This window comes from Prosopis cineraria, unplaced genomic scaffold (assembly GCF_029017545.1).
Source record: "Prosopis cineraria cultivar Desert tree isolate PC_DT_omini unplaced genomic scaffold, ASM2901754v1 PC6, whole genome shotgun sequence".
In the NCBI taxonomy this organism is placed as follows: domain Eukaryota; kingdom Viridiplantae; phylum Streptophyta; class Magnoliopsida; order Fabales; family Fabaceae; genus Prosopis; species Prosopis cineraria.
The window spans coordinates 14801010-14873098 of record NW_026555337.1 but is presented as its reverse complement, the minus strand read 5'-3'; the positions used below and the strand labels follow the sequence as shown (position 1 = coordinate 14873098).

General features: G+C 32.0%; 4 protein-coding genes and 2 long non-coding RNA genes across 13 annotated transcripts; 3 read left to right on the top strand and 3 right to left on the bottom strand.

Annotated features, from left to right (window-relative positions):
- Window positions 1-5013: 5013 nt before the first annotated feature.
- On the bottom strand, window positions 5014-8577 carry LOC129314432 (uncharacterized). Of its 5 annotated transcripts, none has more exons than XR_008594107.1 (4): window positions 8470-8577; window positions 7945-8108; window positions 6763-7426; window positions 5014-6439 (listed from the first exon to the last, which is right to left on the bottom strand). It is a non-coding gene; the product is annotated as an uncharacterized LOC129314432 (long non-coding RNA). The 5 variants fall into 5 exon arrangements; XR_008594109.1 differs by having other exon boundaries at window positions 6888-7426; XR_008594111.1 differs by having other exon boundaries at window positions 5014-6430; window positions 6888-7426.
- Window positions 8578-9624: 1047 nt separating this feature from the next.
- On the bottom strand, window positions 9625-13212 carry LOC129314463 (uncharacterized). Its single transcript, XM_054957904.1, is given in 6 exon segments — window positions 9625-10055; window positions 10265-10471; window positions 10640-10859; window positions 10861-11494; window positions 11497-12623; window positions 12749-13212. Coding segments are annotated over 6 exon segments (2787 nt in total). The 5' UTR covers window positions 13033-13212; the 3' UTR covers window positions 9625-9740.
- A 12390-nt stretch (window positions 13213-25602) lies between these two features.
- LOC129312518 (uncharacterized) lies at window positions 25603-28783 on the bottom strand. Its single transcript, XR_008593605.1, has 4 exons — window positions 28405-28783; window positions 27431-27506; window positions 27059-27121; window positions 25603-26667 (listed from the first exon to the last, which is right to left on the bottom strand). It is a non-coding gene; the product is annotated as an uncharacterized LOC129312518 (long non-coding RNA).
- A 6945-nt stretch (window positions 28784-35728) lies between these two features.
- LOC129313818 (uncharacterized) lies at window positions 35729-43029 on the top strand. 3 transcript variants are annotated; one of them, XM_054957227.1, is made up of 10 exons: window positions 35729-35967; window positions 36410-36584; window positions 36679-36837; window positions 38001-38094; window positions 38978-39048; window positions 40631-40682; window positions 40989-41037; window positions 41442-41576; window positions 42363-42482; window positions 42621-43029. In XM_054957227.1, the coding sequence occupies exons 1-10, from the start codon at window positions 35771-35773 to the stop codon at window positions 42754-42756; spliced, it is 1188 nt and encodes a 395-aa protein (XP_054813202.1). In that variant the 5' UTR covers window positions 35729-35770; the 3' UTR covers window positions 42757-43029. The 3 variants fall into 3 exon arrangements, with proteins under 3 accessions (XP_054813202.1, XP_054813201.1, XP_054813203.1); XM_054957226.1 differs by having other exon boundaries at window positions 36383-36584; XM_054957228.1 differs by having other exon boundaries at window positions 35832-35967; window positions 36396-36584.
- A 1877-nt stretch (window positions 43030-44906) lies between these two features.
- On the top strand, window positions 44907-54088 carry LOC129313715 (uncharacterized). Of its 2 annotated transcripts, none has more exons than XM_054957039.1 (11): window positions 44907-45173; window positions 45250-45288; window positions 46757-46848; window positions 47237-47486; window positions 47642-47761; window positions 47845-47920; window positions 48091-48299; window positions 48396-48504; window positions 49445-49537; window positions 52054-52214; window positions 53274-54088. In XM_054957039.1, the coding sequence occupies exons 1-11, from the start codon at window positions 44985-44987 to the stop codon at window positions 53817-53819; spliced, it is 1884 nt and encodes a 627-aa protein (XP_054813014.1). In that variant the 5' UTR covers window positions 44907-44984; the 3' UTR covers window positions 53820-54088. The 2 variants fall into 2 exon arrangements, with proteins under 2 accessions (XP_054813014.1, XP_054813015.1); XM_054957040.1 differs by having other exon boundaries at window positions 44981-45093.
- A 7873-nt stretch (window positions 54089-61961) lies between these two features.
- Window positions 61962-68787, top strand: LOC129314575 (uncharacterized). The gene is made up of 9 exons (XM_054958057.1): window positions 61962-62213; window positions 63126-63249; window positions 63432-63538; window positions 65191-65316; window positions 65407-65527; window positions 65665-65749; window positions 67382-67495; window positions 67616-67655; window positions 68193-68787. Exons 1-9 carry the CDS (start codon window positions 62046-62048, stop codon window positions 68343-68345), a joined length of 1038 nt encoding a protein of 345 aa, XP_054814032.1. The 5' UTR covers window positions 61962-62045; the 3' UTR covers window positions 68346-68787.
- Window positions 68788-72089: the final 3302 nt, after the last annotated feature.

Below are 72089 nucleotides of genomic sequence, written 5' to 3'. Positions count from 1 at the left end.
GAACTAAAAAAAAAAGAAAACGAAAGAAGTTCGATGATGTAAATTTAAAATTTTGAATGTATAAAATTCTGGTACTAATTTTTTATTTTATGAACAAGAATCCCACCTCCTTTGTTGGCACTTATTTTGTGTTAAAAAATCAAAATCAAAATAAGCAAGAGTAGTTTTAATCGGAGCAATCTTTTAAATTATGTTCAATAAGAAAACTTTATTAGAGAATTTTTATCGTGATTGATTTCTCAATCAATCTATCTATTATATTATTATTTATGAGTTTGGCTAGGAGTGGCTTGGATATCATGCCGTTCATTTTTAAAAAGTATTTTAGGTATTTTTGTTGTGACTTATTATAACTACTTATGATAATGATGATGATGATGATGATGATAAATCTATAAATCTAATTGCAATATAATATATCATGTAATTAGATAAGATTTTATTAGAGATTTCTACTTGATTAATTTGATCCTGTGCCATAAGAGTTAATAATTTATCATTTTTAAAATTTGATTTTATTATAAATTTTCTAATAATAGAATATAATTATTCCTTTTAGTTACGATCTCAATTCAATTATATCGATTTGATTTTGTTTACTTTATTGATAAGATTTGATTTTGTGTTTTCAAATTTAATAATTACATTTTAAACAGATATTTTCAGTCCTTTCACTTTATATAATATTTTAATTTAGTTTCTTCATTTTATGAAGTATTTTGTTAGATCTTTAATCCTAATATCATTAATCTTAAATGATTATTTTTATACCAATTATTATTATTTTAAAAATTAAAGTTAATATGTTATCATTTGAACACATTTTGTGAATATTTAAAGATTAATGTCGGCTAGGGTTAACTTTAAGGATTAAAAGATATTTTATAAAATTAAGATATCAAAATGATACCTTATCCCAAGGGTTGAGAGAGAAGATTATTTTATTGAAAACTTTATACTTATGGCAGCATCATAAAACCTATACAGAGAGGAGCTAGTGGCTCAAATGGAACATGAACAAGGACATTATTGGTCAAGAGTTTACAAAACGGGTACCCTGGGACGTGCTGTTTGATTTTGTATGTTGGGAAATTTGGTGCTCTATATGTAGAAAAGCATTTTCTAATGAAGAGGATGAGAGCACACAGAACATAGACAGATCTTAACCTCTTGAACACAATGGGAACCTATCAAAGCAAATGGTTTCACCGAGAAACAGGTGAAGTTTGATTGAATGTCGATGGATCATATAAGAATGGTGTTGGTAATGGTATTGGTAAGTGCGGTGGTGTCATTGTTCACAAACAATGCTCATTGGCTTATTGGGTTTAATATCAATATCTATAATCAAGATTGTTGAACTCATAAGTTTAAATAAACTCGTAATAGGAATGTAAATTTGATCATAAACTTTTTTACCTCTCTTAATAAATAGCCTTTAAAAATCTATGATTAAATAATTAAAATATAAAATATGATCATAATTTAATTTAAATATATTTTAAATATAAATCATTGAAATTAAATCTATCTATATTCATAGATTATTATACTCAACATAATAGAGCAACTTATTTTTAATTTTTTTGTTTTCTTTTTTATTAATATTATTTTTTTGTTTTTTCAAGTTTTATTTTTTATTGAAACAGATTCTACCACTTTCATGAATCAAGTATGATAAACTTAGAAAGTTAACTCGTGAGTTAATACAATTTTTACATTAAAAATATAAAAATAATAAACTCGTAGAGTCAACTCAAGAGTTTGACAATAATATCAGCAACTTCCCACCTCTATTTTAAAGGTAGCTACAGTCTTGCATGGTCTTAATCTATGTTGGAACAAAGGCTTTAGACCAATCAGAGTCTTTATGGATTGTGCAAAAGCAATTAACCTCCTTATGAGAAGTGGGACTAATTTTCATCCTTGTAGTGATCTTCATCAAGTTAGATCCCTTTGACATAGGGATTGGTGTGTCTTTAGAATTAATGCATAGGGAAGCCAATTTTGTGCACATTACATGACTAAATTGCATCTGATAGGATTGGTGATTTCCAAACAAATATGGTCATGTTATAAAGAATTAGTCTCTTCCACTAGAATCAATTTAATTTTAAACAAACGGCCTTAAATTGATCTCTCAAGAGGTTTTTTTAATATTAAAATTCATTTTTTGGAAACTATCATTTTTTTTTACTTATGTGAACAAAATTAGAAAATTAATTAAATGTAATAAATATAACATGAATAAAACAAATAAAATAAACATGATTCCACTGGAACCATTAATATTGTTTGCTTTTGGAGATTAATATCCGTGCAAATCTTCGTTTGAAATTGGTTTTAATTTCAATGTGAATTTCAACTTATTTATGATTCAAACTCAAAATTTCTCTCCAACATTGTATATACAGGTGCCATTTATAATAGGTATGTGTTGATACGAGTCCATTTATCATTTTTGACTTCTTGTATCATACTGCAAATAATGACAAGACTTCTCAAGGCTCCATGCTTTACTGTCCACTCTAATTAAAAGTAAAAATCAAAAGGACTTGCTAAATCATATTATTATTCTGCTCAATCTGATTTGGAGGAAAAGGAGCCACCATTACATAGAGGGGTCATTGCTAAACCATCCTGGCTCATCCAAGAATTTTGAAATTCTGTTCATTATTTGACTAAGATGTGTTCTTCATCGCATTTGTCTTCCTCCTCTAAGCAGTATGGCATTCAACCTCTTCGGAATTCTGTTGTGAGCTTGGGTGGTCAATTTGGGAATATAAGATCAAAACCAAAAGCTTTCCTCAAATATGTAAGCTTTCCATCATATGGAGGTTTCATAAGAATTTTCATGGAAAAAAGGGGGGGGGGAATGGAAGTAATCTCTTACTTCTGTAACTCTTGGCTTTGATGGACTATGATTTGAATTCGAATTTTCATCTTGGATTTTGGCCTTCATCTAAAGCCACTCACAATCATCAACAATCAACAATTGTTTTTCAATCTTTCACAATCAAAACCGATGCATAGTGTGGTTAACGAAGGTTTGAGTTGTTATCTTCCCCCCACCCCTTTTTTTCATGGAACAGCTATACTACTTGTTTGTCTTTGCCCACTTCCTAAGCACTTAAACTTCCAGTTAGGGGTTAACGTTATTTTGCTGTATTCCTTCATTTTCCTTATTAAAAGTAGATTTCCTAATAGAGGGACTATAGCAACAAAATGATCTAACTAACAGTTATAGGTTCATTTAACTTCCACCATATGTGCTTAAACAAAGTAGGGAGAATCACACTGCAGGCCCAAAAAAAATTAAAAGTTACACTTTAAACCTAATAAATTTTGATAATGCACTGCAGGCTCAAAAATCCTTGTTGCAATTTTTTTGAGAGTGAAAGTACAATTTTGCCCTTAATCAAAATGAAAGAAATGAACTAAAAGTAATGAAATGATCAACTTGACACACATGGGCATTCAATTAAAAATACATAAACATAGTGTTGTGTATCTATGAATATTATATTGTACGTTATCTACATAACTTATAAATTTTATTAAACCTACTGATCAACTAAACACACATGGACATTGTGTTGAGAATTTATAAAAATTGTGTTGAAAATACATGCATAGCGTGTTATGTACCTATAAACATTGTGTTGTACATGTTCTGTGTGACTTATATATATTAATTAACTTATAAATCAACTAAACATGCATATACATTGTGTTGAGAATTCATAAATAGCAGTACTTTATGAATGAGGGTTTTGCATTAAGTTCTAAGTTTTCGAATCACACAAGGGCACAATTATACTTTCACTCTAAAAAAAATTGCAAGAACACTTAGGCCTGCAATGCATTATTAAAATTTATTAAGTCCAAAGTGCAAATTTTCATTTTTTTAAGGCTTGTAGTGCGATTCTCCCAACAAAGTTTCTCTATAGTGTGCCACTTGAACTCCATCCATTCCAAATTATAAGATAACATTAAAGATATTTTATTACCCAGAATATAAAACAACTTGATAAAAATAAAATTTTATTATTAATGTTGTTTTAATATTATCTTTCAAATACAGAGAGAATTAAAATGATATTAAAGTATAGTGATTAAATGTGTATGAACATTTTTAAAAGTTTATATTTTTGTTTTAAAAAAATAAATTTATAAAATGTCATAATTAAATTTTATTTATATATATAATTTTATCTCAAATTGTCTCATAGAATTTAAAATGAATAGAGTACTTAAGATCAAGGCTCTTCAATGTTGTTATTGCCTACCGGTATATTTACATCTTACAACAGATTTCTCCTCCAAAAATGCCACTCCCTTAGGTCTCCTACAGATTTCCCTATGACGCAAAGTTATACTCTTCAGTGTCTGCTCATCAGTGATCATTTTACTCATGCTTATTGGTTTGTGATTGAACTGTATTTAATTCATTCTCCACTAAAAAGTAAAAACCAAGAAATTCAAATTTGCTTCGCTTATTTCTCTTCCCTCTCATATTAAACAAAATGGCTATCAACTATCAACTAATATATAAAAAGAACACATCCCAAATGATCCATTCCCGAAAATCAATTATTATATACTAAACAACGTGATAGCATAGACAAGTAAAATAAAGTTAGAAACATATATTGAATATCAACACTCATCATTCTACCTGACATCTATTAGATTGGGATAAAATACAAGACACATGGTAAAGTGCACCTCACAAAAAAATCTTACCTAACATCTTATCCACCATCATCTACGAAAAGAGCACAGACCTTCCAAAAAAATGAAATACAAATGCAAGAAACTCATTTACTTCACTTACTTTTGTTTCCTCTCATCATATAAAATTTTCAATATAATTACCTGGACGAAAAGTCCCAAATAATTTATCCATCCAGCAACAATCAAATTATATATCCATCATTGAAAAAAAATTACATATACATATATATATAACAGAACAATGAGATATTATAAATAGGTTAAACAAAGCACCAAACATTTTTATAATTCTTAAATATATAGACAACATATCTAAAGGGCCAAAATGGTTTTGGGTACAGAATGATCTGACTGTTGAGTTCATTTACACCAAAATTGCATAAGCAAAATATATATGCAAATTAATACCTAACTCTTCAACATGGTTGTTGTCCAATGGTACTAGGCTCTCAGTATAACTAAAAATATCATCCTCTTGGACCACCTGCCAGTAGGAAACATCTTAAATTCATTAGCGGTGAGATTGAATAGATATAGAAAATTTGTTGGTTCAACATTCTTCTCTTCACCATCAGCTCCAACAACGTGTACAGGCTTTACAACATTGCACACAATTTGTCTTCTCCAAATAGTAAACGGAGATAAGAAGCATGGATGAGTGTCACTAGTATATTTCTTAGCTCAACTGCACATCCCCTCAAATGCACCTGTATCCTTCTCCATCACCCACAAATCAACAAAAGAAGATTTGAAATTTCCACTTAGAGTTGCATAAAGCAGAGCAAGTTTGTCCTGGTACACAGTAAGCGTAGGCCAGACTAATGCAGGAACTTGTATTAATGTAAACACTTCCATTGCTATGTCAAATGAAACTATCAAATGAGTATCATCATCTCCATCTTCACCCTTCACAACTTGCTTTGTTGCCAGCCAGAAGATAATTCCAGTAACAGTTATAGGTTCAATCCTGAAAATTACGCCCTCCATGTTCCCAAATTCTATTCCCTCCCATGATCCTGTACTTAAGGAATACAGTTTCACTGGATTAACCTCATGAGAAAACCGAGCTCCATAATTTGTCACAATCTTGGAATGATTAACAACAGGACTGAAGCCTAATACGATAAAGAAATGACCGTCAGAATAAGTAAGAGGTCTGGGCACCTGTCTAACCTCTCTAGTTGCCGGATTCCACAATAAATAGGAAGGAGGAGTAACGGGAGTCGTACCCTAATTAGGAATTTGAAAGCAGAACAAGCCATTGCAGGAACTGACGATCCTATCCCAAGCCCATTCGATCGCAGGTGCGTTCTGAACTTCAAGGAATTGCATACTGCAATCGAGCAAATCAAAGAGCGTATAATGATGTCCATCAAATCGAGTGAACATAAGAGAAGGGTTTTGATTACTGGAGCAGTGGAGGTGGGCTGCGATGAAAGATGGGTTTTTGAGGAGGTTTTTCCAATCTTTGCGCACACAGCGAAATCGCATAAGGGATTTTACAGGAAGTCTTTAGAGAATTTCTGTGATGATATCTCGGGGAAGCAATGGTATGTCGCGATCATTGCCACCTGCTTCATCGTGACTGTGAATCTGAGGAAGAAATCTCACGAACGAGAAGACGTCCCGATGAACGTGATAGTCGAATAGGGATTACGAGAGAATTGTGATTGTCGAAACTTGAAGAAGAAAACTGCTGCATCTTTAAAAATATTAAAATAAGTAAATAACTATCCTATGCAAATGATTAATAATTCAATTTTGAGCCAAAAAAAATATAGGGAGAATTAAAAAAAAAAAGAACTTGTGACTTAATGACTAGTATATAATTATAAAATTTCAACTCAATTTAAAAAGATAAAAATAAAAATAATTTTAACTATAAAAAATAAATAAATAAAGCATCGTTCTAGAATTATTAATTATTAATTTTTTACTTCATAAAAAAGTATCACATGATACATGACAGCACTTGTTACGTAAATATCGAATGGACTTGCATGCATCTCGCATAAAGCATATCACCTGTTATGTAAATCTCGCATGGCCTTGCATGCATCACATGGATTCTCTCCTCCACCAATCACGTGGGTCCCATAATATTGTATATTAACAATACTATATCTGTATATTAATTATAGAATCATGACCTCATTTGGATTTGAGAAGACGGACGGAGCAGAGATTGAAAAGAGTGGAGTGGTCGATTCAAAGTCACCATTCTTTCTTCATCCTTCTGACAACCCGGGCCAGATCTTCGTTAGTGAGTTGCTAAGTGACGACAACTCTGGCGAGTGGGTAAATGACATGAGCAACACCCTTTTATGGCAAGAACAAATTTGGTTTCGTTGACGGAACCCCATCAGCGCCTTCAACTGATTCACCGAACCTCACACACTAGATGAGGTGCAATGCTATGGTGAAAGGTTGGTTGAAGAGCTCTATTGATAAAGAGGTGAGAACCAGTGTTCGATATGCCAAGACGGCACGAGAAATCTGGGTAGACTTGGAAGAGCGTTTCAGGAAGGAAAGCTCGCCAAGAATTTATGAGCTGCGACGTACGATTGCTTTGTTGAAGAAAGACAACCAATCTGTCTCGGCATATTATACCAAACTGAAAAGTCTTTAGGACGAGATGCTCACAATAGCACCGTAGCCAAAGTGCACATGCGGAAGTTGCAAGTGCGATCTGCAAAAACAACTCGTGGAAATGAGGGAACCAGATCAACTTTATGACTTCTTGATGGGGCTTGATAAATAATTTACTCCTAACTTGTCTTCTTATAGCAATGCTTAGTCTTTAAATCCTAGTACCCATGTAATTCAATGATTATTGTCTACTCACCATACCATTAAAAAAAAAAATCTAACTTCAATCTCAACTTTCGTTAAAGAGAATATGTGATTGTTTTCTGATAATTATTTAACCAACAACAATATAATCATCACATATATTTTGCCACAATACATATTAAATTTTTTTTTCTCACACCCATTTCATCAAACTCCTCACGGTCATAAGTCTCCAAATTAAAATCTAAGCTATTTTCGCTTCAAACCTCATCCCAAAACTTCGAATGTCAATATTTAAGTTTATATAACTCCTCAATTCTAGTCTTAATATAATAAGCAATCTAAGTATGAATTGAATATCATTTAAACACATTGTTCTTTTTACATCAAAATGTTTAACGCATAGTTACCTACCTAAACTTCTTAGCCCTCAATGTAAGCTTGCTTAGACATCATCTTCTCCCTTACCCATGCACGGCAGCTAACACAAATGGAGGGGAAAAAGGGAAAAAAAATTCAGCCACCCAATCATACCCATGCTCAAACTGGACAAGGAGGAGAAGTGAGGATTCCTTCACCTGTGTAGCAAATGAGAGATGGAATGAGAGGATCGAAGCTTTCCCAAATGCATGAACATTCCACAATAGGTCAGTGGCACCAGAGCAGGAAGAAAGAAAGAAAGAAAAAAAAAAAAAAGAACGCTGCAACATGACAGTGGAGAGGGAGGAAGATATCAACGCTGAAACAGAAGAGGAGGAAATTTTGTGTATCAAGCTTCCAACAGTGTCAGAAAATCTCTCTTTCATTCACTAATAAAACCAACTCACACCCATCGGCCACCGAAAGGAAGAAGACGGAGGAACGTCGAGGAAGAAGCGAGAACCAAGAAGATGACGCAAAGCAGAGAAGAAGAGCAAAAAGGGAGAAAATCTGGCGCACCTTCGATCTCCAGCGACGGCGGCGACAGGCGCACCCACGGTCACCGGCCAACGAACACAGAGGGAAGAGGAACAGTGAAACTCCCTCTCGCTCTCGCGGAGCTTCTGGAGAAATCAAAAACAATGATGGAGGAGGAGAATATTATATTCGAACTAATCAATTTCTGACTCCTCGTGTGCTTTTTTTACAGGGCAAAAGTGTAATTTTGCCTTTATGCTCGATAAGGTTTCGAACGTGAGGCCTAACAGGTAAAGACCAAGAGAAAATCTATTGCACCGCCAACACATGATTGTAAATTGTTAATGTCACCCCAACAATTAATAAAATACCATAATTTATTTTATTATTTATTCTAATTTTATAACTATATTCTGGGCTATTACAAAATTTCCTTTAACTTTGAGGCTATTTCACAAAACTTCCATCACCTTTAAAAATTTAAAATCAACCTTTTTAATCTTTTATTATTATTATTCATCACAAATTCTGCTACTATTATTTCTTAGTTGTTTTATTAACAAAAATGGTCATATTATATTTAGAAAAAACATCTAACAGCTTATGTAATATCCAATGTAAATTAATAATAATTTTATAAAATTTTATTCATATTTTTCTATTATTATTAGCTTACACTGAATCTCACATAACCTGTTACATGTCTTTTCTTAGTATGATATAATAATTTCTATTGGTAAAATAAATAAAAAATAACAATAGAGAAGTTTATGATTAAAAAAAAATAGACATAGTTGTCCTTGCAAATTCATTAAGCTTCAAGAATATTTACTCTAGATAAAAGATAAAAAAAAGTTTACTCAAAGTAAAGGGCGAAAAGAAAATATTCTTTTTCCCAAGAAGGTAAATCATAAACCACTTTAATGTTTCAAGTTATATTTAAAATAAAAGGAAAATAAATAAATAGATGTATCATACTTTTGCGTGATTTAAAGTAAGCCACATCGCCACACTATTTATATGTGATAAATAATTCAAAGTTTTATATCATATAATGATATATTGATCAATGATAACGAGTTAAAATCAAATAGGAAAGAGTAGAAGATATAATATCATGGCCTAGAAAGAGAACAAAGCTTTTACAAAATCAATCAAACTAAAATTCATGTACATAATCAAGAAAAGAACCTTCAGAACCTCATTCACAGATATATAGAACTATGTGATATCAAAAAAAAAAATTATAGAACTATGAACAATGTAGTGACTTTGCCTGTAAAAAAGAAATATGCTTCTATAATCTGTAGTAGTTAGTTAAGCAAAAATTGGTGCATAGAATCAGGACTCCCAAGGAGATCAAAGGGCTTTTTACCAAGAATGTCTTTTAATATTGCTATTTGACCTTCCTTTACAAGTACATCTTCATCAACGACCTCTATCTTCTTCAATTCGGTGATCTCTGAGTTCATTAGCATATTCTGCTCGTCATATTGCTTCACTTTTTCCCACATACGATCCCTCTCCCCAGTTACCTGTGACAAAATTCCCTTAATGATTGCTAATTCTTTCATAGATTCTTTCAGATCACTTTGGAGGCGGTTTATGCACTCATCTTTCTTAAACATCTGTTACACAGGAACATGAAATTACTGTTCAAACTTTTGCTAGCAGCAGTGGGAACAGGTGCAAGCAACATCAACTTCAAAAAGTACTGCCAGGAACCATCCAAGGCTCAGTTCACAACTTTATAGTAGTATTTATTAAAGACCCTTTCCGTGGAAAATGGCCTGCTTACCCATAATAAAATTGATGAAAATTGATACTGGGGACTGACCTGAAGTTCAGGGTCCTTCAACTTCTGGTTGACGCATGAATGGTTGGCTAGTGCATTTTGCACCTCAGATTTAAGTATGTCATTTCCTCTCACTGCAGTAGCAAGTTCAGCTTGCAGCTGCTCAACTTGGAGCTCTTTTGAGTACAGCTTCTCTCTTAATAGACTTGTTAGCAAGCATTCTGCTTTCAGTTCAGTTCTTATTATAGCCTGCCTAAAATTGTAAAAAGATAACTATTATGTCTTCAATGAAAAGTATGTACAAAGAATAGAACACCTTATAATGCTAATAATTAAAGGTTACAAATATACAAAAGACAATTTACAATCTGCATTTTTCTAAATATAATAATTCATAAAGGTCCACAAGCAACTTACATCAGATGATTGATCATTCAGTTTAGCAAGTTTGCCGGGATCAATAAACTGTGACTGAAATTTAGTTGTCAATAAACTTGACTTTTCAGCAAACAAAGCCGACATCATCTGCAAGCTCCTAGTTAAGCCCTCAATTTTACTTTTAAGACCCTGAATTTTACATTCAGATTGCCCACCTAAAGCATTTTTTATGACCTCCATTTCATGTTGTGAATCTTGATTTGATGAATTCAATAAACTTCGAGCATAAGTTGGAGCTTTCATTTACCATTGTTAGGCCTTGATTTTGCAGACAAAAGACACGGGCCAACAGTTCTTTATCAAGCTTATAAGTAGCAGCAACAACTTCTTTCCCATCTCCTTTGAAGCGGTTTAGTAGAGTTATATTTTCTTGGCGAATAGAATCTGCTTCAACCCTATAAGATTCTAACTCCCTTCTCAAAGCCAGTTCCACCCCTGATAACCTCATTTGCTCCATTTGCATTTTTGCAAAAGGCTTCTCCACCCTCTCCATAGACTGATTCCTTTTTAAGTCCTCACTAAATGCATCTTGTAACCCCGTGATTGTCTTCTCTTGCTCACTGCATGTTCGTAGCAATTTTGTGATGGACTTGTGTAACTCTTTACGCTCCTTCTCCTTCTCTTCATAATTTCTTCGGTAAATGTCCCTGTTTTCTTCTACCATCTTACACTTCTCTTGTAATTCTAAGACATTCTGTTGAAAATAAAAGTTCTGCTCATTCATTTCTTCCTTCTTTTCAGTTATTTCCTTCAGCTGATGGTCAGAACTAGTTATTAGCTTTTTGGTTTCGGTTTCCTTGTCACCAAAAGATGAGACTTCCCTTTGAAGTGATAATTATGCTCAGCAAGCTCTCTAACACGTTCACGAAGCCTTTGCTCCTCCAACTGACACTTCTCATACTTAAGTGACCAGTCTCTTGACCTTCTGTCGAATTCCTTCTCCAATCCCAACTGTATCTCATTCTTTTCCTTTTCCAGCCATTGAGCCTGTAACTCCAATTCATCCTTTAAGCATCTACGTTCTTCCTTAGCAGATGTTCTTTCAGCAATGCGAGACTGAAGGAGGCCTGAAACTTCCATTGCCAAACTTAACCTCTCCTCTTCTAGGTTTCTGATTGTCTGAACCAGCACAGACACATCAAAATCACCATCAAGAAGAAAGCTTTCTCTTTCAAATTCCTCGGAAAAAAGCGTACCTCTGTCTTTGACTTCCTTTAATCGTCTTTGCAGCTCTGCATCAACATCCTCTTCAAGGACAACACAGGTTAAGCCCTCACAGATGGCTGCTGGGAAAACATCTTGTTTCTGGAATCTTTGATCGTCAGTGCTATGATAACCATCTGTCGTTCTGTGGGGTTTATCAAAAGAACAACCTTTTGGCAGAGCCTCATCTGGATCTGACTCACAGCATTCATTTACAGATCTAGCAAATATATCTTCAACTGTAATTGGATTACCAAGACCAACCTCTTTTGAACTGATCTTGGAGAAAGAATGAAACTGAGAAAGTCTCTCAATGACATTTTTTTTTGCCAGGCTCTGAGGAGATTCATGTCCAAACCCATTTTCTTTCCAGTCTTTGGATGAGAAGTGAATATCAGTGCCTTTAGCTTCTCTATATGAATGAACTCTTGGTCTATATCTAGCATCAGTTGGTGAATTAGGTGCTGTGTACTGAATTTTTGGAGGAAGCTCCATACAATAATTTCCATTTTCACCATAACCTTTCTGTAATTTTTTCCTTGACCTACTTTTTTCTGGCTGCTGCTCTCCATCAATGTAACGATCAACAATCTTACTCGAAATGTCACCAGTAGAAGTGGAAGAGTCCCCAGATGTGTCATGATGAGACCTTGAAGAGCTAGTTGAGCCAGGCCTCCCAGTTCCATGTGAAATTTGGACAGACGACTGCCTTTGCTTCTCAGGTGTAAGAGTCTGATAACTAGAAGAAACTAAGAAATCTCTGCAAAACAGAGAAAATGTAAATATAAACAATTAAGAATAAGCTTCTAGAGGATGTGCGCGCGCGCGCACTGAGATGAATTCTCATATCGATGATATTGATCGCTTGAAATGAAACTAGGTGACCTATCATGATCCTGGACCAAGTAGGCTGATGTTGACAAAGATCTACTCCTTCTATGACTTGTCCCACTACTAGAACCTTGGCCATTCGATACATGCCTCTGGGATTTGGAGAACAATCCCTTTGGACTCTGGAAGCTATCCTCAGCTCTGCCATGAGCCTGACCATATAATCCGCTTTTTGATGAGTTCTCCCAACATATTTGCTTATTTGTGGATCTTGGGGGAATTGCATTATTGTTCCCACTGCTTGACGCAGAAGATTTAAAAAAGAATAGTTTCTTCATGTGTTCATGATCCTTTGTAATTCCAACAAAATCTCATGAAGGTGATCAGCTTTCCTGAAATCTAAGGAACCAACCTGCCAATAACTCAGATCTCACTGAACCTAAAATTAAAAGGAAAAACAGAAAAAGCCAATATCAGCTCAAAATTTATTTATATATATATATATATATATAGCTTAAACAAATAGTAGTAAGGAGAACTATTTGATTAGACGAAAACGAACATAATTGAAAGAAGAAAAAGGATGTCAGGGGGAAGATATACTTCATAAATTATAACTAAAGAAAAAATAAGCTCAATTTATTCTTCTAATCTTCATACAGATATCTTTAAAATGGAAAAAAGAAAAAGGAAACCCACCAACTCTTAGGCATGCTTATTAACAAATTGTTTAACATAATTGAATTAAATAGGAAAATAAATAGCCCAACCATACAACTAATCAATATAATAAGGAGTAACAGAAGCCAACCTCAAAAATAACATTAAAATATTAATCCTATAGCTATCCTAACAGGCTATCCCAACCCACATATTATGAGCTGAGGCACTGAGATAGGCTGCCTGATTGTTAAATCAGTCAAGAAATTCCAAGCCCAACTCACCAGTAGGGTTAAACAAATTGACTGGTTTAACTCACTGAGGAAAAATGACACTGTTTCAATTTGAATTAAGTTACAGTATAAGTATAGCTTTTATTGTTGAATTGTTTATTGAGCTCATGTTTTGCCAATATTTTCTTTCAACACTTCTGCACATGCAGCACATGTAGATTAGATTATTAGGAGACAAGATTACTGAAGGAAAGGGAATTTGGTTCAATGTAATCCATGCTGGTAGGTTAAAGCACGTAAGATGAGCCCATCAGTTCTGCAACTAGTTAGCACAACAGTTCCCTCAGGGGGATTGACTGATTTTGATAACTTTCCTCACCCATATTTTTCATTTCGTTGGACCAACGGGTAAAAAATATAAGATACTCAGATATGATAGATGACCATGTTCATCTCATGTAATTTAATTATAATTATAAGCCAGCAAAAAAGAGAAAGCTATGGTTCAAAAAAAACTAAAATCAAACACCAATTTTTCATTTGAAAGACATAAAATACTGAGAACAAAATAGGGTGTACAAGTAGTCAAATAAATACAGAACAGAACAGTTTTGGGAAGCTTTTCATACATGTACCTTAACGTCCCAGAGAATGGTCAAGAACAAATAAACTGTAACAGCAATAAAAGAAACAAAAATCAGATGATAGAATACAACAACAACAACAAGCCTTTATCTCACTAGGTGGGGTCGGCTACATGGATTGCAAAACGCCATTGTGCTCTATCATTTATCAAGCTTTTAGGAATATTATTAATTAAGAGATCGCGTTCAACAACTTCCAACAGTGTTCTCTTAGGCCTTCCTCTACCTCTCTTAATCGGACTCAAAGTTATATGTTCCACTCTTCTTACTGGTGCCTCCCTTGGTCTTCTTTGTACATGCCCAAACCATCTCAACCGATTTTCTACCATTTTTTTCTCAATAGGTGCCACCCTCACTTTTTCGCGTACGTGCTCATTTCGAATTTTATCTTTACGTGTATGTCCGCACATCCATCGTAACATTCTCATCTCTGCTACTCCAACTTTATGCTCTTGTTGTCCCGTTAGAGCCCAACATTTACTACTATATAACATTGTCAGTCTGATAGCAGTGCGATAAAACTTTCCTTTAAGTTTATTAGGCACCTTACGGTCACAAATAACTCCTTCAGCTTTTCTCCAATTAAACCACCCAACTTGAATTCTATGTGAAATATCTCCAATGATTTCGCCATCATTTTGAATAATGGCTCCCAAATATCTAAACTTTTTCACTTAAGGTATAATTTGATCTCCCAATTTCACTTTCAAATTATTGTCGAATATTCCTTTACCAAATTTACAATATAAATATTCCATCTTACTTCTACTCAGACGAAAACCTTTCGACTCCAATGTCCTCCTCCATAACTCAAGTTTACAATTAACCTCTTCTCTTGTCTCTGCTATAAGAACTATATCATCCGTGAAGAGCATACATTTCGGGATTTCCTCTTGAATATGTTCCGTCAAAACATTTAAAATCAAGTTGAACAAATAAGGACTCAGAGATGATCCCTGATGTAGTCCAATCTTTATAGGAAAATCCTTTGTTTGACCACTAGGTGTTCTTATACTAGTTTTTACCCCCTCATACATATCTTGTATGGCTTTAATATAAGCAATCCGTACTCCCTTTTTTTCCAACGCTTTCCAAACACTTCTCTTGGTATACGGTCATAAGTTTTTTCCAAATCAATAAAAACCATGTGTAGATCTTTATCTTTACAACGATACTTTTTCATTAATCCCCTTAGTAGATAAATCACCTCTGTAGTTGATCTACCTGACATAAAACCAAATTGATTCTCAGAAATACTTGTCTCCAATCTCAACCTGTGCTCAATTACTTTCTCCCACAATTTCTTTGTGTGGCTCATGAGTTTAATCCCTCTATAGTTAGTACAATTCTGAATATCTCATTTATTTTTATAAATAGGAATTAATGTACTTCTCCTCCACTCATCAGGCATTTTCTTGGACCGTAAAATCACATTAAATAACTTAGTTAACCATCTCACCCCTTCTTCACCTAAACATTTCCACGCTTTGATAGATATACAATCAGGTCTGTTGGCTTTACCATTTGCCATTTTCTTAAGAGCTTCCTTTACCTCCTTGTCACGTATTATTCGATAGAATGACAAATTTTGTTCTCCTTCACCAGTTACTAAATCCTCTAAGTTACTAGATGAATCCTCTCCATCATTGAAAAGTTTAGAAAAGTAAGTCTCCCATCTATTTTTAATTTCATCATCTGTAACTAAAATTCTTCCCTCTTCATCCTTAATACACCTTACCTGTTCTAGATCTCTTGATTTTCTTTCCCTACTCTTGACAATCTTATCAATATTTTGCTCTCCTTCCTTCGTCTCAAGGTTCTTATAAAATTTTTCAAAAGCTTTAGAACGAGCTTCACCCACAGCTCTCTTAGTTTTCTTCTTAGCCATACGGTACCTCTCCCAATTTTCCTCATTGTTACACAAATGTATGGTTTTAAAATAGTTCTTCTTATACTTGATTTTGTCCTGTACACTATTATTCCACCACCAAGACTCCTTATCTCTCGGATCAGAACCTTTCGATTCTCCCAAAACTACTTTTGCAACCTCCCGTATCTTTTTAGCCATATCCTCCCATATGATGTTAGCACTTCCCTGAGATTCCCAAAGTCCTTTATTCAAAAGATTTCGCTTGAAAATATCTTGCTTCTCACCTTTTAATTGCCACTACCTAATCCTTGGTGTTCAAAAATCAGATGATAGAATAAGTGTTGTAAATCCACATATCGGGAAAGCGTGAAAGGTAAAATATATATGTATGTATGTATATATCTATATCTATGTAATATAAAATTTATAAGGAGCCTCTATATATAATATAAAATTTATAAGAAGTCACGCTTTTCAATGAGCTCAAACAGTATGATTCATCACAGATGGGGTGCAAAACAATGCCTAAAAAGAAAAAGAGAGAAATGGGAACCATGACTCAACGTGAAGTGACCAAAGAGGTAGTGAGATACAAGTAAATCATTAAGTTAGGCGCCCTTTTATAGTTCAAATAAAAAATGAATCTATGAAAAAACTGAGATCATCTAAGTAGAATTGGGAATGCGTGCGAGCCCGGCCCTTATGAGCTTAGCACTTAAGGGCCTGAGCCCTAAAGCCCGGTTTTTCATTTTGAGCCTCATTTTTCAAGCCCGACCCTTATGTTAAAGATTCAAGGCTGGACCTGCAAGCTCTTTTTTAAAAAATAAAAAAAAATAAAAATAAAATTAAATATTATAAATTAATTAAAATATTCTGAAATTATAAAATTCAAAATCCTCATAATTTTTTTAGAAATTAAACAACACACATTTAGAAGTTTAATAATAAAATTTAATCTTAGTTAAAAAACAGTTCATCTTTTATAAATACAAAAACATAATAATTATAAAAAAATAAAAATATTAAAAATTTTATATTATACATTGATATTTATTAAATTATATTAAATCAATTTTAGAATAAATTAAAGTTAATAATAATATAATGCATGTAGGATCAGATGAGCAGGTCATTAGCTTTAAACACGTGTTGCATCAAAAAAAAAAAATATAACAGGGTTTGAAGGGCCGCCCGAACCCGAGCCTTTTTTAACAAGGCTTATCAGGGCCAAACCCTCAAGTCCAATTATTTTTTTTAAAAAATTCATTCTCAAAGCCCAAACCCTTATTTAAACAGAACCTTCAGTCCTGGCCCTTATTCCCGACTCTACATTGAAGTCATCATTTTATTTTAATATTAAGAATCCTTCAGAACGATCAGGCTAAGTAGCTTCAGTAAATAAGAAGACAAAATTGTTCCCATCTTCATTGGCATCTAAACCCCGAAATCCTCCTTCTAAGATGATGAACATGCTGTGATTAATCCCAAATTCAAACACACATGCTTAATTTGAAGAGAAAGGCCAATTGTCCATAAACCCTCTGACAATTTTAACAATAAGAAGCATTTCATGGAAGTCACTAGTACATGGATTGAAAATTGAACCAATTTCCTCCAATCCATTTAACGAGAAAAACCATTTCTCGGTTTGATTAGCCTGCGAAAAATGAGAGAGAGAGAGAGAGAGAGAGAGAGAGAGAGAGAGAGTTGTATCACTTAGGATTCAAGGTCAAAAACAAATAAGCACGACTGTTGGGAGCCAGAGGACGTCACCGGAGAGCACAAAGAATGGTGGGTGACGGTGACGACGCCAGGAAAGAAGAGCAGTGTCCGAGAGCGAGGCTATGAGCGGGAGATATGGGTTTAACCGTTCAGGACTCAAATTTGGATTTGAACGTCTTTCCCGAGTTTGTAAAGTAACCCCCCGTAGAAAAAGATATTGTTACGCCATGTACACATAGAACCCCGGTGAAAAGATGGTGAAAAGATTTTTTTTAAATTATACAAATAATAATTTCATCTTTTAAAATATTATAATTTTATTTAAATTTATAAAAAAATTTATATTATTAATGAATTTATATAAATGATTAAATTGTCTTTATAATAATATTAAAAATTTAACATACAAAATTGTAATTTGTTGTTGCATTATTGTGAATATAAAATAAAAAATTTTAATTATTTAAACAAAATTTATCATCATTGCTTATTGTTTCTAACACTTATAGCAATATCAAGATTTTTATTTTCAATAAGAATAATTTGATCATTTATATATTCATTAATGATCCCTAAGGAATTCAGTAGAATTGTGGTATTTTGAGAAACCAAATTATCATTTATGTAATTCATAGAGATTTTATTGTCATTTTTCTTAGATAGAATTCATCTATTTTAAATTATAAGATATTTTTAAATAAAATCACATATATCAATAAAGTTTATTAAATAAAATTTACAATTTTATTTTTCAAAACAAAAATATAAACTTTCAAAAATACACTTCATTTAATATTTCATTTATTTAAGAAATAATATTGAAAAAAGAATGTAGTAGTATTGAAAACATAACATTAACGAAATATAATGGAAATGTGTACTCCCTTCGTTCAAAAATAAAAGGCATTTTTAATTAAATTTCACCTCCAATAAAATAGTTACATATTTTCAAACTAACCTTATCTTTTCATATTTACCCCTATTAAACACCCTACAATAAATATAAAGTCATTATCAATAGAGGCACTTTTAGATAAAAGGCAATAATTGCACCTCAAAAGATTAAAAATGCCTTATATTTTTAAACATCTAACTCCTCAAAAAATGCTTTATATTTTTAAACGGAGGGAGTATGAAATAATTAATGGAAATGGAGGCACAATGCACTATGGCATATGGTCAAAAAGTTGACTCATCGGCTTGTGCATGCAAGCTAAAATAGAAAGAGAATTGAAGAGGAACACAGAAAGGGTAATGGGAGAAGGTGTTTGTCTGTTAAGGCAAACCTTTTGGAACTAAAGAGTCTTTTAAACCAACATACTGCAAACAGTAAAAAAAAAATTATTGAAATGCTACACCGTAGAAAATATTTACCCAAATGTTACACTAAAAATCGTTCATACCGAGAACAAGTTGCTATGAAAAAATCATTCAGGCCAAAAATGATTTTTTTATTCAATGAAATTTCATCTTTTTTATTGATGTAATATTTTATTCATTGTTAATTATGAGAATCTCTACTTTCCCTTCTTACTTTACTTTTCCTACGTGATTTATTTAAGTATAAGATAAATGATCACTTACTATTATTAATGCTCCTCTGGCCTTTAAGTTTGATAGAATATTTGAATACATGCAATGGTATTGAAGATATACCTAACAATGGATCCAACATATTAGTAGTAATACTATGTACGTGATAAGTTTTTCACCTTCTTCCATTAGTACCATTTTTTTTCTTTATAAAAAATTGTTACAATGTAATAATGTCTTGTTGTTTATTTTAGGCTAACATAATAAAGGATTTATATTGGCTAATGATTAATTCTCATTCAAAATGCTCTCATTACATTGATTATCAAGATAGGGTTGCTCACGACCAATGCAACATCTTACTTGTAATGAGAGAATAACAATTTAATAAGAACCCTCAGCATGCTCTACCAAGATTTAAGTTGCCTCATCTACAAATTCCTTGAGATAGACTGAGCAAACGATGTGGTAACTATTTATCTACCCAGCTACTAATTGAAAATGAAAATGTAGGAAAATGAGAGCCTTAAAATTTTAGTCAATATCATTACATGCTAGCCTATCATTATCATCACCCCCTTTCACCTCTCCCAATCCTATTTAATTTGAGCCTCACTACGTACCACCCTCATCATCATCACTTTTCAACTCACCCACTCCTGCTCAATGGTACTAGTAAAAAAATAAAAAACTTACTGCATACCTAATATCACTACTAATATGTTGGATCCATTGTTAGATATATCTTCAATATCATTACAGGTATTCAAATGTTCTATCAAACTGTTCGAGTGCTGAAGGAATGTTAACAATAATAAGTAGCCATCTATCTCATGCTTAAATGAATCATGCAAGAAAAGTAAAGAAAGAAGGAAAAGCAGATATTCTTACAGTTAACAGTGAATAAAATGTCACATCAATAAAAAACTAAAATCATTCACCCAATGAACAATTTCATTTTTCATTTATTAAAAAAACAATTTTTGATTATAAAATCATTCTTGGCTTAAATGATTTCTTCATACCCACAAACTCGTTCTCAGTATGAACGATTTTCGGTACAACATTTGGGTAAATATTTTCCACAATGCAACATTTCGATAAAAATTTTTTACTATTTATAGTATATTGGTAAAAAAACTGACTAAAGAAGAGATTTAAGCTTTCATACTCAAGGTAAAGCTTTTCCTCTCATTTCTCCCCTCTTCTACGCTTTCAAGCTTGAGTTTCCTCCATAACATATTGGTTCTAATAAAACTAATGAGAGTTATTTAAGCATTCTACACCTAATTTAAGAGTTTTTACAAGATTGTAAATTTGGGTTATCTATTTTGGATGAACCCTAAACCTCTAAAGAATGATTTTGAATTGTTGGTTGTTATATTATTTATTATTTGAGTTAATGAGAGTTAAATGCAATTAATAAGAATTAATAAACTCATTAAATATAAGATTGAAGTTGTGGTTAGGAAATTTGGTTGTTAAGGTGTGAAATTAGAAGTTGGAAATATGGATTTTAATTATTATTAGTAATGGGTATTAGTTATTACTGTAGACTAACCTTGTGAAGTAAAACTGAGTTGAGCTCGAAAGCAAGTGATCATTAGGAATAACCTTTAAATTCTCAAAAATTTGATGTAACCAAAGAAAATCTATTATGTGTTATTGCTTATTAATTAATTATAAGTGTTTGTGAATTTTGAAAATATACTTTTATACGCATAAATGTATGCATATTGTTTTAGTTTTTAAAATATGCAAACGGGGTTTTGTACATTCAATCAATTGTGATATATGAAAATGAGTTTCAACTTCTGATTTTGGAAGGTGTTGATAAATATGAGCACGATGATAATGATGTTGTGGCATGCTATGTGATCCAAGTTAAAGTGTTTAAAACGATCAAAACATTTTCACACTTGTATAGAAGTTGTCAAAATAAGCAACGCATCATGTGGTGGGCATCAAGCTTTGTAGCACATACAAGAGAAATTTGCCAAACATGTAGTACAAGTATAGAGGCTCCAAACAACAAAGACAAGGAAAGTTGACCCTTTAATTGTTTCTATACACATCTAGATTAGGCATCAAATCATATAGACATCATCGAGCCTAGTAGAAGTACATTGAATATGCAAGTTCAAATAAAATAGGAAGGACATATTTTTTTCTCGAAAAAAAAACATAGTCATTGCTCATATATGCTGCATATGCTACTTCAAAAATTCTCAAGACATGAAGGTAAGGAAAAATAAGAGAGTTCACAAAGTCAATTTCAAGCCTATAAATCAATTTCACTTTTCCTAAAGGACATTCCAAACAAGTATTGAACAATGAAAGGCTATTTAGAAAGCCAAATATATGATTGTAAAAAATCAAAAGACAACTTTCTATTCCAAATACAAGAATCCAAAACGGTCACAATTTTCCCTCATTTGCATTCCAAGTTTAAAGATACAGCATGGTCAATGTTCTCACATTTGCATAAGTCATAATTTTTCAACATTTGCATTCTAATTTCAAGGATATAAAACAGTTACAATTTTCCAACATTTGCATAGAACACAATTTTCTAATGTTTGTATTTCAAGGAAAAGGATCCAAAATAGTCAAAACATTTCCACAATTATAATCCAAGTTAAAGCATAAAAAATAGTCAGAACATTCTCACATTGGTTATCCAAGTTAAAACATCCAAAACGGTCAAAACATTCTATATATAGAGCTACAAAAAATCTAAGTTAAAGAATCCAAAATGGTCAGAACATTCCTACAATTGTAATCAAACTTAAAGGATCTAAAATGGTTTAACTATTCCTAAATTTATGATCCAAGTAAAAGGATCCAAAATGATTAAAACATTCTCACATTTGTATACCACATTTTTTATCCAAGATAAAGGATCCAAAATAATCAAAACATGCTCACATTTCTAATCAAATTTAAAGGCTTCGAAATGGTCCAAATATTCTCACATTAGAGATGTAAGTTAAAGTATTCAAAATGATCAGAATAATCTTACATTTGTATAGGAGCTGTCAAATTAAGCAACACATCATGCAATAGGCATCAAGCCTTGCAGTGTGCATACGAGAGAAAAATGTCAAACATGAATATGTACAAGGGTTCCAAGCAACAAAGACAAAAAAAGTCTAAATTGAAGAGCAAAAGTAGACCCCTTCCATTATATTATGCATATATGGATTAGGCATCGAATGATACAAATATCATTGCACTTAATAGGAGTGCATTGATGATGCAAGTTCAAATAAAATAGGAAGGACATATATTTTCAAAAAAAAAAAAAGTCATTTCTCATGTACGCAACATATGCTGCCTCAAAAATTCTCAAGACATGAAGGGAAGGAAAAATAATACAGCTCACCAAGTCAAGTTTAAGCCTATTAATCAATCTCACTTTTCCTAAAGAACGTTCAAAAGAAGTCTAAGACAATGGAAGGCTATTTAGAAAGCCAAATATATGATTGTAATGAATCAAAATGTAGCTTTCTATTTCAAGTACAAGAATCCAAAACAGTCACATTTTTCCTACATTGGTGTAAGTCACAAAATAATTTTCCCACATTTACATTCAAATTTCAAAGATTTAAAATGGTCAATTTTTCCACATTTGCATAAGTCATAATTTTCCAACATTTGCATTTGAATTCAAAGATCCAAAATAGTTATAATTTTCCAACATTTGTATATGCCACAATTTTCCAATTTTGATATTTAAAGTAAAAGGATCCAAAAATGATCAGAACATTCTCACATTTTTAATAGAAATTAAAGGATCCAAAATGGATAGAAAATTTCTACATTTGTAATCCATGCAAAAGAATCCAAAACAATCAAAATATTCTTACATTTGTTTCCAAATTTAAGTTAAAAGATCCAAAACGATCAGACATTTTCACATTTGTAATCCAAGTTAAAGGATTCAAAATGGTCAAAATATTTCAAATAAGAGTCAGCAAAGATCCAAAACAATCAAAACATTTTAACAGTTGTAATTGAATTTAAAGGATCCAACAAGGTCCGAACATTCCCAAATTTGTGGTCCAAGTTAAAGGATTCGAAACAATGAGAACATTCCCACATTTGTATACCACATTTCTTATCCAAGATAAAGGATTCAAAATGGTCAGAACATTCCCACATTTGTAATTGAATTTAAAGGATCTAAAACGGTCTAAATATTCCCATATTTGATATCCAAGATCCAAAATGATATGAATATTTCCACATTTGTATACCACATATCTTATCCAAGATAAAGGATCCAAAATGGTCAAAATATTCCCACATTTGTAATCGAATTTAAAGGATCCAAGACAGTCCGAATATTCCCATATTTGATATCCAAACTGAAGGATCCAAAACAATCAAGACATTCCCATATTTATATACCATATTTCTTATCCAAGATAAAGGATCCAAAACAGTAAAAATATTCCCACATTTGTAATCAAATTTAAAGGATCCAAAATGGTCCAAATATTCTCACATTTGATATCCAAATTAAAGGATCCAAAACAATCAGAACATTTTCACATTTATATAGGAGCTGTCAAAACAAACAACCCATCATCCAATGGGCATCAAGCCTTGCAAGTGTGCATACAAGAGAAATTTGCCAAAAATGTAAATGTACAAGGGCTTTAAGCAGCAAAGGCACAGAAAGGCTAAGCTAAAGAGCAAAACTAAACCCTTTAATTATATTTATGCACATTCAAATTAGGCATCAAATGATAAACATCAATGAGCCTAGTAGGAGTGCATTGAAGATGCAAGTTCAAATAAAATAGCAAGGACATATATTTTTCAAAAAAAAAATTAACATTTCTCATATACGCCAAGTATGCTACTTTAAAAAAATCTCAAAGACATGAAGGTAAGGAAAAATAAGGCAGCTCAGCAAGTGAAGTTTAAGCCTATTAATCATTCACACTTTTCCTACAAGGACATTTAAAACAAGCATCGAACAATGCAAGGGCTATTTAGAAAGCCAAATATGCAATTGTAAAAGATCACAACGAAGCTTTCTATTCCAAGTATAATAATGCAAAATAAAATGGTCACAATTTTCCCACATTTGCATTCCAAGTTCAAAGATCCAAAAATGCCAATTTTCCCACGTTAGCATGAGTCATAATTTCCCAACATTTGCATTCCAATTTCAAGGATCCAAAACAATTACAATTTTCCAACATTTACATAAGCCATAATTTTCTAACATTTGTATTTCAAGTTAAAGGATCTAAAATGGCCAAAACATTCCTACATTTGTATCCAAAATTAAGGGATCCAAAATGATTAGAATATTCCCACAATTATAAAAGCATCCAAAACGGTTAAAACATTCTCAAATTTGTATAGGATCCATCAAAATTAAAGAACCCAAAACAATCAGAACATTCCCCTATTTGTAATCTAAGTTAAAGCATCCAAAATGGTCAAAACATTCTCAATATAAGAGCCATCAAAATCTAAATTAAATGATCAAAAATAGTAAGAACATTCTTACATTTATAATCAAATTTAAAGGATCCAAAATGGTCCAAATATTCTCAAATTTGTGATCCAAGTTAAAGGATATAAAACAGTCAGAACATTCTCACATTTATAATCAAATTTACAAATCCAAAATAGTCTAAATATTCCCACATTTGATATCCAAGTCTAAGGATCCAAAATAGTCAAAACATTCCCACATTTGTATAGGAGCTGTCAAAATAAGTAACACATCATGTAGTGGGCATCAAGCCTTTCAAGTGCACATACAAGAGAAATTTTGCCAAATATGTATATGTACAAGGGCTACAAGCAATAAAGACATGAAAAGTCTAAGCTGAAGAGAAAAAGTATACCCCTATAATTGTATTTATGCACATCCACATTAGACATCAAATGATACAAACATCAATAAGTCTAGCATGATTGCATTGAAGATGCAAGTTTATGTTTTTTCAAAAAATATTGTCATTTGTCATTTATGCCAACTTTAAAAAATCTGAAGACATGAAGCCAAGAAAAAATAAGGTAGCTCAATAAGTTTAAGACTATTAATCAATCTCACTTTTTTCACAAGGCCATGAAGGTAGATGAAGGGTCATAATTGGAATCTAATCAAGCAACCAAGCATTGTGAAGTATTAGTAAACTACCCACCCCTGCTTCTCCTCTATTTCAAAGAGAGCAAAGCACAAAACACAACACGGTGGAACAATCAAATCATCTCTGGATTATCAAAATTATATAGACCTACAAGAAGTAACAAGGACAAATAGCGTACCAGGATTTATGGAATCGTTGAAGATGGACTCAACCATGATCAATAGCCCAAATGAGATCCTTGCCGTCTCTAGACTACCAAAATGTTCAGGATATCTCATGATCAAATGGTTCTATTCCTTACGAAAGCATAAGAGATAATAAAATCAAAAGATCAAAAGAGAAGCCAAAGCCAATTAATACTTGTGGTTCGGGGGAGGTGGCTTCTCTCTACCTAGTGGGTCGGGAGGCCACTATAATTGTGAACCGATGGATTGAATTTGATGATTTGGATTTGATAGTTTTTAAAACTACAACTAAAAACAATTTAAATGGAAGTATCATTGGATTAAGAATCAAAACGGAAATCAATTCAAATGGAAAGTTATCATCAATAGAAGTACCATTCTTCAATTTCTTGCATTAGCTGGAGGATCCTATTGATGCATCATAAACTATATGCAAAAAGCCAAAAGATGTCATTGCCAGAAGTTGAAAGAATTATGCATCTGCCATGAAAAAAGAACCTCAAAACTGACCAATAATATCAATTGATGATGCTAATCCTGCAAATCACCGGCCTTGATGCCCATAGTAGGCAAACATCATAGTTAATCTTCCAAATACATTTTAAAGCTCTTAAGAAAGAAGTTTCGGCAAAGTACTGTGATACCCCAACTTTAGCAATATCAAAAATAAGCAAATGCACCATGTTAGACCAAAAAGAAAATTTTAAGTGGCAGAAAGGATAATTTTATTTAACAATTGATTTGAGTTGAACATAAACAGCATATACTCGATTCTTCCTTTCTACCTATTTCTATTTCGCTTGTTGGAGTGTACACTTCTTCCCACTTTCAGGATGACAGACACGGGTGAAGTAACGTAGAAAAATCAAATTGTACATTAACACAAAGAGAGGGGGGATCTACACTTTGTCCTGTAAGAATTAAAGCAAATTCTTACGGCCCACAAGGACAACCAACTCACTGAGAAATGAGGCACAATATTGTTGAGCTTCAACGCAATCATGTCCCTGTCAAACAAGGAAAACATACAACATCAGCGGCCAACAATACACAACAGCCTCACCGACAGTAACTCTTCTCTCAAAAATGCATTTCCTCTTTGCTACAATCCCCTCAAACCAATCGGCCATGTCACAAGCAGTAAAACTATGTCAATTAGGCCACACACTTAAAGGTGGAAAATGGCTAATCTTGGCTTTTACAGTAATTACAAGCCAACTCATATTTTTCACCTTTTTATTAACAGAAGTGGGGGAAAAAAGTCCCTGACCCTCATTTTTCTCTTTGCACTATCAGGAGAGGGGGGAAATAAAAATAAAAAAGAGGGAAAAAGAACAGAAGGGGGTCTTTAAGTCAATATAGTGACACAAAATGATAATGGGGTCAAGCCAAACTTACCCAAATCTTCTCCCATTTTTTAATATGTTCTGCCATTTGCTAAAATTCATAACAGCATCGTTTCTGCAAAAGCACGCAGCGCTCATCACAGCCACTAAACAAGGAATTTGAATGCCTAACATCACATGTTTCACACTAATATCTTATCAATGTACATTTTCAGGAATAAGCATAATACTAATTCTACCTAGCATACTAGTTATTTAAAATGAGATAGTGCATTAGTGCTTCACACTAGCATCTCAATTAAGGATTTCCGTTCATGCAATCACAAGAGGATTAATAACTAAAAAAGTTACAAAAAAAAAAAATTCAACTTTCATGAAAAGTTAACAATACCACAAGTACTGTCAGCATATTCTAGCTCCTTACCACTATATTCCTCAATTGGTTGTTGAAATAAAGAAACTTTTGCATATGAAGGGACAAATTCGAGCCCAATTACAACCTGGAAGCATAAAATTCTTGAAACCATCAACAGTTGTATAACAAATTTGATAAAAGATGAATCCTCTATAACCCCACATAGTAATTACTAGCTAAAGTAATTAATAAATAGGAAATTGAATTTTAGAATTCTTTAACAAACAAATGGACACTGAAAAATGCAATTATCACTGAATACATTCAATGTATATCAAGTATAAAATTAAAGCATATCATCGTACAACAAAATTAAGGGCTTTGGTTATACGCTTACACTCCAGTAAACGCCACCAATAAATCACCCCTCAAGAAGGTTTTAATTCTGAGTAAGGTATAGGTTCGATACTAAGGTCACCATCCTCATACCCATATTTAACTTGTAAGAAATTCCCCATCCCCTTTGAATTCACCACAAAGAAATAAACAATTTCATATCACGTTTTCTCCCCTAAATATGACATTTTCTCTGTGAATCGCGTATAATCCAAGAGATTAACCCTGCAAGTCATAACCTGCGAGCAACTTAACAGAGATACTATTTTATATACATTGATACTGATGTCCCTTTTATGCCGATGATCTGATTAGTAAAAAGTCCATAAAACCCATTATCATAACAAATTTATGAATTATTGTAAATGCAGGTGAAGGGTCGTAATTGGAATCTAGTCAATCAACCAAGCATTGTGAAGTATTAGTATACTACCAAAGCTATATTGCATTTCAACAGAAGTACCAGCGCTTGACTGAAACTAGGAATCTTTCAAAGGTCGTCAAGAAAGCTAGAAGCACAGCTGGGTTCACAACATTCAAATAAATTACTCGACGGACTAGAGCTAAAAGGAGAAAGGGAGATGACTATAGTTGTTGAGTACCCGGAGGAAGGTACCAGATCGACTTTTGTAGCGGATCTTACTTACATCGGTTCTAGTGCTTTCTCTTGAAGATGGACTCAACCATGGCGGTGCCTCGTCTTCTCGAAGGGGTCTTAAGGCTTCAAGGCGCTTGGGAGAGAAAAGCTAGAGTGTGCAGACCTTCCTCATCTACACGTAGTGAGGCCCATAATCGCCCCAGATGAGATCCTTGCCGTCTTAGCTAACTTGGTTTCCAATTGGCTCTTGTGCCGGTCAGCCAATTGCAAGTCGTGCTCCTTCAACACCTCTCTACCTAGCTCCGAGCAGAAGACGATGAGTCGATGACGTTCATGGTAGAGCCAGACCCATATGATGGAACCATAGGACTAGACCCACTCGGCGAAGCAACGCAACTCACAGCACAAAGGTCGACGCTTAGAAACGACCGTTGGGATTAGGCTTGCTTAAGATTGGGGCGACCGCGCGCTGGCTTATTTATTTGTATGAGCGTAATTAATTAATAATTAATATTTTTTTTATCTTGTTGTGTTAGTTCAGCTTTGAAATGACGGTATCGGCTTTTGGCGGGGGTGTACTTGAAAAGCCGAACTCATAATTAAAAGACAAATAAAAATAAAAACGATCATCCTTTATTATATTTAATATTATTATCTTTTAACAAAATTATCATAATTATTTATTTAATACTATAATTTTTCACTAGTTATGATAATAAATTAATTTTATATTTTTTTATGAATCTCATATCACCTTAAATTTTTTTTGTAAAGAAATACAAATTCCTGTAAATTTTATTGTAGTTACATATGATTCATTATTTTTAAACATTTAAAATTAATATTTTTAACTTTTTAATTTTATTTTATTTTTCAAAACCTTAGTTAACAACTATGTTATTTTATTATAGAGATTGTCATATCAAATTAATAAGATACACATGACATGACATGACATGAAAAAATATTTTAATAATTTTTCAACACAATTTAAACATAATTTAAGGATAAATTATATAAATAAAAATTTATTCTTTAAAATAAGAAAAATATTCACCATTAATTATAGAAAAATATTGATAACATTTTTGTAAAGTTATTATTAATCTATATAAGATAACACGTGAGTTGCCACGTATTTTTTTAATATAAGATGGGCAAATGGCAATTTTTATTAATAAGATAATTAAGAAATAACAGTACATGAGTTTATGATAAAAAAATTATTATAAAATTTAATTTTTAATTTTTAAAGATAATAGGTTTTATGTAATAATTTTAAAGTTTAGAAGGGTTTGTATATTTTACCTAAATTTACTTCACCTTATTGTTAGGAATTTTTTTTAGGATTACTTTTTCTTATCAATTGGAATGAGATTAACAGTCTCCAAAGGAGCATAACACCTATGCTCCATATGATATGGATGAAAAGGAATCATGTCATGTATCAGGGGATAAATTTCAATCCTGTGCAAATAATCAAGGAGGTTAAAGATTAATCAAGGAGGTTAAAGATTTAAATCTTTAACCAGACGCTGTATTCAAGTCCGACAAGAGATTGCAGTCAAATCCAGAGCCTCGCAGTAGAAGTTCCGAACACAATCCGATCTTTTCTGAGATAAAACGGAAAATCTTGATCAGAAAAAGGAAAAGTGGCAAATAAAAGAATGGGATTTCATCTTCACCTTACAAAGCAACAAGCCAAATTCCCAAAAGATCATATCTTCTTTGGGTCCGAAATGCTCTTCACTGGCTCAAGGCTCATGTTCAAACTCACAATCTGGAAACTTTCCCGGTGGAGATTATTTTTTATAAGAAAATCCCAACCTTTTTAGATGGTTTAATGGAGTGGAGGAATCTGTGTCAAGTCAATGAGATGGTGCTGTATGATATCAGAACTCTTGCACGAAATTCCACATCTATTACTTTTAGTTTTACTTGCTTTTTTCCTACTTTTTGTAACAGTATAATAGGGGGACTCCCTGCTTAAAGTGGCTGTCCAGATATTGATTGTTCTTTTTACATGATATGATTAATTGCTAGAATTTTTTTTAAAAAAAAAATTGTTTCCAAAGGAAAAGCTTTGTTTTGACTACAACGCATATGTTGGGGGGAAAAAAAGGTTACATGTAAGTCCCACAAAATAAATGTAATTATCAAGAAGTTTTTTAAAATACATAAAATACTTTTAAATCTTAAATCATATACATTTACAATTTCATAAATGATATTTACGGCTAGCCAACAAGCATTTACAACTTACAAAAAAATATAATAACTTGTACTAGCAAATTGTAAATAAAAAATGATAATTTATAATAGCAAATTGTAAATATGCATTGCCCAATTATAAATGTCATTTACCAAATTATAAATGCATAAAATTTGAAACTTGAAAATTTCATGAGATCTCTTAATAGTTAAATCTCTTTTGTGAAACTTAGTTGTAATTTTTTCAAAAAAAATGAGTGCTTATATAAAATCCTTTTTAAAAAATAACAATTTTATTTTACGTAAATCATGTTTTTGTTATTAATATTAAAATAAGAGTAAAAGTTCATCATCCTCACCTCTTCATCTTCATCTTCATCTTCATCTTCTCCCATAAAACTCTCACCATTATGAGAGTTGATTATTCTTTATTTGTCTTTTATCATTTGTGTAACATTCTATGTGTAAAACTGTGTTTATAAATAGAGCATGTTATTTGTATTCAAAGGTAAAATAATTTATAAAAAATTCTCTCATTTTTTGTCTCTACTTCTTCTCCTGGTATCTTTATTTTTTAATTACTTAATTTCATAACATGTTATCAATTGCTATAGTTTGATACAAATTCTAAAAACAAAAAAACCAATTTGACCATATATTAGATTCTTGATCAAAAACCAACTCTAAAGGAGAGTTCTTAAGATAATTTGTTGGCTTAATATGAATTATGATGCTACATGTAAAGTTGTATGTCCCCAAGTAAAAATTGAAAGATTTGACTATACAAGTAATGGTCGTGCGATCAATTATAAACATTTAATCAATAATTCTATAAGCCCATTTTATATATGAACGTGTGCTACAAGATGTTCAACATCAATTCCAAGAGACTTGCAAAATTCATTAAAAAGCCTGTGAAGTAAATTCACAAACATTATCTGGACATATTTTCTCAATAGGATAATTAGAAAAGTGTGCTCTTAATCTAGTTGAGCAAGCAATCTTGCAAACACTAAGTTACAAGAAGATAATAAGCAAAGATGCCACCATTTTGTCATTGCATCAATTAAAATCACAACAGACTATGTTGGGTCCATAAAGAAAGGATGGAAATACATGTTGAATATGAATCTCCGTCTGTAATTAAATATATAGAACCATTAACAAGAAATTTATTTACAGCTTAATTTGTTGATTGTTATCTTGATGAATCAATTTTTCTAATATTAAAGGGAGAAAATAAGTAGTTAAAAAAAGAAATTAATTGGAATTGATTATCATTATCTCATCTTGATTGTTGTACAAAGTAATGTGAACTAAGAGTTCAAAAGATAATTCATTTACAAAAAATTAGCAAATTAATTAACAAATGCATTTATTGATTCAAAGAAAGTAACTAAGTCACATGTTATAGTTACTAATGCTCCAATTAAAATTGATGTCCCTGTTAAATAGTCTATTTTTGCAAATGATTCTAAAGCGTGCATAAAGTGTGGTAGGCCTATTGGCTTTGAAGATAAAATTCCTCAGAAAAGAAAATGAGCTACAAACACATATGGTCAAATCGAAGATAATCAAGAAAAGTTAATAACTCATGAAGAAACTCAGGTACATGAAATGTGTAAAAATAATGAGATCTCAACAAATTATGTTATGAATTGAATATAATGGGACTGGAATGAAGTCAACATTGATGATATTGTCACATATAATGTAGCACTTGATGTAATAAATGATAACAAGGATTATGAACCAAAGTGCATTAAGGAATGCAAATAAAGAGAGGATTGATCGAAATAGAAAGATGCAATTGAGGCAGAATTAAAGTCACTTAGAAAACAAAAAGTTTTCATACTCGTAGTCCATACACTTGAAAGTGTCTAGGCGATTGGTTATAAATGGGTTTTTGTGTGAAAAAGAAATGAAAATGATGAAATTGTAAGATATAACGCATAGCTTGTGGCTCAAGAATTTATACAAAGGCCTGGAATTGATTTTGTCGAAATATACTCACTAGTAGTGGATGCAACTACTTTTCAATATTTAATTAGTTTGACAATAACTGAAGGACTCGATTTGTGTCTAATGGATATTATTACAACCTATTTGTATGGCTTACTCGATAGTGACATTTACATGAAAATTTTTAAAGGATTTAAATTGCTAAAAGCATACAATTCAAATTCTTGAGAAAATTATTCGATCAAGTTAAATAATGCCTTATATGAATTGAAACAATCAAAGCATGTATGGTATAATCGAATTAGCGAATATCTGTTGAAAGAATGATATAAAAATGATTCAATTTATCCTTGTATTCTTATGAAAAAAATCTTGATAGGAGTTGACTATAATTGCTGTTTATGTGAATGACATAAATATTATTAGAACACCTGAAGCACTTTCAAAAGCTATAAATTTCTTAAATAAAAAATTTAAAATGAAACAATTGAAAAGAATAAAATTTGTTTTGGATTACAAATGGAATATGTGAATAATGGAGTTTTTCAATATTAAGAAACTTATACAAGAAAGGTCTTAAATAATTTTATATAAATAAATCACATCCATTATGTACCCCAATGGTTGTAAGATCATTGAATGTAGACAAATATTCATTTAAACCTTGAAAAGGTGATGAAAAATTATTTGATTCAGAAGTACCATATCTTAATAAAATTGAAGCACTAATGTATCTTGTTAGTCACATGAGATTTGATATCTCATTTCCTATTAACTCATTAGCAAGATACAGTTTTTCACTAAAATGAAGGCATTGGAATGGAAGTAAGCACATTTTTCATTATCTTAGGGGTGCTATGGATCTGAGGTTATTTTATTCCACTCAAAGTTGACCTTATTGGTTATGCAAATGCTGAATTTTTGTTTAATTTTTATGTTAGTAGATCACAAACAAGCTATTTGTTCACATGTGGTGGTACAGTGATTTCATAGTGATCTATGAAACAAACAATATCAACCACATAATCTAATCATATAGAAAGTTTAGTTATACATGAAGTAAGTCAATAATGTGTGTAGTTAAAATCATTATTCATCACATATGAACCACTTGTGGTCTATCTTCTAACAAAATGATCTCGACGATCATATACGAAGACAATATTGCTTATATTGCCTAATTGAAAGAAAGGTATATTAAAGGAGATATAATAAAACATATTTTCACCAATTTTTTCCACTCATAATCTTCAAAAGAATGGAAAAACTAATATCCAACAAATTCATTTTTAAAATAATCTAGTTGATTTGTTCACTAAATCACTTTTTGCTAAAATATTTGAAAAGCTTGTTCATGATATTGAATTTCACATATTTAGAGATATCAATTGATGTTGTCCAGACGGAGAGTTAACAAGCATTGTACTCATTTTCCCTTATCTAGGTTTTTTTTTCATTAGGTTTTTCTAGTAAGGTTTTTAATAAGGCAGCATTGAATAGTGTATAAATGAATGATGTATTTTTCTTTTTTTTTGCCAGGTTTTTTTCTTAATTGAAGTTTTTAATGAGATACATTCTTATATAATGGACATTTAAGGAAGAGTGTTATGAATATTAAAAAGAGAGTGGATATCCATCTTTCTCGCCTCTTCATCTTTACCTTCTTTTATGAAACTCTCACAATCACGAGAATTGACTATCCTTTACTTGCTTTTTGTCATTTATGTAATTTTTGATGTGTGATATTATATTTATAAATATGATATGTTACTTGTATTGAAAGATATAATAATCTATAAGAAGTTCTCTCCTTCTTTTGTCTTTACTTCTTTTTTCAACACCTTTTATTTTCTAGTTGTTTTATTTCATAACAACATTAATATAACAAATATTTTTTGCTAAAAAATACAGACATTATTAGTGGGAAACTCAAAATTAAATATAAATTAACAGTTAGATATTGAATATTAAATAAATACAACATCAAGAATATATTAAAATTTAGAAAAAATATAACTTTAGATTCATGTATTTTTTTCATTATTCTAAATTTCTATACTTTTTTTTTCAGTGCTATATTTTTTCTAAAATTTTTAAAAAAGCTACTTATAAGATACGTAATGCGAAAAAAATATTTTTTTCTTTGTTTGAATTCGAGGATGAGATTAGAAGCAAGGTTGAACATGCAACCTTCTATTTACAAAAAGGCTTATATGTTGACTACAAGACTATTGACATACTGTAGATATTTTTAATTTGACATTTGAGGTGATTTTATAATTTTAAAAACTATAGATGTTAAATCCATCTAGAAGAATCTTTAGAATTTATAAATAAACATCTTTTTAATTTGTTAAATCTTAAATTCACTTAAAAAAATTACCCTAAGACTCCATTTAATAAAATAAATCATAAAGAAAGCAACGAAGGAAAACTTACTATTGGAACTTACATAATATAGATTAAAATGCAAAAAAACACTTTTGGGACTCAGACGTGTGGTCAAAACAAAAAAAAAGAAAAAAAAAAAGAAAAGAAAAACGATTTGGTTCAAAATTTACATGCAAATTCAATCCGTTTTTAAAAAACATTTCACCCGACCAAACGGCTCTGAGACCGCGGCCAAGGGAGGTTAGAAGGAAGGAAATGAAAATCTAAATCTTCATTAACACACCAATAATTCAAGCACACCATAAAAAAGAAAATAATAATAAATTTTTTTAAATTATATAAATAATAATTTAATTTTTTAAAATATTATAATTTTATTGAAGTCTTTAAGAATTTTTATATTAATAAATTTTAAATTAAAAAAATTATTTTATCTTTATTAATAAGTTATGATTTTTTATTTAATTTTTATAATTTTTTAAATAAAAATTATTATTTTTTTAAAAAAATTGTAATTGAGTCTTATTATTTTAAAAACTTATTTTTAATACCAAAATTTATATTTAATAAGTTGTGATTTTTTATTTAATTTTTATAATTTATAAAATAAAAAATATTTTTTTATATAAAAATTATAATTAGAATTTATTATTTTTAATAAGAATAAAATAATATTTTTATTTTAAAATTTACTTATATAAAAATTTTTAAAAATTTTAATAAAATTATGATATCTTAAGGGAGTGTGATTTATATAATTGGGAGAGTTATGTTGTCCCTTTTCCATTAAAAAACCATTTCATCGGACCAAAGGGCCTGAGTCCGAGCGGAGTGAGGTGAGAGGGAAGGAAATGAAGTTCAACGTGAAGGCTTGGAGCGGCGGCGCTCGTGTCGGAGCACTGGAGATTGGAAGTTGTCCGAATCCTATAGAGACGCCTGCTCTTCTCCTATCTACTCGTAAAGGCCTCCCTCACTTCATCTCACCCGACCATCTCTCTTCTCTCCCTTCCCCTGATTGCCGTCTCCTTCAAGTTTCTCCTCTTCACTTGTAAGCACTTCACCCAACCTTATTCGTTCTTCTCTGTGAATATGTGACTACAAGTATACCTCCTGCATTATCTCAAACTTGTAATATGCTTCCTTAACTTTTAATAGATATATATACTATGATATGACGGAAGATGAAAATAAAATAAAATGACGCTGGTCTCTTTTCTTCTTCATATATGCCAAGGTGAAAAAACAGATAAGAAGATAGTAAAATGGGTACTTTGGCCTTTGGGTCTGATTGCACATGCTTTTCTTTTTAGAACAGTGGTGTAAGGTAAGGCATCACTAATAAGTTTTAGACCCACCAAGCTATGAGTGCAAACTGCAAACGAGAGAAAAATGGTGCTCAGGAAATTTCATTCATGTACAGAAAAGTTAGAGATTGCGATAATATATCATTAATTTGAGTTTAGTAACCTATCCCAGGTATGCTTTTGCAGTTTGGAAGGACTTCCCACAAAAACTATATCAAAAATTGGGGGCCTCCATCGAATGCTCAGTTTGCATGAATATGCAATTGCAGCTGTAGTTAGAGATTCTATTACTAGTCTTCCTGAGGCTATTGGAAGTACCAAACTTGGAGCATCTTTTGAGACTCCTTGTGGCCGTCTCTTGGTAAAATCAATATATACTTGCTGGATGAATTGATTAGTTCTTTGTTTATGTCTTAAATAATGGTGAATGTGATGGTTGCTATTAATTTTGACAGATTAAACCCAAAGATTATATGGAGATGATTTCACATATGAGGCCAAACATGTGGGTTGCTTTGGCTGATGAAGTACCTGCTTGGGTATCAGATAAAAGGAACAAAACCTCAGTAGATCGAACTGTCAGATGGCTTGATGACTGCCTTGCATTGAATCCGGTAAAGGAAAAATGCATGGTTATTTGGTCAAAAAAAAGGAAAGTGCGGGGTTACATGTTATATTGTTATTCTTTCCTCTGTTAGATTGGAATGAAGTTCTTGATAATTTATTATGATTGTTTGGTTCAAGTTGGATTGAAGGATTTTTTTTTTTTTTCCAGACTATCAGTTCATTATTCTTGGGAAGAGTCATGTGGGATATTTGCTATTAATAGGCTGAATTCAAATGCCTTTGATTCCTTATCTGATTATTGTTTATGAGGCTTTAATTTTCATTTATGTGGCATGTTTATTTCCTTTTATGTTGGGGATAGTTGGCTGAATTTCTGTAGTCTTTTCTTACTTTCACGTGGAGATTTGGTTGCCTGAAATTATGTGGTCTACTTTCTCTATATATTGCTTTTACGTTTTTGAAATAGACAAGAAATTTCAGGGTGAAATTATTCTTTTATATAATTGGGCGTATGAATGTTGAATAAGTAAGTGGATTTCCTACTCTCTCAGTTCAGCTAATCACATGATCGAAGCAAGAAAATATGTGTTCTCAAATTCACTCTTTGGTCATATAATATCTCTTGGAGTCTAAGTTTTTCTAGAATCCTCGAAGGCCTATAATAAATTAATAGTTGTCTTATTCTGCAATTTGTGAAGGATAAATTAAGAATCCCATTGTCTGGTTGTTTTCTAGTTTGTGACCTATTTGGTGAATCTGAAGGTCAACCCTTCAAATCTGGGACCGCATTATTGAGATTTCAAATCTTCTAAGGAGATGGACAGCTCCTTACTCAAACACCCACTACAAACCCATGTTCTCCATCTCTTTTTCGGTTAAACTAGTTTGGGTCCCACGTGTTATGTGGAGTTTGAGAAATGAGCCACACTATTTATGGCTTATGAATAGCCACACTATTTGTCACTTTTCGTCATAAGAGGGAAGGAAAAAATTTTTTTTGCAAGGCATTCTTCAATGGTTGACTTGAGGCTTATCATTAAACCTCCCAGCCTAAAGCATGGGTTTCTTAGTGTTATCTAGTTGGCTATGTTTTGACATCGGTCATCAATAAATTTGTTTATTTTAATTTATTCACTTTGTGACTAAGAACTATGGCATCGATATGATAGACTTGATTAAACTGGACATGCATTTGTCTTTCAAAATTCAGGCAGGTGGATGTGCCTTTGGCGCCATTGTTGGAGGTTCATGTTTGGAAGAACGGAAGCGTTGTGCAGAGGAGGTAGCCAGGCGAAATGTATCAGGTTCTTTTATTTTTCTTTTCTTGAAAAGACATCTGTCTAAATGAATAGTTTACAATATTTATATTATTTACCACTTCAGGTTCATAGGTAGTGAAAAATTATACAAATATGTTGGAACTTACCATTAAGTAATTATTGGATAAATATTTTACACCATTTATATCTGTTTACTGCTTGAGTTTCTTGGGTAGTGAAAAATTATGCAAAGACTTTCTTCTTAGTAATTATTACATGCCAGTGATCCCTTGATAGCCTAGATTATGGTAGATGCAGCCCATACTTTGAATTTAGGACAAATTGGTCTACTCTGACTTGTCAGTCTAAATTTCTGCTTCTTTCTTTTTTTTTTTTTGTTTTTGTCTTTTTGTCTTTCATTCTTTCTCAGAAGAGTGAACAGAGGCACTGAGGCACCACTAGTCCTCTGATATGTTCCTATTAAGTGTTCTGTTTAGAGACTTGTACTTTCTCAGTTAAGAATAGTGATCAGTGAAAGTTTAGTAAACTAATACATTTTTCCTATATTAATATTGGCCCTTTTTAACTAATCTTTTCATCTTTTGGCATGCGTTTCTGTCTGGAGTGCAAGAAAAAGTTTTATATGAGTGCGCAACTGAATATCTTTATTTCCTTGTAACGCTAGTTACATAAACCATTTTCCTTTAATTGTCTCCCAACCTTAACTAAATACAGCCGTGGTAACAAGCTGGAAATGTGAAGTAGTACTTAATTACTTATACTACCTCCGCATTTTCTATACTGACTGTTTCTTATCTTACTGTTGAGGTGGACAATTTCTTGAGTCATAATCAAACATTTCAATTTTCAAAAATTTATCTACTATTGTCACGGGCAACAGTAAAATGGTGCTGCAATATTTGTGCAGGTTATTGGATTGGGGGCTTTGGGCTTGGAGAGGGCATTGATGAACGACCTCCTCTTCTTACTACTATCATGGTGAGACACTATGTATTCTGATCTGGGAGCTTAAAGCCTTACCTATACTAGTTCAATTGGTGCATTGAGGGGCACCAAGCTAAAGGATAACGTTGTATAAGTATTTTAACTTCTGTTTGGAGTGGATACCATTGATGCCAATATGAGATACTAGCAGGTTGGACAAAGATATATAGGATACATAAAGGTTCAGCTGCGCTTTACTTCATTTAGCTGGGCACAAATGATAATATTTTGATTAGCTTTGGAGATAAACTGGCAGGTGCCTTTTATGGCGATATTTTCTCACATAATTTCTTGAGCTAGCACTTCTCATGCCATGTATAATGTTTGCAACATGTCGAGTTTAAAATATTTTGGTTGCCTTTTATATTTTGATCTGTCTTTTTGTCATTTTTTGAATAAAGTTTGCTCATTTACATGCCAATCGGGATGGGCATACATTTGGAGTATGTGTTCATTTGGGTTGTTTAACTGTCTTCCTCATAGTTTCCAGCTGGATATCTTCCATAATAGGCCTGTTCTTTAGCTGCTATCAACTCCCAAAAAATTGGTTCGTCAAGCTACAGGTGCAGATGATTCATCAGAACCTGAAATCAGAGTTGTTAGCATCAGCTTTTTTTTTTAGCCACCTTACACTTGACTTATGAGAAAATCTGAGTGAAGGAGAGAGGTTCTTGCAAGAATTCTCCCTCAGGAGCACTGTTGCAGGTGAAGTAAGATTCACCAACAGTTCCCATATTTATATATAATGGGAGACTTAAAACACATGTAAAGCTTTCCATGATCAGTACTCATGTAATTAAACAACCATGACATTACAAGGTTGTTTTAAGCTAACAAGTTTTTATACGTGGGGTCACACATTTTGGGAGGAACATGAACTGACTCCATTGGGAATCGTTGTATCCATTGAGCATGTGAATACTGATAATTACTGGTGATAAGTCAAGCCTTCGGATTATTTGAGTCATTGAATCCTTAAGGATCATTGTATCCATTTCTTAGCAAGTGGAGACACTCGGATTATGCTGGTGCCTTGGAAATGCTGACTTGAGTATGCTAGGATTGGAAGCTAAATTTAACAAGAATCTTGTCTTTCTTTTCCTTAAGGATCATGAACTGACCTCCATTGGTAATCGCTGTATTTGTTAGGTATGTGAATGCTAGTAATTACTGGTGATAAGTTAAAGCCATCTCTGGGTCAGCACATCATCTTTATAGTGTTTTCTCTGTTCTGTGATGCCGTTTCATTTGTTGTTTCCAACTTTTCTTTCATCAGTTAACACCATCATTTAGTTATAGATGTGCTTTGACTTTGAGCTATTAGGCTTTGTTTCAGAACAAATGAAATCAAAAGAAGTGACCGCAGCTCTGGCTCTAGAAACACTTTTGAGATATTAAAGGTCTTTTATTCTCTCAAACAAAACTTTACACACGCACAAGCACAAAAAAACTTTATTTTTTTTATTTTTTTGGGGGCCTGTTGAAACACAGGCAAGTTTTATACTTGTACATAGTGGTAGAAAATTGATTATTTATTTAAATATTATGAAACATGAGATGATGACCTTATTCTCAGGATATTTTGCCAGATAATAAGCCACGGATGGTCTGTGGGCTTGGATTTCCAGGTACCTTATTTAATATAGCTAATTTTTTTGGTTCAATGGCATCAATCTTTTATGCAAAATGTCATATGTAGTTGGTGCTACTAACTACCGACTGGATTTGGCACTTTAAGTGGCATGATTAGGGAGACATGGTTTTAAGATTGGGTTAGTGAAGTAGTCATGATTACCATTTTATTCATCCTTTTCTTGTCCATATAAATAATCTTTGATCTTTTAATTTTTTATTAAAAAGTTTAAAGTCCTTACAAATTTGTTCTTTCTTAATTAAGCCGTAATGAATTGAAAACATCAATTTTAACTTTACAGAGGAGGTCTTGCAAGGAGTGGCGGCCGGAATTGATTTTTTTGACTCAACGTAAGTTGCTTCTCCTAGTTTGTAGTTTATACTCCATCTGGATTCAAATATGGGGCATCTGAGAGAGGATTGGATGGGTTCAAAATATAGGGCACTTATCTAAATGTTTGGAGAATTAATCAACTTATTCCCCAAATGCCCCCCATTAAGTACATAGTCAAGTTTTCTTACCAAGAACAAGAGGTAGAGAGAGGACATATTTAACTGGGGTTATTTTTGGAAAATTTTTTAAGTTGAGACAAATGTAATGAATCTAACTTTTTTATCTATTTTTCTTAAACTTGATGAGGTAGTTATTGGTGACCTATGCTTGAGGCCGGAGGGAGTGTTTACTCTCAACAACCTGTTCTCTACAGTATTATGGTACATCATGAAATTTGAAAGGTTAATGAGATGATTTGCAGGTACATATATACCCTCACGCTTGGAGGATTTGCACTTACCTTTCCACTGGACAAAAACGGGATTCAATATAATCTGCAGCGGAGTCAAATAGGAAGTGACTCGACCAAAATTAATTTGAGAGCGACTGTTTATAGGTAACATGTTGAGTTGTTCACATTTTGTGTTTTATTTTTTTACGTTTTAGTATAGCAGTGGGCTGAAATTTTGTTCAGTAGGTAATGTAAAGTTGCACTAAACTTGAGGTCAATGCATAATATTGGGTTATTCTTGTTCATTTCAACCGCCTAACTTGTATCCAATGCATAAACATTTAATATTTTCATCAATTTCGCTGTCATTCTGTAATAATGATCCCAAATTCCTGAATTTTGACTCTTGTGGTACTTTACGATGGTGTTTTGTTTGTACAAGCTCTAGTCTATATGAAAACAGTTTTCCCCCCTAAACTCCTAAGCTGCCTTGTTTTATTAACTCATAATTATAGCTATTGGAACTCTAAACTTATTTTAAGTGGTGTAAACGTCGTTGTCATGATAGACTACTACTCTAAAGTTTATGATATGTATTTTTTCCTTATTCTGAATTTGATATAATTATTCTTGGAAGGTCCCTTCTCTTTTTTGTCCATGAAGTCATTCAATGCTCTTTATGATTGTATCTTTCTGTACAAAATGAATGAGCCTGCCTAGTATGTAAAATGGAAAACGAAATTCAATGAAAAAAGTTTTTTTTTTTTTTAAGTAAGAAATGTCCTTCATGTTTCTGAATAAAGAAAAAGTAATGGAAAATTTCGGGGGTAAAATAAATACAATACATATCATTTTGTAAGTGTAGAAATGGGAGTCGTTTTCCCTTGAACCAACCTTACAGGCTTAAATATTTTTGTCTTATTTATCTTTATTTCTTCTCCCCCCATGCAGGAAAGACTTGTCTCCCATTCTTGGAAATTGCAGCTGCTATACATGCCAGAACCATACAAAAGCATACGTCAATCACCTACTCAATGTTCACGAAATGCTGGCACAAATCCTACTAGAAATGTATGAATACCTTTGCTCAAATAGTAATATTATTAACATTAACAGTATTACTATAAGTCTGTAACATATATATATATATAGTGAAATGGTGTTCCTGGTTATAATGGAGTTAATAAAATTTTATATTGAATTTTGCAGCCACAATACACATCACTATTTGATGTTCTTTCGTCTAATAAGGGAAACAATCAAAGAAGGAAGCTTTGAACAATTTCGACAAACATTCATCGAGAGCAGGCGCAGCCATTTGAAAGGGGAAGCTGTTCCTGCTTAGTGCAGCCAAATTTTGGAAGGATTTTACTTTAGGGTTTATGCTTAATCTAGTGAGGATGTCATGCATGACAAGGAGTTTAAGAAATGAGCTCTATTATATTTATATATAGATTTGGTGTGCTTTTGTGGAAACTAAACAGCAAAATTGTATATTATATGGCTATATTGGGCCTGTCCATTTTTTGCTTTGAAATATTATTTTGTAATGTAATTTTTTAAAATTCTTGTTTAAAACAAATCAAAAAAAAAGCTGTTTGATTATTTTATTTGAAAACAGTTCGAGTTAACAAAATCGTTCAACAGTGGTAGTGGTCTTAATGACAGTGACTTGTAATATCAATTAATCATAGCTGAGCTCTTTAAAAATTAAAAAAAAATGAAATGAAATAAAAACAGTTCTAAGATTAAGATGTTGTCATTATTTTTAATCATTGTAAAAATATTTAAATTTAAAACTCTTACTCAAACAATTTTTTTAAAAAAATGTTTTTGGAGAACAAAATTAAACAAGTCATTAGTTTTCGCTCTCGATTTTTTGGGCATTAAAACATGTTATGTTCTACTTCACGTTGAACCGCGTCAAATATTTGATGGCAGAATTTAGTTCCCCAAGCATAGAGAAAGGGAACTTAGGTTTATAAGATATGATTTTTCTAAAATATACGTTTAAGAATAAAGTGAGTAGATGCTTCGTACGATGAAGTTCCTCAATGCATGTACCATATCCATGAACTTTTGTTGTTATATGTATGATATAAAAACGTGAAATGTAATTCTCATAGACAAGTTGTGAAGTGTTATTGAAATGGCAGGGTTGAATCAACTTATTTTAAACTTTGGACCTTGTGATATGCAAAAGAAGATGATTTTTAGAAAAACAAAATTTTAAGTCTTTATACTTTATTCAAATTTTGTTATATGTGCCCGTATTTTTTTTTTGTGTTTTAAGTCTTGACACTTTTATTTTTTTGATATTCTAAATCCTTTCATGAGCGATATTATAAAACCTAAAATATAAAAGTGTAGATATCTAAAATATAAAAAAAGTGTAGGGATTTAAAGTTATATTTTCTCATAATTTTTGCTATGAATGATTTGATTCCTTGTACTTACCAAAAAAAAAAAAATTACTCCCCCTCCTCCCCTTTCTTAATCTTTTTTTTTTCAAGGTAAATTTTATCAAATTAATTTGATAATTTTTTCCTCATTATTACATAAATTTAGTTAAACATTATACATTAAAAAAAGGGAAAATAACAATAAAATTCTCTCAAATTATATAAAAAATAATCTAATATTTTAAAATGTTATAATTCTACTAAAGTCTCTGAAAATTTTTATGTCAACAAATTTTAAAGTGAAAAGACCATTTTATCTTTATTGAAAATAACAAACCTTAATAACAACTATTACTTAAGGAATAATAATTTTTGTTTAATAAATTGTAAGAATTGAATAAGAAATAACAACTTATCAAGTATAATTTCTGCTATTGAAAAAACAAACCTAATCATAACTTCTGTTTAAAAAATAACAACTTTTATTTTATAAATTGTAAGAGTTGAACAAGAAATCATAATTTGTTAAGCGTGATTTTTGTTATTTAAAAATAAGTTTTCAAAATAACAAATCCCAATCACAACTTTTATTTAAAAAATAATAACTTTTATTTAATGAATAATAAGAATTAAATAAGAAATTACAACTGTCAATAAAGATAAAATAATTTTTTTAACTTAAAATTTATTAATACTGAAATTTTTAATTCAACTTAAAATTTATTAATACAAAAGTTTTTAAAGACTTTAGTAAAATTATAACATTTCAAGAAATTAAATTGTTATTTATACCAAAAGTTATGTTTTCCTTGTAATCAAATAACCTTAAACATTAGAGTATAATATGGATACTTAATATTAAATTCAATATATTTTATTTGTTATATTTTGCATTAATCAATTAATCGCTAAATTAACTTTAAAGTTAATGTCGATAAACTTTTGCTTTTCGATTTTGTGCACCATGTTAAAAACTCTAAAAAAAAAAAAATTGTGGCTCCACCTTGTGCGGATAAATTCATTCATATTTTCATTCTCCATTTACTTTAATCCTGGTTAATAAAGCGTATTAATCCGCCGGTTGGTCTATTGAGCTCCAAGAAATCACTGTAGCTTCTGTGTCTTGTCTTTAGGTTGTGGTGGTTTGGGCAAAGTTGGCGCTCCGTAAGGTATGGAAGACATAGAGGATCTGCTGGTTGGAAGCGGTACCGGATCTCCGCCGGGTTTTCGCTTGCCGATAACAACCGTGGGAGTGAACCCAAAGAGGCATAGGAACAAGGGTAATCTCAGTCACAAGCTTTCTCAAATCCATGACTCTGCTTCTGCTAGCTCTTTCTCCCCAAAAATCCCCGGCTCTCAGGTCCATTCTCATTCAATCTCTCTTCTTTCTCCTTCTTGAAAGTTCTTGACTAAGTTTGTCTGTGTTGATGATGCAGACCATATTTATGAAGACCTTCGGATGCTCCCATAACCAGGTGATAATCAATTTGCATGATTCTTTTAATATCTTTTTTTTTTTTTTAGCAGACCTTAAGTCTATCGGCTAACTACTTCACTGCGAATGAATTAATTTATGTTGGTTTACTGCAAAGTTTTCAATGCTCTTGAGGATAGTTGTATGTGGTTTCTGGAGTTTACACTTTCTAAGTTCATATTTATGGGTGAGGGTGATAATAGAGTACAATGTCGTCGCACTATCTAGGCCCTTCTATTGTAGGCTTCTTGTTGTTGTAATGGGTGAGGGTGATAATAGAGTACAATGTCGTCGTACTATCTAGGCCCATCTATTGTAGGCTTCTTGTTGTTGTGTATGAATGGGTGAGGGTGATCATGTGGACAGTTTAGTTATGAATATTTTGTACACCCGTATGTGAAATTTTTAGCTTTTAAACTGCAAGTTTTAAAGGGATAGTAATTTGATAAGCTTTCAACGAGACGAGTAGATTGATGTCAATGAAGACAAATGAGCATAGTAATGACGCCTAAATTTAATTATCTTGAACATTGAAGTGCATTTCTGGTCATTTCTGTCATTGTTTACTTAGGAGTTGTTTGATACAATGTCACATCACGTTCCTTGTCATCCATAGTATTGAGATTCCAAAGTTTAGTTTGGGATTTGAAAGTTATCAGAGAAATTATCGAACTGATATTTTATATAAGCTAATAATAAGGGTTGTAGATGGCAGAATCCTTAACAAGTCAGTGTGAGAATTGGCATTTAGCTTCATTGATTGTAAAAGCTAAGTAACTAGAAATTAAGATTCATAATGTTATACTTAAAAAGGTTGTAGATCGATAATCATGGGGTGTGTTCTGGTTTTCAAAGTTGAGGGGGTACTTGCAGATGGTTCAAAGTTGAACAGGGGTATTTTCATTTCTCCCTTTTTTAATTGATCTTAACTTCAAATTTATAATCACATATTCTATGCCTTTAGTTAGGAAAATTTCTGAGCAGATAAGCATAGTCAGAAAAAAGTGACTTAACTTCTTATTTAAAAAAAAAAAAATCATGCAAATGGGGAATTTTAAGGTCACTGAATGAGTCTTAATTTCAATTGAACAGTTTTTATTTCTTCAACATGGTGAAAAAGGAAATTTCATTTCTGATTGAACCATGCAAAATATTGTGGAGTTCATTGTACTATCAATTTTTAATTTATTAATCCTTCGTTCTTGATAGAGCTGTAGGTTTATTGAGCTAGACTAGAAGTGTTTGCTGGATAACATTAAAAATGAAGAGTGCATAGCCTGTCCCATGTATATTAAAACCCCCCACACACACCCACACCCACACCTTCCTACCATAAATTCAACTCTGATTTAGGACCTGATTATGCTTCTCGAGAAACATTTTCTTTATTGTGTGAACTTCTGAGGGTGAGTATTGCACCCTGCATTTAATTGTTCTCAATCATTAATTTTCAGTTATTGTTTTAACAGAGTGACAGTGAATATATGGCTGGTCAGCTTTCATCTTTTGGTTATACCTTGAGTGACAATCCTGAGGAAGCAGACCTATGGCTGATAAATACGTAAGGCTCTTAGCTTTGTCATTCTGTGTTAATATTCTTTAGTTTTAGAGCATGCATTATATTGATGAAGTAAATTGTAAAACTAAATCTTATATTAGTTCATGGCTTATGTTTGATACTTCCCTTATTGCTATTCCAAAGTTTCTTAATTTAACCTCAAGGTAAGTGGTAGATTAATTAATAAATTCATTAATAGCCTTTAGCGTGCACTGTGCTATGAATTGAACGGTCTTCCATTCTGTGGTGTGATTCTTGAGCATGGTAGGAGGTCCAACATCCTAGGACCATCAGCTGATGCGGATGAAAATAATGATAAATGAATGTTTTATCTAGTAGAACATATATATAAACACATACATAGAAAGACAATAATGCACATAGGATGCAGGTGCACTGTAAAATCTCCGAGCCAATCTGCAATGGATACCATAATAGCAAAGGGGAAAAGTTCAAATAAACCTCTAGTAGTAGCTGGTTGTGTTCCACAAGGAAGCCGAGGTTTGAAAGAGCTAGAAGGGATCAGCATAGTTGGTGTCCAGCAAATTGATCGTGTGGTTGAAGTTGTGGAGGAGACTCTTAAGGGTCACGAGGTGAGGCTTTTGACCCGCAAGACATTGCCAGCACTTGACCTTCCCAAGGTGAGTGAACTGCATGCATGATTGCTGTCCATTTTCTTCCCTGCTCCAACAGTTTACACTTTCTTGTGGTTTGGAAGTTGTTTTATGTACACACATAACAATGGAGTTTTTCTTCTTATCTGGGGAAAGAATATATGCTTTACTTTTGGCAACAGGTGAGGAAGAACAAGTTTGTTGAGATTCTTCCTATTAATGTTGGTTGTTTAGGTGCTTGCACTTATTGCAAGACAAAACATGCTCGGGGTCACCTGGGGAGTTACTCAATTGATGGCCTTGTAAGTACTGAAATTTAGAAGAAGCTACAATGTATTGTGCCATTTGAGTTTGCTTTTATATGTTTGGACTTTCTCTACTATAGGTAGGGCGAGTAAGATCTGTCATAGCTGATGGAGTCAGAGAAATATGGCTGAGCAGTGAAGATACTGGAGCATATGGTAATTTCAAACGGTGATCAAAGTCCTTTGTTTCAGTCACTGCTTTAGGATATTTATGAGTGTGATCTTGAAGAGTTTCTTTCATACTTGATGCATGCACAATTCTCACCTGGATATTTTCTTTCCCGTGCAATAATATTCCTTTTGTTTTCTGGGTAATATTTTTACAGGCCGTGACATTGGTGTCAATCTTCCCACTCTATTGAATGCCCTCACAAAAGAACTTCCACCTGATGCAAGCACAATGCTTCGCGTTGGAATGACCAATCCACCTTTTATCCTTGAGCACTTAAAAGACATTGCAGAAATTTTGAGGCATCCGTGTGTATACTCTTTTCTGCACGTACCAGTTCAGTCTGGAAGTGACACTATCTTGACTGTAAGTTATGCAAGTTGTGTATAAGACTCTTTGGAATGGAATGGTAAAGATTTGTTTGTGTATTTGTTAATATGGTGACTACTTTGAATGTTGCAGGCAATGAATCGAGAATATACTGTAAGTGAGTTCAGGACTGTTGTAGACACATTGACTGAGCTTGTGCCAGGGATGCAGATTGCCACTGATATAATATGTGGATTTCCTGGTTAGTTGATGGTTGCTCTTGTCAAGTGTTTTTTTTTTTTTTTAAAACCAACAATCAAATATTTGTTCTGTCACATGTTTCCCTGATCTGTTCAATCAAATAAACAGCTGAAATAAAATAATACCCAGGTAGCAGATGCTCTAAATTTTAAATTGCTGGTTCATTTTGTTTGAAAACTAAAAGGACCTGATTCTACAATTGTTTATATAGTTGAAATATGGCTCCCTCTATGTAAACAAAGGTGGGAGGAAGCAATAGAGATAATTGTAGAGATATAAACAAAAAATGAAAACAGAAAACATATCCAACTCCTTTTGTTTTTGGGCGATATGAGGTTCTTTTCAGTTCTGACAGAAAATCAATCACATTACCTACTACCTTTCCCTCTGATAAGTGACACACAATTGCTGCCTTCCATCTTCCCTTATGAACTACACGACATTGCTAATTGCAGATAGACATCCTTTTTTCCCTTTTTCTGCCACCTCACACATAATATCCTTTTGAGCTTCATATCTTGTTTTCCTCACACAGGCCTTTCCCCAGTTAGTTTATACTTTTGGGCCTTATATTTCCTCCTCACTAAAACATTGCCTCCCATACCACTAAGTCCATAAAAAACATCAATGGTGGTTTTTCCCCATATGCTTATACAAAGACAATGACTTTGTCATCAGAAATGAAATGGCAATACAATTGTAAAAGTAAAATGTAATTAAGCTTTATAATTTGAGTCTTTTTTTTTTTGTCCTCATGAAATGCAAAAAAAATAATGATAATTTGGAAATGTATAAAACAAACAAGTTTTAGCAATGTTTTGGGAGGTCTTCTTGTCCTTTGCTTTCTCCTTTTTTTCTTTACATCAGTTAGTTCTTTTTTTATAAAAACACACACGCATATTAGCACTTCAAGCAAACATTTATGTCTTGGATTTCTCCAGGTGAAACTGACGAAGATTTTGCTCAAACTGTCAGCCTAATTGAAGAGTACAGATTCCCTCAAGTCCATATTTCACAATTTTATCCCCGACCAGGTGTGTCATTAATGGTGCCTCTGTTTGGCATTTCATGTTTGGTTAGTACAACTACTAAACTCTGTGAGGCTTGGAATCTTAACATGTTATTTCACCCAATGTTTGTGTGATTTGTGATATTAAAAGGAATCATGGGGCATTGAGCATACATGTGAGCTGAGTTGTATTTTGGTATAAGTTACAACTCTTGGCCCAATTGTGTAGTAAAAAGTAATTATGAATTACAAACAGTCATCTGGTTTTTTGATAGTCTGGCTGGTTTTTGACCAGTTCCATTTAGTCCAGTTTTTAGGAGCCATGCATATTGGGCTAGTGGCTGGTTCCTGGTCCGATTAGTTGAACCGGCTGGTCTGGTCTGGTTTTTAAAACTTGGTTCTGGGAGTTGAGACAATCTATCATCTTTTCTTGTGTTTGTGATTGGTATGGAAAATCTTGAATAGATTATATGCTCATTTTAATGAACAATGGGCTTACTTATCGACCATTTCCACTGTATTAATTTCAAGTGTTTTGGGAGTAACAAGGAGCAAAATGTTCTTTGGCTGCATGCTGTGTTTACAGGATTTACCAGGCCATGCAAAATGTTTTTGTTTTTTAAGCCCTCCCCCTTTAGTTAGATGACCATTGTGCTTGCGAGTTGTTCTGAGATTAAAGAGAATGGAAATGGGTATAGATTAAGTGGTATAGAAAGTTGACAATTTGGCTATGTAAGAGATATATGCAATGCACACATGAACAACTCAAATAGATTTAGCATTTGATTTTTTTCGTCTTTTTTAAATAGACAAAGACACACAAATCTCCCTAGGATTAAAAACTAAAATTAAGAAATTATGGGGAAAGGGATAATTGTGTAATGAACATATTCAACTTGTAGATCAGGTTCTAAGCAACTATTGTGATGGCAGCCTCTGGGTGTCCCCTATAGTGGCTTTCATAGTTGATTCTTCCATGAGCCTTCCCTTAAGCAAATTTTCCTGTTTATGTTTTATAAAAAGAAAGGAGATCATAATCCTGAGGATTTTGCATGATGGCTGGTAGAGAAATCCATGGTGTGATGTCCCTTCAGCCTCATAGAATTCCTATAGGGGAGAAAGGAAAGTCTATATTTACCGGTTGATGTTGGATTTTATAACCAAAGCCTCAACTTCCTCCAATTGCCAAGGTGGTAGCATGGGTGGTTTTTACTGTCAGATGGTTGGTTTATCTGGATGAGGCCCCAATAGCTGTTAGAAGGAGTCTGAATCTCCTGATTCATCTAATATTGAGATGAACTTAGGGTGAGAATGGTAACTCAAAGCAGAAAGTTTCTCGGTTTCTGGATTAAGTTCAAATACTCATATAAGCTCCACCATATGTTTGCTATCATGCCACTATGGTTCGACTTGCCCCTTTGTGTCTAAACAAAACGATGCATTTGTTCTTCAGTGATTTTGAAGCCAAAATCCGCTTCAAAGCCCACATTGTTCCTTCCCCTTTGAGTGACTTGAAACCTGTATTCCTCATCAACAAAGACAATTTTATGACAAGGGTTGCAGTGTCTATGTACTCTCTCTCTATCATACTCAATTCAAGTGTGTGCACCATTATCCAGGAGTCAGACATTCGAGGGGAAAGGAATGGAAGGACTGATCAAAACCTGAACCAAATGAAACTAATGCCTTTCTTTTTGATTGCCACTGCTTTTTCAAGAACAACTTCACCTGTAAAGCTCTCTAGTATTTCTGCCATTGCATCTGTATGATTAATTGATGTAGGTCGAAGCAATATCTTCTCCCAAAAAAAAGTGCAGGAATTGGAAAGATAATATTTGGATTTACTTCAGGTAAACTTAAAGGACGTGAGTCATTGAAAACGATTATGAATTTGACATGCATGAGAAGTCCCGGTGTTTTTTTTTTTTTTTTGGGTGGGGGGATATTGCATTATGCAAATTGAGATGAATCGATGTCTGCCTAGTTTGGAGGACAAGTAGGCAGAGATTGCAAAGAAGAGGTCAGCAACAGTGTCTAAAGGAGGGGATGGCAGTGCCGAGGAAATGAATGATGGAGATAGAAGGCTGACAAGCTCAAGAAAAATCTTCCCTTTAACATAGGAGTATGTTCTCTCACTAAGAAGGCTCATGAGTTCAGGAGTTCAACTCTTCCTAGCATTTGATTTAGAAAGTTGTGTCATGGTGCTTTTAAATAAGGTGTCAACCACAATCTTTTATAGAATAAGAAGGGTATTGCAATTTAAAGCAAAGAACAGGGTGATTTACTGCAATTTAAGGCAAAAAAAGGATGAGTCAATACAATGATCATTATTAATTGCTATCCTGCGTTAGCTCATAGTTTTATTCTGTCAAATAATCCTGCATGGGAATTTGAGCTTGCCAACGTACTACTTATTAAAAAATCGAGCTAGCCATTGTAGTTAGTAATGAATTTATTATTTATCTACCTGAATTGAATATTTTCTAAAATTTACTCAAAGTCCCTTGCCAACACAATGACAATATCAATAAAAATGAACAGGGACCCCTGCTGCAAGGATGAAAAAAGTGCCAAGTAATGTGGTGAAGAAAAGAAGTCGTGAACTGACAAATGTTTTTGAAGCCTTCACACCATATAATGGAATGGAGGGCAAAGTCGAAAGAATTTGGATTACAGATGTAGCATCCGATGGAATTCACTTGGTAAGGCGTTATAATAGTGCTTCATTACATTTTTTTTCTGCTTTTATGATTGTTTCACTATGTTGTTTGTTGCAATAAATATATGTAGTATCGCATGGCTGGATGCCTCTAAAGCTTATCCAACACAGCGAAGGGCTGTGGAGAATAGAGGCCTACTTTCAAACTATAGTCAAAGGCTTAATAGTCTACTGATGATGAATTTGGATTTTCTCTGTAACAAAATAAAAAAGGTGTCACTTTTAGAGATTGATAGATCCTTTGTTGTCCAAAGATCCACTTGCCAGTCTTCTTATTTTTCTTTTCTTTTCTTTTTTCTTTTTCTTTTTGTTTTTTTTTTTAAGGCTGCAGAAGCCATACAAAAGCTCTCTTTATTGCAGAGGGGATGATAAAGAATTACTAATTTTCTCTCCACGGACACTTGATTGTCATTTTTTTGGGGAGAAATTAAGGTCATGTTTGGTAGCATCTCCCTTGCTTAAAGGAAAGGGAAAGGGAGGGAGGGAAGGGGGGGTTCATTTCATGAAAGCTCTTTTTGTAGATCCAAAATATGTTGGGTAGTCATGAAAAAGAAAGGAAGTTTTGTTTGGTATGACGGCATGAAGGCTGGAAAGGAAGAATCATACTATTGAATTACATATCAATCCTTTAAATTTTTAAGAAATGTTCTGTGGCTTATATAAAAGAAGTTAAAGAAAATCTTCATCTCGTCAAATGACAAAATGATCATAATTATTGTTAGCTTAGGATAAAATGGGAACAGATTTTGGATTCCCACGGAAGAAACCTCCCTTCCTTAGCCTAAGCTAAGGAAGCCCTCTTTTATTTGATGGAAGCATAAGTTCCATAAGAAGTCTAGTGATACCTAACTTGGAAAATGTGATTTTCTTTCTCCTTCTCCCTTTATGGAACCAACTTTCATGGTTACCAAACATGGCCTTGCAGATCATTAAATGTGAATTCTTTGAAGCACCCATTTGCTGCACTTATAACTGTTGTATAATACTTGTCCATTTCTTTACTGTATCTATCATCTAACTTGATTGTTTTCACATGTCCAAGGTTGGTCATACCAAAGGATATATACAGGTTCTTGTAGATGCCCCAGATTCTTTGCTGGGAACTTCAGCTATGGTTAAGATAACATCTGTTGGGAGGTGGTCCGTTTTTGGGCAAGTGATAGAGACACTCAACCACACAAGTGATAATGCAGCTTCAAGTAAGAAAATGTCTCAACGTGACGAGGCATCTCTCTGCAATAACTCGTCTGAGGCTGGTACATGCCTTGAAAAGATGGAATCTTGTGCATGTGGGAATGACGTCTGCTGCAGTCAAAATTCTTTCAAGGAGAGTGATGTTTCACAGGACACCATTTTGCCACAGAATCATAAGCGCCAAAATTTAATTGGATGGATACTGCAGAAGCAGAAGCATCTTCGAGGAAGAAGGGTAGAGAGTGAACTTTCCTCAGAATCAATTGAAAAGCAAGAAACCCGTGTGATCACAAGAGAGTGGAATTTTCTTGATAAGGCTCTTTTGGGTGGAATATTTATCAGTCTCTTGCCTATCATTGCTCTTGTATTGGCTCGGGTTATTTGGTCTTGGTAAAAAGTTATTTTTGATTTCCCCATAGTTTTTTTAAATGGGTTTAACTTCCCTGTATTGGTAGTTGAAAATTTTGACATTCATAAATTTCTGCTAGATTTTCATTGTATTTGTAGTCTTTGTTTATGAAGTTCTTATGCGATGTGTCTCTGCCAATGTTGCTTAGATTTCACAGAAGTAGAAGGGTTGTATCTTATGATTCACAGAGAAAGTGGATCAATGAGCTAAAATGTTGAGACTTCATATTCACTGATTCTTGGCTCGTTTCTGTTGTTCATCAACTTATATGATTAAAAATTGATTGTGACTTTCAATTCAAGCAGCATTTATCACCAAGCTATTGTGGAGGAGGAGAGAGGAAGGATATAGGGGTAATGAAATTTAGGTTCCAAAAAATGAATTTAGTGACAGTTAAGTTTTGGAAGTAAATATAAAGATAGTCACATATTTATTCCTGGGTTAAAAGTGCAAATTTACTAAGGTACTTTTTTCAGATGCATTGGTTACTCTAAAATACAAGGTAGCATTGTCACTTTTGAAGTTCTAAAATCAAAGCAATATTTGCCTTCTAGTTAAATTTCTATGAATTTGAATGTTAGTGTAAAGAGAAAATTATAAATAAATCTCTTGAAAATTGCAAATAAATCTATTATAAGAACATTAATACGAAGTATATCCTCTCAGAATTACAAGTAAACATTAATATACTATTATTATTTTTTATCCATGTAAAAATCAAAGTATCATTTTGACTGACTACATTGGTTAACTTTTAGCCCTATTAGGTAATCATTAGAGGAAAAGTATTGCTCGCATGCCCTATTTTTTTAAATTTTTTTCTCAAATGTAAAATAAATAAACACAAACATTAAAGTCCAAATTATAGTATTTTAAATAAAAATAGAATAAAATTAAAAATTACATTTGATAATTCAAATTTAAATTTTTGTCTTCATGTAAAGTATAGCAAAATATTTTTTTGATGAAAAAATGACAAATATAATCACATTAAATAAAAATTATTTTTCAAAGAACATAAATTAAACTTACATAATAAAATTACACTACAAACTTAAATCATAAAATTTAATATTTTTTAAATTGAATTTATTTAATATGTAAAAAACAAAATAAAAATTGGATGTCACAAGCCTTTCAAAGCTAAGTTCCATTAGGCCTAACCAAAAAACTCGGGCTGAAAAGCCATGTTCAATATTTTTCAAATAATTTTTAAAGTCCTACATTAAAAATTAAGATAAACAAGTTATCTTATTAGTTTAACTTATTTTCTGCTCTATATATTATAATACGTTTGGTAATGTGAAAATATTTTTGATGGAAGAGGAAGTGGAAGTAAAGTAGAAATGGAATCTTAAAATATTTGGCATGTACATGGAAGTCATATATAACTTTTAATTAAAATATATATTTATAATATAAAAATACAAAAATGCCCTCCACATAAAAAAAAAATTCTCTTTAGCCATTGCTCGTTAGAACCATATTGTTGAAGAACAAAAAAACTTCATTAAACTAGAAATTGACAGAACAAAAATCAATCGTCAAAACCAACATATTTGGAGATTCATATTGAAAAAAAAAAAAAATGAATTAAAGAAAAATAAAGCAAAGTTCATCCATGACTACAGATGAACCAAATCAAACAAAACGAGCTAGCAGTCATTGTGCAAATCTGGAGATTGAACTCAAACAATCGTGGAGGTGTTGGCTAGAAATCGAACATAGAGGTGCTGGCCAAAAATTGAACATGGAAGTGCTGACCAAAACACCAAAAATCAAAAATCATCTCTTGAAATCATCATGCAGATGAACTCGGGGAGAAGATAATGAGGTGGTGGCGATCGTGATGGCAGAGTTGAGGGATACCATGGAAGAGGTGGAGTAGACAATGCAAGTGGATTCAACCTCTGCCACCTTCATTTAATGTTTGCCACCAGCTTCAACCTCTGCTGCCAAGCTCCATTGTCATTGCTGATGGGAGCCATCAAGGAAGGAGGTAGGTCATCGTCTCATTGAGGAAGAGGAGAGGCTAGAGCTTGTAGGGTAAAGATGGTAATAGGTCTAATGGAATTGAGTTCCATGAGGTGCCTAATGGAACTAAGTTCTATTGATTTTGGTGGAAGTGAGTTCCATTAGGAACTGACTTCATACACACCAAATATGCATTTTTTAAACTTTTACTTCCACTCCCACTTTTCTAGCCTCATTTTCCTCGTACCAAACAAGCAATAAATGAAATATCGTTACTAATGTGAGGATTTTATTAGTGCTCTAGCGTTTTTTGTGTCAAGAGATATATCTTGGTTTTAGTGAGTCCTTGAATCCAACTCACATAAACTTTTATTTACCCAAGAAATTGCAGAAATTGGAAGTAAATTTTCTTTACTCATTTTATTTTAAAAATAACAATAACAACCATAAATGTGACCCTTGAAAAATGCTTACTAGTAAAATAAAGGGAGAATTTCAATTAAAGATTACGGATGTGAGTTAATTGTTAGCAGGTCTCAAAAAATATGAAACTTTAGTTCAGTCAGGACTGAAATAAAAATTATTTTAATGGTAAAAAGACCAAAGTACCCTTTATTTGTTAATTTTGTTTGAAATGCAGAATCATTAATTATTAATTTTTTTTACTCCACTTATTAATATACCAACATGAGTTGTAAATTATATGACTTGACTTATCAATAATCATACAAGACTTGAATATTAGTTGTTCAATCAATTTGTCAAACAAGCAGCAATATCAGTTATTAATTTACTAACTTTACTTGTTAATTTATTAAATTTAGTTATAAATTACTAACATATCTTATAATTTACAATCAATGTTAGTAAATTAACAAGTTAACAAATTAACAACTGATATTACTGCTTGTCTGACAAACTTATTAAATAATTGATGTTCAAGTAATGTTCAAGTCTTGCATGATTATTGATCAAATCATATAATTTATAACTTATATTAGTGAATTAAAAAATGAAGTAAGAAAATTAGAAACTTCTTATGAATAAAATACAGAGAATAAAAATGAGATGAAAGAAAAGAAGATGCAGAAAGGACATAATCAATAGAAATGATGATAACTTCTCTTATATTCTCTTCTATCCATTACAATACAAATAACATGCCTTGTTCATAAGCATGATCTTACATCAAGGGTTACACAAATGATAATAAAAATATAGGATAATCAACACTCATCAAATGGTGGGAGTTTCATGGAGAAGATGAAAGGATGAGAGAGATGGACATCTATATGACTCCTAATATTCATAGCACTTCCCCTTTCCCTTGGATGTCTATTATATAAGAATGTGCCCAATTAAAAACTTCAATTAGAAAAAACCATGTGGGAAAAAAAATATAACAAAAGAAAAGAGTACATAATTCATTTGTAAGCTATCCAATGTTGTCTCATTAAAAACCTAACCAAGAAAAACCAATGGGACAAAAACCTTGATTAAGGAAAATAGAATACAGCACATATTTATTCCCTTTATGATAGCATCACTTTTAAATTATTGTACTGTGAGATAATATACTAATTTCTCAAATGTGACTGTTGTCAATATTTTCCTAAATAAATCTTACTTCTAGTTGAATCGTGTTAAAGTTACTATAATTTTTATAGCCTATATTCTTTCTTCATTTATGTTCTTTCATATCATTTCTATTCTTTATATTTATTTATAACATGTTATCAGCATGAGACTCTAATGAATTTGCATAAGTCATAGACTTGAAAGTTTTGTCACTAATTTATTCATCATATAAAGGTATGATATTTTGATTCTATTCTTAATTTCTATTATGGTTATATTTCATGTCTTATCATTTAAATGTTTCAAGATTTATTCATCTATAGTATGATTGTAATTATCAATTTGATAATGATTTATGACTCCAATAGAAAAGTATTGAATATGTGTTAATGGATGACCGATAGAGCCATATTATATTCATCTCAAGATTAAATGGCTATGAGTCATATAGATTTTTATTTTGGAGAAGATTGTCATGGGGTTTATTGGCAATTTAGCTATCTGATAGCTATACAAAATATAGCCTTAACGGTTAATAGTTTAAATATTTCATGCCATGAGAAGCTTTAATGGATTTGAAAATTATTTTTATTGTGTTTTTGACAACTAGTATTTAATGAAATTGATGTAATATTAACAAATATGAAAGATCGACAAATTTAGCTTCCTTATGAGTAAGATAATAACCATATATGTAATGTACAAATTGACTATTGAAAGTCAATAACGATTAATCATATGTATTGGAATTGAAAAGGTGGATTGCCATGATTCTTAAGATAACCATACTTTTCCTTAATCATTGAAATAAAATTTGTGACTAAATGTTACAATATATTGTTACAAATACAATAGTCTTGAAGAGTAAAGGTCCGCATTGATTTTGATAGTGATTTTTTTTTGTAAAAGCCCATTTTATAGTTTTAATAGATAGCATAACAAGACAAATTCATGTCATTTTGATATTCTGAATATGGTTAAAAATATTATAGTTTTGAAGGTTAATTATTCAGGCATTAAAGGATATGAAAGAATTGTGTAAATCTAAATTGCTATAGTCTTGAAGACTAATAATCAATGAAATTTATTATGTGCTATTGAAAGTATGGACAACTCTCTAATAGAGATAGTGATTATGATAACATGGCCTTATTAAATTAACAAGCCAACAATATTTTGTCCCAACTATTGAAAAGATATTGTCTTGCCATAATTGTTGAAAAATAATGCTTTATGGGTATTGCAATAAAATTATGAGGGAATGTTATAATATGGTTAGAAGCCATATAAACAAATATGTATAAGAAATTCATTAAAAGTAAATGTCCAAATTGATTATGAAGCCAAAAGGACAATGGCATACTAATGGATGTAGAAGATAATTATAAAATTATCAAAGTCATATGTTGTGATATAAGAAAATGCATGGACAAGTTTTTGTCAGAAAAAGGAAAAATAATGACAAGCCCAAAAGGTTATGTGATGTTTAAACTTAAAAGGATACATGGTATTCAAGTCTAGAAGACTATGTCTAAAAACCTATATGGTGTTTAATTGTTATTAGCATTTAAACTTATTGATATTAATTTTCTAAATAATTATTATAAATATTTGATATTGATTTAATCTTGACATAGTTTTAAATAAAATATCAAAAATCGTTGTAATATGTGTAAACTTGTATTTATATTTCTAGTTTATTATATTGAATATGCTATAATTTATAAATTAATTTGTGTTAAAATATGTCATTTTTTGAAGAAATTATTTCTTGCAGAACTAAAATGAATGTCTCTCATTTTATGATTGAAAAAAAGATGAGTAATGAAAAATATAATCATAGATTTATATCAAAGATTGATTGGCTAAGGATTTGAATGAATAGCTCAATCAAAAATTGAAAAAAAATTGAAACCATAGTTTTGCTTGAGTTGAGAAGCACTCAGGTTTTCTAATGAAAGGTAGGCTATTGGTTTACTATATATAGGCCACTGTCTTCAAAATGTAACAATAAATAAATTTGTTTATGTAACTCCTATTTGAAGGGGAAATTGCAGTAGCACAATATAATTGTTTTGTCTCATTCACAACTTGCTCTCAAAGTTCAATTGATCTTTTCAATGGATGCATATTGATATTATAAATCAATTACATGTTATGGAAAAATAGAATGTTTATAATTGATTTTTGTTATGGCAAACTAGAAGTTTACTGATCCACCACAAATATTAGTTCCATAACTTATTTGATCATTCCAAATCATATATAATGCAAATGGTTATTAAGAATATACATTGACATCCATTGAAGAATTAGATTCTTCTTGAGTATATACTTTGAGATTTTATGTGCAATACTTTTTTAAAAAAAATGAAGTGTTCATTAATTGTGATTGATAATGGATTTATCCATTTCTAGAAATATAACAAATTCAAATATATGGGACTATTATATAATATGTAAATAGTGAAAATATTCAATAAATTTGATAGATGCATCTATAAGATGTTTTTGCAACCAGAAGTTTGCAAGATTATATACATATAAGATTATATGCATATATCATTACGTAAAAACAAACAATTTCTAGACTATTTAATAAAAACACTTTTAGTTGGAAATATTAGTGAATTTATACTTTAGACTTCAAAAAAGCCTATTTTAAAGGTGATATAATAAAATTATTTGTTAAAGCCTCCTCTATAAATAGCTAAATCAATGCTTATAGAACAAACATTTTCATTATTAATTTAGAATGTTTGATCTTACAAACTACATCATAATACACATTGAACCAATAAAATATTGTAAATTCCTCTTCTTGAAATTGGTTTTTAGTTAGGAGCCAAGTAAATTCCATCTTAGAATTTTTAATTGTGCAATGTTTATTATCAGTTCCACCACATTGCACATAAATGGTTATTTATAGAAAGTTGGGATAAATATTGAATAAGAACCTCCTCCTCCTTTGTTGTCTCTAAATGAAACAAAGAAATGTTTTTAAAGAAAACGAATGGACATAAGATTTTATTGCATGATTCGATAACTGTCATCATTTGATAAAGTTTTTCCAACATGAGGGAAGAAAACAAGTAGCTGAAAAAGAAAATATTTAGAACGAATTATTATTATATCTTATTTAGATCCTCATATATAAAAATATGAACCAAAAGTTCATCAAATGTTACTTTCCTAAAATATCACAAAAGAATTTGCTAGACACAATCACTAACTTATATGAGAATTTGTAAATTTCTTATTCTAGCTAAAAATGTTCTAATTAGAGTAAATGAAAATGAGACATGTGTGAAGTACAAGAGATTAACCAGTTTTTAATACAAAATCTTGGTAAAAGTGGAGCATATAATTAAGATGATTATATTGAGGAGGCAGACATCTAGAAGAAGGTTAAGACATAATTGATTCTAAAAACCCTAGAAGAGGTTTAGGTACTAAAAATAATAAAAAAAAGTTATGTCACAATTGGAAGAATGAAAATCATAGACATACAATCCAAACACCTTAAATGTAAAGTTATTACAAGATAAATAAACATTTATGTGAAAAAAATATATTTTCACAGAGATTTAAAAATAATGAAGTATATTATCTTATAGTGAATTTATATATATATTATTAGTCTAGCATTATATAAAATTTAAATATGATGTAAGTCTATACAATATTATTATAACCTATCCATATTACTCATTACATAATGAATTTACATGATAATATTTGAAAGAGTTAAAATGTTAGAAGCATGAAAAATTTTCAAGAAAATTATTCAACATATATACATGCTTATGTTCTTAAGCTTGTATGAATTAAAATAGTTCAAGTGTGTGTGTGTGTCTCAGCAAATAAGTTTTTGAAAAATTGATAGGTGTTGTTGATTAAAAGAATTTGAGAATAAAATTTTGATGTTGACTTTACATTCAACTTATTGATTTAGTATTTAATACCCAATAGCTATAAAATCATTATGCTATATTTATTTGTTTACAATACTATATTGAATTGATTGATCCTAAAGTATCATATATTTATATATTTAGCTAATATTGTATATATGATATAATTTTGTTAGCAAATTTTAGTTCCTAGTGAACTAATATATTTAAAAAAGAGATATAATATTTTGAGAAAAGTGTTGTATTCTGAATATGTGTTAGAAAAATATACTTCCAAAAATTATATATATGATAACTTATTTAACGAGTGTTGATTACTTTTTATTTTTTATTATCATCTGTATAATATTTGATACAAGATCATGTCTTTAAATAAAGCACGCTATTTGTATTGTAATGGATGGAAGAGAATACAAGGGAAATTGTTGTTATTTCTATTGCTTATATTTTTTCTTCATCTTCTTTTCTTTCATCTCACTTTTTTTTTCTCTATTTTATTCATAACACAGCTAATGATATATCAAACAAAATTGATAAATAAACAGTACTTTAACTTTTTTATTAAAAAAATTATTTTTATTTCAGTCCCACTAAATTAAAATTTTGGCATTTTTTTTTTTGGGGGTAACAATTACGTTATATCCCTAGCCCTTGGCTGAAATCTCCGTGAAACAAACGTCAAGCTGAACTACTGGCCAGCCAAAGTCAGTAGGACTTGGAGGAGACATCAACGTTCACAATTCCAATGGCGGAAGACCCTCAAAAGCTCAAGAAGATGGCGGCGGCGGCGTACGACTACGAGAACGATCCAAGATGGGCCGATTACTGGTTGAATGTTCTTGTGCCTTCTCATATGGCGTCAAATTCCGATGTTGTCAATCACTACAAGCGCAAGTTCTACCAACGCTACATTGTCAGTCATTTCCGCTTCGATCAAAGAATGTTTGATTGATCGTTGTTGTGCATGTGCATTTTTGTTATTCTCTGAAACTAATGAATTTTACACCAAGTTTATTTGGTTCTTTGTTTCTTGATTGGTTGTATTTTCTTCGTAATTCTCAACTTGAGCCCTTGTATGATGGGTTCTAATTTGGGCTGTCTGTCTTATTTGCAATTTCTGCCGTTCTGCTTCGGTGCTGGTTATTTTTTATTTAGGCGTTTTGTTTTCCCGGCTTCATGATACGTGTTTTAACGAGTTTGCACCTTTGGACTTGAAGTCTTCGAGTTTCAAGATTAAATATGAATGAGACTTTTTTTTAGTTTTCACAGTATTTGTTATTTATATTGTTTGTGTGTCCTAAGCCCATCAGTTTAGTTGCTTTTTATGCTTGTATGATTATCTCCTTCTACATCATGTTTCGTTGACCTATAACCTAATATGAGGAGATGAACTCTTTGATTTTGTTTCCTCAAAAATAAACTTCCGTTGGACTATCCTTTCATCTGGCTTATTGTGAATGAACTTGGGTTAAACCTGTGATGAATATGTTTATAGCCAACCTCTTAATCAATTCAATAGAAGTAGTGATTGCTTTTTATGGTGTACTTTTTAATCTCAAATTTCAACTGTTGATCAATCTTGCTTCTATTGATGCTTTAATGAGACTAGACATTGATCTTCTAGTCCAAGATAAATGGGGGACAATTTGTTTAGTTCATATTTTCCAGTTTCTTTCCTTAGATCTGATTTACTGTTTCTACAAAATAGCAATCGTTCTATAGATTATTGAAGTAATGTTTTGAAGTAGCTATAGATGTAAGTGATTTCATATATATTTTTTTAATCTTTACTATGCAATGCTCCTAATTTTACAATGTTAAACAGGATCCTGATTTCATAGTAGAACCAATGTCTACTGGCAGTTCATCCCAGTCAACACGATCATCGTTTACATCATCATCACAAACACCACCACCAAGAAGTGGCCAAGCTCATACACGAAACTCAGGTAAATTCTGTTTCTGCAATTTTATCATAATTGTGGAAGATTTGAAAAGGAAAGTGAAAAGAAAAAAGAAATGATTCTATGAAGCCTACTGCATCTTGATAGTTGCTATCCTTTGGCCCTCCTTGGATGTGAGCTTGATTTTTTTCTTTATGTCGAATGTATAAACAACCTTGATGCTGCAGGAACAGGATCAACAAATAGAACTTCAGGAACATCTGCGACCTCAGGTTCCAATCCAGCTCCTTTGCGTTGGGAGTGGCAGACAATTCATTTTTCTGCCAATGCTTGGGTAAAGTCTTTTGACTTAGCACTCTTCACATATAAATTCATTTGTGATAATTAGTTATGATTTGCCTTGCATCTGAAGTTATGAACATCTAATGACCATGTCTTAATCACTTTTTTCTTCATTTACTTTGTTTCTGAATGCTTGGTTGAATATTTATGTTTTTAGTAAAATTTTCATTTAAGATGTTATTTATCAATTAATGACATTGTGGAGTAGATTTTTTTTTTTTTAAAATGTTCAAATTCCCATTGTGTTCCCTTGTGGCAAGAAAAAGAATGTTATATTTAGGAATGACATAATTAGTATAAGTTTACTCTATATGTCTAGCAATCAGAAAATTGTGTTATTTCTTATTTCATGTTTTGGGGCTTACTTGTCAAAATAGTGAGTTTACAATCTACAATACATTGGCTGAATGATAACTGCTAATTAGAGCATAATTTGGGCCAAGCCCGACGGGCTAACCCGAACTCGCCTGATAAAAGTTAGGACCGGGTTTGGCTATATGGATTTTTTTAAAAAGGTATGATACTTTAAATCCGGTCTGAATAAACTCGATTGCTGGAATTTCCAGCTCTATGTATATGTATAGAATTGGTAATTTTAGCCAAGCCTGACAGGTTAGCCCAACTCAGCTGGAAAAAATTAGATTCAAGCTTGGCTATATGGGCTTTTATAAAGAGGGTAGGATGTTTTAAACCCGACCCGAATAAACCCAGCTTGCCCAAATTATGGGCTCTAAGCCTCTATTGCTAATGGGACTCAACCCACCTGTGTAGCCAAAACAGATAATAGGAGACAGGGAGCAAAAGAGGGAGAGAAAAGTGGGACTAATAGCCCACCAAAATAAATGAAGAAAAGCAGAAAATCCTAAGAGAAAAAGAATAGAGATATGATGAAAGAGTAGGAGGGACAAGTTAAAATGCAGTTAACAGGGATATGTAAAGGAAAATCTGAGAAAGGAGAGAAAAGGGGAGTATATCACTTTTCTCCATGCCAACTGGACTTGTATTCTCTGAGCTTGTCTTTGTGGGTATGGTAAGCCCTGTATCAGGAATTTCTCATATTCGTGTCATAGATCCTCTGTTTTGATGCTAAATTCTTTGTTCACGTTTGTGTTGATAGAAGATTCATATCACTTTATCTAATATGTCAGAACTTCGTTAGCTATCAATCGCATTCAATTAGCACCATGAATATCAATATTTATCAAAGTTATGTGACTTTATGAGTTTACTGATTTTAAAGGCAGCCTGTGCTTTGTATGTATAAGCAAAGCATCCTACTTTTTACTGAAGTTGGTTTGAGAGTGGTTATAGATGTGTTGATTGACCATATGATGATCATTATCATTCATCTGATGCAAAAAACAAGTATTCTATGGCAAAATATTATGTGGCACCAATGAGCATTTCTGGATATATCCAAATCCATTTCTTTAGCCTGCAAATAATCCCCCAAACCCCCCATCTCTTGAATAAATGATAACTTTGAATCAACTGTTTCATTTGTCATATGCTCCATGGACCTATGTTACCTTTATGATATGAAAGATTTAATGAAAAAAAGAAGACAGTTTTTGTCCTTGCTGCCAAGCTGTTTACTCATCTGTATTGTCAACCTTGATGCAATTCTGGAATCTCTTCATATAGGTGTTTGTTATTGCTATGCTTGCTGTCATTCCACTGGTACCTAGGAGTATTTCACAAAGAGCTTATCGACTTTCTTTTATGGGCACTGCATGCTCTTCTCTATACTCCTTGTACTCGCATTATGGAGTAAGTTCTCTGTTCCAACCCATTGTTGTATTATTTCATTAATGTTTTCATGTCTATCTGTTTATACTACATTGTTTTGTGCTATTGCAGAAGCCAAGAGCATGGAATTTGCAGGCCTTGCAAATGTATCTGCAGTCAATAGTTGGAACAAAGGATTTTATATACTTAATATACTGCATTTCGTTTGTTACTTCACATCTTTGCCTTAAACGTGAGCATTTGTTGAGCCACTGATTCATGGATTTTTGTTTGTTTCTTGACATTTTCTACTGCCATCAATACTTTTATTACTCCATGTCACTTTGTTGTCTTTCCTTTTTCTAATTATTGTTTAAATTTTTGTTGAAGTTGCTTTGATCCCCATTTTGTGTCGGGCACTGGAGCATGTTGCCAAGTTCCTTAGACATAATTTTAGTCGATCCACTCTGTACAGGTGAAATTTAATGTACTTTGATCATGTAAATATTTGTTGTTTTGGTCTCATGAACTAGCATGACTCTGTTTTACTAATTATTTGGGCAGCTGAGTTGCGAGTACAGATGTATTGTAGAATTAGAGACTAATGACTTGACATGCACCATACTCTGTATAACATTTCACTTCTTGTCTCTGCTTTATATTTTTTCAAACAGAAACGTTATATACTAATAAAATTTTCTTTTTATCTTGTTAAAATTTTGACCCCATCTATTGGGATAAGGTTTGTTGTTGTTGTATCTTGTTAAAATGGTGTTGACTTTAAAATTAAAGTAATTATCTGCCAATAAAAAAATTAATTATCTAAAAAATAGGCAATAGGAATTAGTGAGTTCGGGTATAGTAACTATGCTCTAATTTGAAATATTCATAATTGAGATTTTTAAACAATAAATAGATAATGAGTTGTTTCAAACCTTCAAGAAACCACCAATAACTACTTATTCTTTTCCATAAAATATTCAAACTATAACTTCAGAGACAAGGAGCAAAATTGATGTTTTTAGTTTTCAAACAATGACCTCCAGCAATCAGCATAATTAGCTTTTTATTCTTAGTGTCAGTAGCTTGTAATTAAAATATCATTGCTAGTAGGTGGAATATTGTTCTCATCAAGCATAAGACTTCTCTCTTGTTTCATAAATTCATTTACTTGGAAAGCATTAGGCTTCAGAATTGTAATTCTGTGCCCTCCCAGTTCTGCTCTATGGTTTGTCTATTGTCCTTGTTATTGGTTTCTCTTTCTCTTTCAGTTTCGTTATTTTTGTCAATTTCTGGTTCTTTTAATTGCAAGTATGTAGTTGTCTACATGCTGTGTGGTTACTTCTTCCTTTGCCCTTAATCAAATGCTTCATTGGAATGTGCATCCTATAATAATTTTAATTTTCCATTAGGGTATTTTAGGAAAAACTCATTAATCACACCTAGAACTTTGAACTGAGACTTGCCTTCAGGGACAAAGAAATCTAAAATTTGAGACTAACAAATAGGGACGGAGGAAGTACAAGAACTTTCCATCCATTTGTTTTTCCTTCATTTTGATTCTCGGTACTCATCCCCCCCCCTCAGTTCTAAGATATTTGTAGGATCAGTTATATACAAATAGAATATAGAGATATCATGCTGATGAGGGAAAAAGGAAAAAGTGTGACAGACGGATCTATGTTAACTACTCCCTCTGTTAAAAAAATTTAAGGCATTTTTAGTCTTTCGAGGTGTAATCATTGCTTTTTTTTTCTTTCACAAATGGCCCTATTGATAGTGATTTTATATTTATTATAGGGTGTTTAGTAGGGGTAAATGTGGAAAGATAGGGTTAACTTGAAAGTAGGTAACTATTTTATTAGGAGGTGAGATTTGGTTAAAAATGCCTTACATTTTTGAACGGAGGGAGTATTAAATATTATTTCATAGATAAATCACAATTTAAAACAGAAATTGTTAGCTGTAAAGATTTGTAGGAGATCCTTGATGTTCTACTCTTTTTGCCCTGATTGCAATTTTTTCTGCTTTTCTCAAATTTAATTCGAATGTAATTTCCTGTAAGTTACCAATAACTGATATGTGTTTATATTTTTCATTTGGATAGGAAATATTTGGAAGAGACTTGTGTTTGGGTGGAATCAAATACGACAACCCTCTATATCGTGTCTTCACATGCTGAGATTGGACTTGGCTTCCTTCTGATTGTATCACTACTATCGTCTGTTTCCTGATCTTTTCCCCCTATTTTATCCCTAGTTTTCCCTTTCTGCAGATTCCTTTTTATTGAGGATATTGAATGCTTCAATTTTTGTCTAATATTCTTTATAACTATATGCAGGTGGCAGCGCAACATACTGCAGACTTTCATGTACTGGCAGGTTTGTTTCATTTTCTCACTGTCATTCCTGTTCTCAACTAGTTGTCAATAGATATTGAATTGCCTTTTTGTCCATGTGATGTGTGGATTTATCATAGAAAGGCGTAACTGTCTTGTAATTAATTTGATGATATCTTTGCAAAATACATCTTGAAAAAGCAGTATTTATACATAAATACATGAATATATGTATGTACATGCATATCTTGGTGCATGTTTGGTTTATCAATGGAGAGAGAGAGGTAGAAGTAAAAATCTAAACAGTTTATATCTCTTAATATTTTTTTAAGAGCGTGGCCACGAGGGTCATTTAATTATCCCAATTTTTCTTTCCTTTTCATTGCGTTTTATTTCTAATTGCATCCTATTTTACCTGCCAAATGGGGCCTTAGTTTATATTTACGTTTCCCAGATTTTATGGTATGATTTTCCAAACACTTATGGGATACAATTATAATTAAGTCAAGTTATAATATAGTGAGATGTATCAGATCTTACGCAAAGTATTCTCTTGCTTTGCCTAAAATTCGTTTTACAGGTTTTGAAGCTCATGTATCAAGTTCCTGTTACTGCTCCTTACCATCAAAGTGTTTGGGCTAAAATTGGGAGGATCGTGACCCCATTCATCCACCGCCATGCTCCGGCGTTGAATACTCCTTTATCGGCGATCCAGAGATGGTGGTTCAGGTAGAGGATGCTCGGGAGACGGGACAATGCAAAGACCGTTTGAAATGCTGTGCCCTTCATCTTCAAATGGAAAGGACTCCATATCAATGACTTTGTAGTTTGCAGCCAGTAGAATTGAACCTTTGATATTTGATCTATTGATGATTTCGTTTTGGATTAGTGTATCTTCAAAAGTGTAGCATGTGTGAAGCCATGTTCCAACTAGTTAATCACTTATGCCACAAGGGTAGGGCATAAGCTTGAAAGCGGTGACGCTTTGGCTGTGTGCAATTGCCTTAACAGAACAATTGAATAATCAACCTCTAGCTTAAAAAACCGTTGTCTTTTTTAACTCTAACAGGTCTATTTTAGTTTCATCTTTGATGGTTAGGTAAATCGTTATCAATGTAGACCTTCATTTAAAAAGTTTCACAAATATTACTTCTTGTTAGAGAAGATTTCTGTCATTGGATTGTTTTTTGAGTTAGCTAGCTAGGCTTGTGATTTCAAGTAGCAACTTTTCTTTTCTTTTTTTTCTTTTTTAACCTCAAAAGGTTTTAGCGATTTAATTTAAGTAATAAGACATGACGCAAAGATGAGGGAGATACGAGTGTTTAAATGAGGGAATTTATGAGCTCGAAAGAGCATCCAAATGGCAACAAGTTATTGGAAAAAAAAAAAACATATTAAAGACATAATTTTAAGTATATAAGTTTTGCCGTTTTATAAATATTATCATAATTCTCATTTTTCATTTGTTTAATAAAATTCATTTTATGATATGTTAAATCAAATTATTGACATGTGTAAATGAATAATTTGAAGGGGGCATATGTGAATTTGTTCCACACACAAAACAGACACACACACATGATCACACCCACCCGCACACCTGTCTACAATATTTTGTTACTTGAGTGGTTGAAGAGAGCAAACTCAATTAAGAAGAGATTATTGAGTAGACAGGTACTCAATCAATTTAACACAGCATGCTGAAGCATGTGAGTTATGACGAGTCTGGAACATTAAAAAAAAAAAATCAAGTATTTGAATATTTATGGAAGAGTTACTCAATTAAGGTGCAAACTTTTAAGCAAACGAACACCATTCAATCAGGATAAGTTGGCGAAATATAAGTCTTTCAGGAACCGGTCTTCCAATAAGAACATTACCGGAACACATACAAGGATGCGTGACTGTTTGGGTGTCATCATATCATTCAAATATTGAGAATCCCACTCAATTAGTATCAAAATAATGAACACAGTTCTAAACATAATGTGAGATGTATCCATAAAGTCAATAAATCTGTTAATCTTGTGGATGTAACCATAAAGTCAATACACCTGTTAATCTTGCAATAAGCATGTCTAATGTCTAATGTTCATTTCCCCTGGAGTATTATGAGAATTTTACATACAATTCTTAATTTAATAGCCACACGTTCTCTGGTTCATTTGGGGTCATTAGATGGACCGCTAGGATCCTTCCAATGGAATTTTCCTTTAGCCAAGGCACCATGCTAATTCTAGTCCATCTAAAAGTTCCTATAGTCTGTGCTGATTAGAGAGAGAAGAAAGAAAAGAAAAGATGAAGCATAAGATATTTGCATATTTTAGAGCAATTTTTCTGTCATTTTTTTAAAAAAAATATTGGCGTTTAAGAGTAAATTCACAAAGCAGGCAAATAAAGTTGGTGCAGGCAGTCATGAATTAATTATCTCAATGAAACTAATAAAATCATTTTTTATTATTTTTATATTCATCTTGATCATGCATAAAAACATACTACACTGGTTTCTCCTCCTAAGAACATTACAACACTATTCCTTTTGAAATTTGAAGAAAAATGACAAAACATTTTAGGGAAATAGATTATTTCTGTACATTCAAGGTTGCATCAAGGCATATAAACTATTTTCCACATCAATTTGCATTTTCATCTCTCATCTAATCAATAGACTCAGTATCAAGAAAGATTTTACTGAGTTCATACAGCTGAACAAATCCACCAAGCACTAGAGACACTGTGCAAAGAACAAAACTCAGTCTAACAGAATCAAGTAAACTATAAATAAATAAACATGAGGACTACATATTCTATTTGCTGCATCTCTTCATTAGGCCCACATCGTATAATTTTCAAGGCAAAATGTCGTATATAAAGCTCTAACTTTTATGTAAACTATTTTCACACGCCTAATTATTATATTATAATATTATTTCAATTCTCTCCTCACTTAAAGAATAATATTTAAAGAGTATGATCAAACTTTATTTTTTTAAATTGTCCCATATTTTGAAATAAAGAAATTTTTTTAAAATTGTTTTATAATTTGAGATAGAGAAAGTATAAATTATATTAATGATGTAGCTCAAATAGCATTATCTCTCCCTTGATGTAAAGAGTTCTAAGATCGATCCCCAAGTTACTCCAAAAAAGGAGTACAATTATGTGCGTGTAATCTGTGCGATGGAAGGTTGTTCAAGCCTTGTGATTATGATGTTATCTTTATTGCCCATCAATTGTGAATTTGGGTTCATCGTTTTGAGAATAAGTAATTGACTGTGATAATTTTATTGTGAAGATTTCGGTAAAAGATATTTTGCATAACTAGGAAGTCCTTTGTCCTTGAAAACATTTAGGTTGCATTTTTGAATAAGTGAATTTAGATTAAAAATTTAAATTTAAAATTTTATATTTAAAATCTTACATTTAAAATTCATAAATTATAAATTTTTTGTTTAAATGACATAAAAACATTTAAATTATAATTTTAAAATATTCTGTTTGAATCTTAAATAATTCAAGACAACAAATAAGGATTAGCACATGATGATTATAGCAATCCAAAGGTTGAGAATTGGACATGGATAACGACACTAGAACATTCTTGTTGAGAGCAGCGTTTGGCACCAAATGACGAAGGCAAACAAATAGAAGATACTAATCATAGACCAGTCTTGGATGGGATGATGAGGATGAATAGACATAGGTTGAATGCAATAGACTAACACCTAATGGTTGTAGCAGACTGACACCAGATGATGACATTGGATAGATGATGTAGGGGGTCACGTCCTGGTCATCGCTAGCTATCCAGTCCCCGCCTTGGTTGTAACTGGATAGCCAACGATGGGGATTGGACAACGGTTGCAATCCGATTCTAGTCGACGCCAACGGTTATAATTAAAATCGATGAACGAACATGAACAAAGGAAAAGAAAAGCTCCTATTAAATTTGAAATAATAACAGTTTAAAGAGAATTTAAAATTACAAATAAATTAGGTTAAATTTAAATTAAAATATTTTTAATTACTCAAACAATAAATTTAACTTAAATTTAAATTCAAATCTAAATTCACATGCATTCAAACATAATATTAACTTTTTTTTTAATAAGGTGCTTTATTCACGAGATCAGTCCAGTGTAATTATCTTTTTTTGATAGGAAAGTTCTATGTCTAGTCCCTACAATTTTATTCAATTTTTAATTTGATGTTTTTATCTTGAAATTTTATGATTGGATCGTTATAAGTTTTTTATTTTTCTCCTCAGTACAATGAACCCTATATTATCTTAACATCATTGAAATATGTATGAATTGTATAAATCCGTAAATAACAGCCTAAAGTTAACTCAAATTTATAGCAAAATATTAACAAAAGGCAGTGACTAGGATTAAATTATAGCTTAAGTAAATTATAAAGATTTAATTATAATTTTTTAAACAATTATGATCAAATGGCCAATTGAATGTAATTATAA

What these genes read in the sequence shown, in the direction of transcription:
- LOC129313818 (XM_054957226.1), top strand. Translation starts at nt 35,771, where the DNA reads ATGAAGTTCAACGTGAAGGCTTGGAGCGGCGGCGCTCGTGTCGGAGCA. An exon ending in ATTGATTTTTTTGACTCAAC is followed by an intron (nt 41,038 to 41,441) that starts GTAAGTTGCTTC and finishes GATGATTTGCAG; the next exon opens with GTACATATATACCCTCACGC. An exon ending in GCACAAATCCTACTAGAAAT is followed by an intron (nt 42,483 to 42,620) that starts GTATGAATACCT and finishes TGAATTTTGCAG; the next exon opens with CCACAATACACATCACTATT.
- LOC129313715 (XM_054957039.1), top strand. Translation starts at nt 44,985, where the DNA reads ATGGAAGACATAGAGGATCTGCTGGTTGGAAGCGGTACCGGATCTCCG. An exon ending in GTTACTCAATTGATGGCCTT is followed by an intron (nt 47,762 to 47,844) that starts GTAAGTACTGAA and finishes TCTCTACTATAG; the next exon opens with GTAGGGCGAGTAAGATCTGT. An exon ending in GAAGTGACACTATCTTGACT is followed by an intron (nt 48,300 to 48,395) that starts GTAAGTTATGCA and finishes TGAATGTTGCAG; the next exon opens with GCAATGAATCGAGAATATAC.
- LOC129314575 (XM_054958057.1), top strand. Translation starts at nt 62,046, where the DNA reads ATGGCGGAAGACCCTCAAAAGCTCAAGAAGATGGCGGCGGCGGCGTAC. An exon ending in AGCTCATACACGAAACTCAG is followed by an intron (nt 63,250 to 63,431) that starts GTAAATTCTGTT and finishes TTGATGCTGCAG; the next exon opens with GAACAGGATCAACAAATAGA. An exon ending in CCTTGTACTCGCATTATGGA is followed by an intron (nt 65,317 to 65,406) that starts GTAAGTTCTCTG and finishes GTGCTATTGCAG; the next exon opens with AAGCCAAGAGCATGGAATTT.